Source organism: Neomonachus schauinslandi, chromosome 4 (assembly GCF_002201575.2).
Source record: "Neomonachus schauinslandi chromosome 4, ASM220157v2, whole genome shotgun sequence".
In the NCBI taxonomy this organism is placed as follows: domain Eukaryota; kingdom Metazoa; phylum Chordata; class Mammalia; order Carnivora; family Phocidae; genus Neomonachus; species Neomonachus schauinslandi.
Genome location: NC_058406.1, coordinates 46392736 through 46464824, shown reverse-complemented (window position 1 = coordinate 46464824; position 72089 = coordinate 46392736). Strand labels below are relative to the sequence as shown.

The following is a 72089-nucleotide window of genomic DNA, read 5'->3' as shown; positions in this document are numbered from 1 at the left end:
TCTGGTCTCGTGAACCCAAATCTAGAGAGGATTCACATGGAGTAATAGAGGGTGTCATGTGAAGAATTAGCCTTATTTGGGGTGAACCAGGACCATGGCCAGGAGAGGAATACATTTTGGCAGAACTCTTTAATTGAGCACCAGCAAGGGGGCAGGGATGGCTGGCTCAAATGTGTGAACTCCTTACTGCTAGGTGTATTGTAAGTCTAGAAGCCTACTGGGAGGTTTTCAGAGGGGATTTGGGAAGGGGCCAGGGTGGGCCAGAGTGCAGCAACTTTAGTTCCCTTCAAGCCTAGGCACCATGGATATCAACATTGCCCAGGCTGCTCTGGGAAGGCCCTCAGGAGTTGCCACTTATCCTGTGGGGGAGAAAAACAAGGATGTAAAGCTCCTGGGTCTTTGGCTTCCTTTCTTGAGCCTCCACGTTCCTGACACATCACTGATACCATGGCCCTTTCTCTCCCTGTCACAGAGAATTCTTCTGAACAGTGTCTCTCAGCAGAACATAAGGGGATTGGCAGCAAAATTCTTTAGTACAGGATGCAGATTTTTCAAAAGCCCATTATTAAAAAAAAATTCATTTCCATCGTAGCTAATTCTGAAGCAAAATATAAGCAACAAAGTTAAGGGAACAAAAATCACCCAAAGATAATCATGGCCAAGACTATTTCCTTGCATTTTTTCCTGTTTAGGATTTTTTTTTTAAGTACATAGAATCACACCAGATCCTGCTTTTTCATTTAGAATTACTTGAAACAAATCTGTCTTTAAAATTATTATAAGCTCTACCATACGATCCAGCAATTGCACTACTGGGTATTTACCCCAAAGATACAAATGTAGGGACCTGAAGGGGTACGTGCACCCCGATGTTTATAGCAGCAATGTCCACAATAGCCAAACTGTGGAAAGAGCCAAGATGTCCATCGACAGATGAATGGATAAAGAAGAAGTGGTATATATATATAGAATGGAATATTATGCAGCCATCAAAAGGAATGAGATCTTGCCATTTGCAACGACGTGGATGGAACTGGAGGGTGTTATACCGAGCGAAATAAGTCAATCAGAGAAAGACATATATCATATGACCTCACTGATATGAGGAATTCTTAATCTCAGGAAACAAACTGAGGGTTGCTGGAGTGGGGGGTGGGGTGGGAAGGATGGGGTGACTGGGTGATAGACACTGGGGAGGATATGTGCTCTGGTAAGTGCTGTGAATTGTGCAAGACCGTTGAATCTCAGATCTGTACCTCTGAAACAAATAATGCAATATATGTTAAGAAAAAAAAAAAGAAGAAGAAGAAGGTAGCGGGAGGGGAAGAATGAAGCGGGGGAAATCGGAGGGGTAGACGAACCATGAGAGACGATGCACTCTGAAAAACAAATTGAGGATTCTATAGGGAGGGGGGTGGGAGGATGGGTTAGCCTGGTGGTGGGTATTGAGGAGGGCACGTTCTGCATGGAGCACTGGGTGTTATGCACAAACAATGAATCATGCAACACGACATCAAAAACTAATGATGTAATGTATGGTGATTAACATACAATAAAAAGCTAAAATAAAAAAGATAATAAAAAATTATTATAAGCTCTTCATTATAATCCTATATTGACCTATATAATTATATTATTATTACATTAGATTATATTGAGTAAATAGACCATAGTTTACTTATTCCTTCTCCCATTATTGGCCATTCCCAATCTTTGATACTATTCAGTATGAGGTGGAAGTCCATACGTGATACCAGCGTCGGGGGAGTAAAGGAGGAAATGGTGTGCTCTGTGGGGAGGAAGGAGGTTGGCCCTGGGTGGGGGGAGAGTATGATCACTGATAAAAAAGAAGCAGAGGAAGTGACACAGACTTAAAGACCCACAGATGTTCCCTGGGTAGACCAGTGAGGAAAGCGCATTTGCAGTGTCTGAGAGGTCCTCTGCAGGGGTCAATGCCGGCTTCCCACTACCGGAGACCAGCTGGGTGACCGTGGAAAAGTAACTTCTCTGAGCCTCATTTTCCTACCTGTACATCACAGTGTGGCTGAGAGAATTACTTTAAACTGGTAGAGAGGAGGATCAAATTGAGATAACATGTGCGAAGTGCTTCGATCCATGCCTGATTCTCAGCATGCGCCAACACAGGCCAGCTGTGCCAGATTGTCTCTTGGCAACTCAGGGCCATTTTTGCCCTTCTACGTTCCCCTTATAACATGGGGGTTGGAAGCCTAGCAACTATGTCTTAGAAAATTCCTACTCCTGGAGTATGTTACTTTACTAGGGCTGCCCTAACCAAGGACCCCAGGCTGGGTTCTTTAAACAATAGAAATTTATTTTCTCACAATCCTGGAAGCTGGAAGACTGAACCCAAGGTATCAGCAGAATTGGCTTCTTCTGAGGCCTTTCACCTTGGCTTGTGCGTTGGCCACCTTCTCCCTGTGTCTTCACATGGCCTTCCCCTTGTGGGTCCATGTCGTAATCTCTTCTTATAAAAGGACACCAGTCATACTGCATTAAGTTAGCACCCATGAGACCTCACTTTATGTTATGATTCTTCTTTAAAGACCCTATCTCCAAATATAGCCACATTCTGAGGTATTGGAGGTATTGGAGGTTAGGACCTCAACATGTGAATTGGGTGGGTGTCCGAGTTTAGCCCGTAACACAGAGGCTGGATTAGAGCCATACATGCAATAGTTGAAAGGCAGAAGAGAAGCAAAAGCCATTGTCTTGGTCTTTGGCAGGTGATAGACACATCTTTCTAGTGTCTGCAGTTTCCAGGCATCCTCTTGAAAATCACCCACTTGGCAGCTGCAGATAAGCTAGATCATTAGGGAGAGTTTTCCTGTGATTCCTGTACTTCCTGCTTCCCTGAACACTGGCAGGAGTTTTCCTAACCTTTTTCTCCCAGATCTTCTAACAGCTTTGCAAGCATCTAATTTCCTGTGTAGTATTCATTCCTGTTTGAGACATCTGCAGTGGTTTTTGATTCTGACTGAATCCTGAAGGCTACGGTAGCTATTATGTATGGTGATGTGGGATGGTTGGTGAGTAGAGTTGCAAGAGACCATTGAAGAGAACAGGGTGGCAAGCCACAGATGAAAAGATCCTGGAGAAATCAAGGATATACTTGGAATTTATCCTATGGTCTAAGACATTATGGACTTTTCCCACTAAAACATCCCTCAATGGCAGAAAAGAATACACTTTTACTCCTATGGGTCTGACAGCAGCTGCTACAAGAAAATTCTTTGAAATGTTTTAAAGTCACCCAAATTTCTCATCTTGATCTATAATATATTCATTTGTTTTCATGTAAGATAATATTTGTAATTATTAGCCATCAAGTTAAAATCACCATTCTAGAGCGATGTTGTTTATCCTACGGTTCTGAGCACTGTCTAGACCTGGTCACAAACCACAGTTTGAGAAGCAGAGCCCAAGGCAATATGGAAACACTGAATGGTTTTGAGGAACAAAGTAAAATAAGGCAATTGCTTTTCTGAATGGTTTATGGGCTGCTGTGGACGGTGGAAGGAGACAAACATGTAGGCAGGGCAAGCTGTTAGGCGGCTATTGGAATAACCCAGGTAAAAAATGATAAGACATTGAAGTAAGACCCTGGCAATGAGAATAAAAAGACAGGCGTCAATACAAGTGACTAAGAGAACTTGAGTGGTCATTTTCATCTCGGGGCTTCAGCAGAATCAACAGGTTGAACCATCAGACAACCAAGATCCTTCCCTGCCTAAAGGTGTAGGTGTAGATGTAGGTCCAGAAGCATGGCGGGAAAGGAGGTGCCCAAGGCTCACAGGGAAATCCCATGAGTGGTACCACCCACCCCTGACACCTTCTTGACTCCACCCCTTCTGGGGCTGCTGAGAGGCAGCTGGCCTGAGTGAGGGGGATACAGAGCCTACACTTTAGGCTGGTATTGTGATTTCTTTCCATTTATCTTTATTTTATGTGCTTGCCTTTAATCTATCATAAATATTCATGGTTTATTTCACTCAAACACTGACTTCATTCAAAGAAGACTTTTGCTGCTAGTTTGTCAATGAGACAAAATTTTATAGACTTGTTTGTTTTAAAGGAGAAGAAGAAATTCTTGATATAAGAAGCAGTGATATTTTGACAAAGGTCTCTAGTAATTTCCAATTCTAATCCAATTCTCATTCTAATGTTACCTGACATATAGGAAGTACTCAATACACATTTGTTGAATTACCAAATGAATGAATAAATGGCAAGTGACATATTTCAATGCATTCAAACACTTCTGATAGCAAGCCTTCCCTTACATTATCTGTGTAACCTTACATTGTCTTGGCAGTTCAGCCCACAGTTTAGGGCCTTGTTCATACATGTGCTGTTCCCTTGGCTTATAATACCCCTTGAATCTCAATCCATCTGGGAAAACGTCTTCTCATTTGTCACAACTTGACTTAAATGTCACATTGCCAGAGAACAGCATAACTACGTAAGATGAACACAGGCATTTAGAGTCAGACAGAACTGGGTCCAAATCCAGGCTCTCAAACATACAGTGGGAGGGTATCCCAAGAGTCCTTTCTCATAAATGTTTGGTCTATTAGACGATAAGTAAAACAGAAAGAAAAATTATTTCACCAAATCCAGCCATCCTTTTCCATGGCTGTGAACCATTTTTCTGTAGGCAGTCCAACCTGGTAACAGCACCAAGTCTCATGTTTAGCTTTGCTGAATGTCTCAAACTGCTGCCCACATAGAAACATGTCATAGGCTGGGTAGCAAATATATTTGGTGGCACAAAATCTCAGCCATATACTGGATTTACCAGAACTTTAACTCGAACCAATTTCTGGATTTTGTCTGGGTCAAACATGTTCACAAGCTTGTGTATCACTGTGCTGGAGGGGTCCATACTTAGGGTAGACCAAAGCTGGGCAGTGAGACTCGGAAAATTTGAAAACTCTCTTTATTCCTATTCTGTTATTCAGAGATTAGTGAGGAATTCAGACCAAGACTGGCAAACCAATTGAAAGGGTAGAACCTCTCATCACTCCACCAAACCCACACCTTCTCTTTGTGCCTGAGTTGATCTGGTTGATGCACCAAATGTGGCTCATGATCCATTTCACTCATTGTCAATCTCTTGGCCTTTGAGTTCACAGAAGTGTTCAGCTGCCATCTTTACTCTCAAGCCTGTTTTCCAGAAGAAACCCAGAAATACTTGAATGTTATTTTTGTCATGGCACATCTGGAGAACTAAATAAAATAAAATGGCTTAAAGGGCAGACCTTGAAACAAACTTCAAAATGATACCAAACCTGCTTATATCCAATTTCACTTTCACATTGCAAGGTCAACGTCAATAAGATCATACTGTACCACAAAACAATTTTTGAGACACGTTAGATTTCTGTCCTTGGGCAAGCCTCCTAATCTTCCTTAGCTTCAGTTTCCTCATTATAAACTGTGAGTAGTAATTCCTACTGTGGGATCTCAGTGGGCTGTATTAACATACCTGGCACACAGTAGATGCTCAGTAAACAATGGCTACAATCACACATCCCAAAATTCCACCTTTCACAGAGTAACTTTCTTCTTTGGACCATGTATACAGAATGTCTTCACCTATTAAGTGGGCAAAATGATACCAAATTCATAGGACTGTTAGGGCTAAATTAGATAAGACACATAAAATTGCAATCTCATCACAATTCCCATTCGCATTATCCTAAAATCTAACGTGCTTCCATTAGAGTTCTGATCACTGTGTTAAGTTTTTATTCCTTGTCTATGTTGTTCACACAAGTACACATTCTTTGAGTTTCTCATGCCTGTCTTAGGGGAGGATGGGTGACTAATATGTGTTGGGTATCTACCATAGGCCAGGCCTGTATGGGGTGTTTTTGACACGCTATCTCCTTGGTTCTTTCCCCAGCCTCTGTAAGGAGATGTTGGATCCCAACACTAGGTGAGCATACTGATGTGATGTTATGAAGGTCAAGGCCCTTAGACCAGGTGTGATGCATGGTCTTTGCATCACTCTGTAGCTTGAGTGAGGCCAATGCAGACATTCAATAAATGTGGAAGAATGCTTCCGTGGATGATGAGGTCCCTGCACCAACGCTGAATGTTGGCTAAGGCTCAGCACTTGAGAGCAAGCACTCTGGGGCCAAATTGCTTTGGTTCTTCCACATTCCAGCTCTCTGCCTTTTGACAGGCTCTTAACTACTCTGTGCCTCAGTTTAAATCAATTACGAAGTAGAAATCATAATAACATTGACCTCCTATGATTGTTCGCTTTGAGAATAAAATTAAATAGTATATGTAGATTGTTTCATACAGTGCCTGGCATATAATAAGTGCTCAATAAATGTCTCTCTTAAATAATTAGTCTCAGAACCTCTGAGGGGCACTGCTGGACAGACTCGGGAAGCTGCCCCTTGAACTGTGGTAGGCGAGGGCCTCAAGAGCCTGCAGAAGCTTGGATGCTGTTGCCGATGGGAAGTGAGGCCCATTTGCAGCTGCAATGGCCTCACAGCTAACAAAGGGATGGTGTTCATTTCCTTCAGAAGTTGTTTTGCTCTCTTTCCAAGGCTGTAGGGCAACTGAGGCTTTAATAGGAAGCTCTCTGAAGCAGTGAGTCAATAGTCACTCATCCTAGGAGGTGATTCACACGCCAGAGTGTGTGGTCCACAAATGGTGTGGGGGTGGTACCTCTTGGGGAGAGACTGACGTGCCCCTAAATGAGTTGTTTGTGATCACAGGCTGCTCACGAGCAGACATGGGAACAGATGCGCCAATTAAGCCCTCATCATGTCCTCTCCACACTCCTTCAGGAGGGGCGCACGTGTTGCTCGAAAAGATGTTGAACTTGGGCATAAGAAATGTGATTGCCCGCATCCCCCAGGCCTCTTCAAAATGAAGGCTGGTGAAGATTCAGAATGGGGAACTGGAGGTTTGGATGGTTTCGAGACTTGTGCTGTTCATGCAGAGATAAAATGAGAGAATCCTGAAAAGCTGGCCGGAGAAGAATTTTGGAGCTGAGCACAACTCCAGTGGGGTGAGAATCTTATCCCTAAATTTTTACTCAATGATAAAAATTTTATCAAGATAAAAAAATAATTAACCTATTATTTATCTGTTTCTTCCAATGGACTGTGCATGTTCTAGGGGTTCTGTGAATCTTATTCTGTATCCATCACAGCCAAGAGGGCTGCATCGGCTGTGCCAAAATGCCTGGATCTGGATCGGAGCTCTGGACAGCTACAGAACCCCTCAGTGCCTCAGTCCCTTGGCCTGTAATATGGGAACTCTGAATAATACCTACCTGATAGGGTTGTGAGCATTAACTCATCTAATGCAGTGCTCTTCAAAGTGGGATCCATCCCCCAGAACTCATCTACAAACTTACCAGTCCTTTGTCAGTTAAGTACAAAAAGTAAGAGTAACCTTCTGGGAACCTTTGTCCCAATTGCTTGTTATAGCAACAGTTTTATTATATTTTACAACAGTATCAGTTTGTAGTAGATAAAACATCTTTTTTAAACTGGCTCTTCATCACAGTTTGAGAACCACTAATTGTGTACATCTTAAAATGTAGATGTGTTGCAGTATCTATTTATTAAAATTCATATCATTTTGTTATAAAGACCTTCCTTTTACTTCTCCTCTATGCTTATCTTTGAGTTTCATGGGTCAGTAGTATGATTTCCATTTCAGGATTTTTAAAAAAGAAGATAGTTAAAATGTTTATTATTAAAAGTGGGTGTTGTAGAGTTAAGAACCACTGATGTAGAACATAAGGATTTTGGATTTGATTCCAAGACACAGTAAGAGAGACTTAGGATTCTAAGTGGGAACCCTGGCAACATGGTGAGGGAGGGGCTTCTATGAAATCTCATCCTCCAGCAATGTGATACCATGGTAGGCCCTCCTCCTTGGTTCTGCCATTGGAAAAGCCCTCTTGATGAGCTCTGGGTTGAAAGTAGTCTTTCCCATCTTATAGCACATTTAATAAGGTAGAATATGGGCTTTGCTCAATATCAACTCACTAATTTTAGACAAGAGCAAATACTGGGCCAGGGAAACTGTCATAAAAGTGATTATTTTAAAATCTACCAGTTTGGAGTGCCTGGATGGCTCAGTTGGTTGAACGTCTGACTTTTGATTTCGGCTTAGGTCATGATCTCAGAGTTATGAGATTGAGCCCTTTGTCAGGCTCTGCACTCAGAAGGGAGTCTGCTTGAGAATTCTCTCCTTCTCCCTCTGCCCCTCCCCTGCTCACACTTTCTCTCGGCCTTGCTCTAAAAATAAATAAATAAATCTTGAAAAAAAGAAAAGAAAAAAGAGAATCTACCAGCTCACAGGCATTTAAGGTGCCCTTACTTTTCTCCTCCATAAAATGAGAGATTCAAAATAGATGTATGATAGTGTAATGTAGCAGAAGGAACAACAACTTCGGAATCAGGCATAACTCGGTTTGATCTTTCATTCTGCCACCAATTGATAAACAAGTCACTTAATATCTCTGGGCCTCAGCTTCCTCACTAGTAAAATGGGGATAGTAACACTTACCTTACAGGGTCTTTGTGAGAATGAGTAGTGATGCTTGCCGTGTACCCTTGACAGAGAGTATTTCAGTAATTGTTAGCTGCCATTTCCCTGCTCTCATGTTTCCATGAAGGAACTTCTGAGAAGTAAAAATTAAAGATGGTCACAAATACGTCGCTATTCTTCTCACTGAGAGGCAGAATCTAGTTCCCCTCCCCTTGAATCTGAGCTGGGCTTGGTCACTTGCATGACCATAGAATATAGCAGAAGTCATGTTCTAGGACTTGCAAAGCTAGGTCATAGGAAACCTTGCAGTTTTCACCGAGGTTTCTTGGAAAACTTGCCATGGGGGAAGCCATGTGCAATGAAGTATCTGGTTATTCTGCCCTCCATGCTTTGAGGAAGCCCAAGCTACAAAAGTAGAGAAGGCAGTGGAGGAGAAATGTCCCAGCCAGTTTCCAGCTGGCCAGTCATCTGGCCCAGGTGCCAGACATGAAGAAGTCCTCAGATAATTCCAATGCCAGCAGCTATCTCTGACAATAGCCAGCTGAAGGACCCTAAGCAAGAACCACCCAGCTGAGAGTCAACAGACAGAACTGTAAGAAAAAAATACTGCCGGGGTACCTGGGTGGCTCAGATGGTTAAGTGTCTGCCTTCAGCTCAGGTCATGATCCAGGGTCTGGGATCGAGCCCCACATTGGGCTCCTGACTCAGGGGGGAGCCTGCCTCTCCCTCTCCCTCTCCCTCTGCCTCTCCCCCTGCTCGCTCTCTCTCTCTCTCTATCTCTGTGTCTCAAATGAATAAATAAAATCTTTAAAAAAAAAATACTGCAGTGTGGAGTGGTTTGTTAAGCAGCAGTAAACAGCTAGAACATTCTGCTAGAGCAAAATTTCTGGTCTTTCCACCCCTTACTAACATACGAGTGATTGATGGTTTGCCAAAAGTTTAAACTCCATTAGCTCACAATCCTGTACTGGCCAGGAGTAAGGTACTCAAGTTGCTGTTGCCACATGGCCTGCCTTTGTTTCCCATTTTTTAATCTGTGAGCATTCTTCTCCTTTTCCTCTGTGACAGGGGTGGCTCTTCCGGGGATGCGGGGGAGGAGGCTACTTGCTTCATTGATCGTGCCTGTGACTGGGTAGGTAAGTGGGAGGAAGCCAATTTGGCTTCATATTGAGGTGACTTTCTCCAGTCTAGATCTGAGATTTTGATGTCCTTCTCTTTGACTCAACTGTTTCAGAACCAATAGTGGGGAGTGTTGGGACTGGCACCTCAGAGAGACCCCAATCTCCCTTACACTTCTGACATTCTGTAAAGCAGATAGTTAGGTACTAGGCAGGTTCCTAACTTGCCCTGTACCCTTGCTTATACGGAACTCTTGCATACATTGTTAATAACGTGTTTAATTTCCTCAAACTTACAAACAAGCTAAAGCAATTATAATCATGGTTAGTAAGTTTCTGGTTTTATCTTGACACTTTTGATGGTTTGGTTACATGACTTCTCACAAAGATCATGACAAAAACTTTCTACCAAAGCCAAGCTGATAAACAGAGCCCTGGAGACTGCCATCATATCCTGTACACGACTCAAACATGACTTCTAATTTCCTCAGCCCCTGGAAAGATGACAGCGTGCATCTACTTTATTAAATTCTGTTGGGCCTTCATTATTTTTTTTAGTTATTGTTTTATTGCTTCCAATCATTCTTCTTGCTCAGGACATAGAAGGAGAATAGAAATCCTGTTAAGGTGACAAATACTGTGTTTTTCTACCCCCTCTCCATGACAATGTTAATTCATCCATTCATCCAACCATCCAGTCATTCACTCAGCATGTCTTTATTGGGAGCCTTCTCTGAACTGAGACCTGTGCTGAGTCCTGGACATTTAAGTGTAAGTGAGATACTTGCAGGCCCCTTCCTCAAAGGGAGTGCATCTAGTGATGGAGCAATTCAGCAGACAATAGCAATGCTGTGTAATGAGTGTCCCAACATGGAATACATATACACATACACATTCTTCTGAGGGAAGAAAGCAGAGGCACTGAGGACACCATCCTCCAATACCCATCTCCTTTGAGTATTCAAGTTTAAGCACAAAATTTGACATTTTTTGTGACTCAGCCCATGGATGAATTTCACCATTGCATTTTGTGTCCTTCATGCACCTCATTTACAAAATCTTATGCAACAGAATTGCTGGAGATGGAAAATCAGTGTCTAATACCCGGAATATTATTAACATAGTGATTGCAACATACATTATCTTAGTTAAGCCCCACCACAGCCCCGTGAGGAGGCCTATCGTATCTGTTGTATAGAGACTGCTACAGGTTAAGTAACTTGCCTTTGCAGAAACAAACTATGAAAACAGGTTTGTATGAGTCCAGTTCCATCCTCTCTCTATCGTATTGTGCAATAGAAAAATATCTACGGAAAGAGCAACTCCACCACTCACATTTTGTCATTAAAAAATAATAAAACCCTTATTGGGGAAACAATAACAAAAAGCAATAGGAAGAATGTTAGTGGTCTAATAATATTGAGACAAAAAGCAGGTGTTATGGGCTGAATGTGTCCCCCCAAAACTCTCAAGTTGAAGTCCTAGCCCCCAGTATGATGGTATTTGAGGTGGAGCCTTTAGCTGGTGATTAGGTTTATATGAGGTCAGAAGGGTGGGACCCTCATGATGGGATTAGTACTTTCATGAGATAAGGAAGAGAGAAAGATGGATCTCTCTCTCTCTTTCCTTCTCCTCTCTCTCCAGGAATATACACACCAAGGAAAGGCCATATGAAGACACAAGGAGAAGGTGGCTCTCCCAGTGACCAAATCTGCCAGACCTTGATCTTGGATTTCCCAGCCTCTAGAACTGTGAGAAATAAATGTCTGTTGTTTAAGCCACTCAGTCTATGGTATTTTGTTATAACAGCCCAAGCAGACCACTGCAACAGAATATGAAATTCAATATAATCATAACTATGTAGCACAAATGTACAAAACAAAAAGAAAAAAGAAAAAAAGCCTTAAGATGTTAACTCTGTTCTCTCTAAGTGATAAAAATACTTTTCTCAAACTTTTCTATATTTTCTAAAATGTTTATAAAACGGCTCATATGAGCTCCAATTGCTCATAGGCTAATGTTTATTGAGCACTTAACTCCATGCCAGGATCCATAATTTCAGTTGGTCCTCACAACAATCATATGGGGCAAGATCTACAACGTCCTCTATTTTACATATGGGGAAAGTGAGGCCAAGAGAAGTTAAATCATTTGTTAAAGATCACACATCTGGTAAACGACAGAGTAAGTATTCAGACTATGGTTCTACAGCTAACTTCCACTTTTAAGTTCTGACAGCAATAAACTTTATATTCTTCCTCGGCTTCACCCTAAACATAGACTCCAAAAATGTTATGCTACTGCAAAACATTAACCTTCATTTGTGTATTCATATTTTGATCCTGGGAAGACAATAAGCCTGCAGAAATGGCTCAAAAGTCCAGACCACCTGAGGCAGTAAATTCCTTACTTTGAGGACATGAATGAATTCTTAAAGACTACTTAGTAACTTGTTTCATCCCTGGGGCCTCCTTCATCCTTTCCAGCTTTTGCTTTCTGTTAGCCTTCTCACTGGCTGACCTGTTGAATCACAGAACCCCCAGGTTGGAAGGACCACAGAGCCCATCTGGTCAAATGCCCCATGTGAGGCTGGAGGACTCTTTAAACTCCCCAGCAAGGGGTACTCTTAACTGTCCCTTGAATATGGCTCCAGGGCAGTGTGGCCATTAACACCACAATCCAGCTGATCCAGCTCTTTGCTGGGACTGTGCTTTTGCTTTGAGGGAATTTACAACAACCTCATTATCTGCAGAGAAAAATAAAGCGAATACAATGCTGTCCTTACTTCGTTCTCATAGAAAAACAGTTTCAATGTGCCGCAGTAAACTGCTTGTCCAGCACATTCAAGACATATTAGCATCTAACTGTGGCAGAGAACGTTGCTGATACTCGGCCAAGAAGCATCTAGCGTCAGGCCCAGCTGCCTCTGACCACAGGTACTTCTTCAGTTATCTTCTGCTCCAGTCTTCCACATCTCAGCAAACAGCACCTGCATCCTAGCATTGCTCAAGCCAAAAACCTAGGAGTTATTCTTGTTGCCTCCTTCTTCCTCACCCCCACAGACAATCTGCCACCAAATCCTGTTGATTATACCTCCAAAATATATCTCAGTTTCATCTACTTCTATCATCTACTCATGTCCAAACAACTATCATTTCCCATCTGGACCCCTGATCTCCCCCACTTTCACAATACTCCCCCCAAACACAGACATGCACACACAGAAACACACACACCACAATCCATTAACCATCTAATACCCAAAGTGATCTTTTAGAAAAATATGCTAGGTCATATCACTTTCCTGCTTAAAATCCATAGATGGCTTTCCATTGCCTTCATAATATCATTAAAAATCCTCCCTGATACTTCCAAGGCCCCTATGATGGCCCCAGACACCTCTTGGCTTCAACTCGCACCACTCTTCACCTCATTCATCATATTTCAATGTCAACAGACAGCTTTCATTCCTGCCTGCCTTGGGGCTCTCATCACCCACCATCCTGGAATATTACCCCTGCACAACCCATCTCCTTTCCTGATCTTTGTTTGGCTGGTTCCTATTCATTCTCCAAATGTCAGCTTAAATGTCCCTTCCTCAGAGAGGTCTTCCATAATTTCCCAACCTACATTAGCTCCCTGTAGAGGCCAGGGCTCTTCTCTTGCAAATAACAAAAAACAAACTTTCACCTTAACATAAGAATAAAAATAAAATTAAAAAAAAAAACAAAACAACAAAAAAAAAAACAAACTTTCACCAATTTAATTAGTTTTTTTTTCCTTGGATCAATAAACAAAAAAGGAATTTTTGGCCTAAGGCGCTGAGAAGTCTAGAATTGGTCTTGCTTCAGACACAATAGGTCCAGCACTCAAATGATGTCATCAGAACTGGGTTCGAGGGGCGCCTGGGTGGCTCAGTCGGTTGGGCATCTGCCTTCGGCTCGGGTCATGGTCCCAGGGTCCTGGGATCGAGCCCACATCGGGCTCCCTGCTCACCGGGGAGCCTGCTTCTCCCTCTCCCACTCCCCCTGCTTGTGTTCCCTCTCAGGCTGTCTCTCTGTCAAATAAATAAATAAAATCTTTAAAAAAAAAAAAAAAGCTGGGTTTGACTCCATCTTTTCATTCAATCTTATATTCAAAGAATATTTATGGAGTATCTAGTAGATACCAGGTACTGTTCTAGGTGTTGGGATGAATCGGTTAAGAAAAAAAAAGATAGAAATTCTTGCCTTCATGGAGTTGTCATTCTAGCAAAGGAAGATACACAAAGACCAGTAAAGATAGTAAACAAGGAAGGTGTACTGTATAATAGACAATGTAGAGCAAGATAAGGCAGATTGGTACTGTAGAGAGAGGGAAGGGGTATGAAATTTTAAATGGAATAGACTTCAATGAGAAGGTATTGTTCAAGCAAAGATTGGGAGGTGAGGAAGCAAGCCATGTGAATATCTGAGCTGGTGGGCCATCCAGGCTGAGGGAATGGCTAGTAAAAAAGCCCCACGCAAGAGTGTGTCTGCCATCTGCAGGACCAGCAAGAGCAAGAGTGACTGGCGTGGGCGAGGGAAAAGAGGAAGAGGTCACAGGGAGCAGGAGGCCCATCCTAGAGAGCCTCATGGGCCATTGGAAAAAATCTGACTTCTAAAAGAATCATTCTGTGTTGAGTGAAGATTTCAAGGGAGGGCAGGAGTAGAAGGAGGGACCAGTTAAACAGCTACCGCAGTCCTCCAAAGGAGATTAATGGTGACTTGGACCATAGTGAAAGCAGTGAAATGGTGAGAAGGGGTAGAATCTGGACACATTTGACAGACTGGATGTGGGGTATGACAGATGCCTGGGATAAAGACTTCATTTTCCAGTCTCTCCCGATGGTAGGTAGAGTCATCTAATTCTAAGTTTTGGCTCTTGGGACATAAGCAAAAGGAGGTGGACAACTTCTTAAAGGAAGGGGCATACCCTCCGCTTTGCCTCTTACCTCTCTGTAATACTGGTAGCCATCTTGCACGTTGCCATCTTGGATCCCCCCAAGGGAGCCAGGGAGTGACCCAGGGAGGAGCTTTCATAGCAGTCCCAGTCTGCCCATGCGTGGCTTCTTGTGACAAGAGAAAGGAAGACACTGCTGCATATCTGAGCCCTTTTACTTTAAATCTCTGCACAAGAGGTCAATGTCCACCACACCTAAGAGCATGGATGTGTGATCTTTATCTCACACGTGTCAACAGGACTTTATCTTGCACATGAAAGTCTAGGCCAACCCAAGGGAAATATTGTAATGGCAGAAATTAAACCTTTTAGAAGTTACAAAAAGAAAGTTGGAAGTGTGAATACCTTACTTCTCATAATGAACTATGTCATTCACAAAATGTTTTTTTTTTTATTTGAATAATAGTTGACATACGATGTTATATTCATCTCAGGTTTACAACATAGTGGTGTGACAATTCTATGCCTTCACAAAATACTTTTAACTACATTACTTTTTTTAATTCTTGAAACAACACTGTGAGTAGAGTATTATTCTCCACTTTATTGTGATCACCCAGTGGGTAGGGACTGTATTTTAATCATTTTTGTATCCACATCCTCTGTGTCTTCAGTCCAGGGTCTAACATCCAAATGTGTTTAGTAGATATCTGATTAATAAATACATTTGCAGGGCACCTGGGTGGCTCAGTCAGTTGAGTGTCTGTCTTCGGCTCAGGTCATGATCCCTGGGTCCTGGGATTGAGTCCCGCATCCCACTCCCTGCTAAGTGGGGTGTCTGCTTCACCCTGTCCCTCTGCTGCTCCCCCTGCTTGTGCTCGGTCTCTCTCTCTCTCTGTCTCAAATAAATAAATAAAATCCTTTTAAAAATTAAAAAAATAGGGGCGCCGGGGCAGTCGTTAAGCATCTGCCTTCAGCTCAGGTCATGATCCTAGGGTCCTGGGATTGAGGCTGGCATTGGGCTCCCTGCTGGGCTGGAAGCCTGCTTCTCCCTCCCCCACTTCCCCTGCTTGTGTTCCCTCTCTCGCTGTGTCTCTCTCTGTCAAATAAATAAATAAAATCTTTAAAAAAAATTAAAAAAATAAATGCATTTGCAAATGCTTGGATACGAGAAAAATATGGTTCCCCTATTTTCAAGATATTCAAGAACATACCAAGATGTTAAGTGACTTGCTCCAGGTCATAAGAGATAAAGTCAGAAAGCTATGTCCTCTGAGGTGACACTTTGCTTCCAGATTTTACCCAAAGAAGAAAGGGGGCAGGAGCAAGATGGAGAAAGGGGATTGAGAGCTGAGGGAAAATAGAGAAAGGGAGAAGATGGGGTATAAGCAGAGACCTTACCCATTGACGGGGACATATTGCCTGAAGGGAAGGAAACAAAGGAACTAAGGATTTCCTCACTTGGATTCCTGGGGTGGCACCCAGGGATATGCTAAAGGCACATCAAAAGCTGGCCTCTCAGCTCTCTGAACCCCAGAGCTGCTCTGAGTCACTTTCCTGCTGGCAGATTCTGGACACAGATACTCTCTCTGGGTGATGGATCCTTCTGCAAGTAAAGATCGTTTAAGAAAACCAGACCCACTAGCTGCTTATGTTTGCTGGGAATAGAAACGAGTGTGCCTTTTCCCTTAAATCCTTCTTGTGTGATTTTAAACCCTTCCTGCTTGCACAACCTGCAAGGGAATTATTAGACCCCCAATTATTTTTTTAATCATTCTGCAGCTTTAAAGTTTGCCTGCCTTACTCATTTAGTGAGGAGGATGTGGGCAGGGCCACATGATGTAAAGTAAGCAACAAGACCATGATATTCATCTCAGGCTGCAACCGACAGCACAGAATCTTGATGACCAGAAATCACAGAGCCCTCCTCCCTGGGCCAGTGGCCAAGGCTGGTCCTTGCTGGTCTTAGGCACACCTCGAAGGCAGGCTAGTGCCCATTTGAAGGAGGAGGTGTTTTGAACACAGACCTACAGCAGATGCTAGGGTCAAAACCAGTCCAGTGTGTATGGAGTGCACGATAACCTCGACCAACTGTAGCCTGAGGTAGCAAGATTTGTTAAGTACCTACCACATGCCAGACCCTGGCAAGGCGGGTCACTTCCTTTATCTTTATTTCATTTTGTTTCAGATCATTTCATCCATCCAGCAGCCCTCTGAGGTAGGGATCTTTACCCACCATTACAGATGGCGAAACGGGGACCCGGTAACAAGTACCTTTCAGATGCACCACACTAGTAAATGCCAAGCTGCAATTTCCTCCTGTTCACTTTCTACTCCACCGTTCACTGTCTACTCCAGCAAACATCACCTCTGCCATTCAGAGAATCCACCTAAACTCTTCAGTGAGCAGACAAAGGAGAAATAAAGACAAAATCCCTGTGGAGGGGAGCACAGGGTGGGTGTGCATCTCTCTGTACTCTCCTGGGAAGCACCTCAGTGACTCTGGGCTGCCTTCCTGAGGCCCCACAGCCAGAATGGGAAGATGTAGACCACAGGGGACCATGGGGAAGACAGCCCCTGCTCTGGGGCTAATGAGGTGTAACCACTGCACCCCAGGCACTGGAGCCATCCAAGGTCTCTGAAACCTTTTATGGCAGGTCCACTAAGCCTGCAAATCCTAGTGGCCATAGTATATTTTCAAAGGCTTAACCAGCTCAGTAAGAAGAATGCCCTGGAATCTTCACTAATTCAGTGAGGTCTGTTTCCAAGACATGGGGGTTAGAGTCCAAGAATCTTACTGAGTATCATCTGGGCTGCTTAACAGAGGAAAATCACAGCAAGTTCAAGGTGTCAGTGACTGTGATGGAAATGGGCTCTAGTGAGCATGAAATTAAATCAAATAAAAGCATGGAAAACCTTGAAAAACTCCTTCCTGTCTTAAATGAAAACCACAGCAAATGTATATGAATAATTCCTTGATGTCCAATTTTTTTCTAACAAAGTAAATCTTTTCAAAGGGTTAGAAGAGTTAGGGACAGCATGTGGCCTTTCAAATACACCCTTACATGTAAATAATTAATGCAATATCTGTACTGTCAAAATTATTTTACCACCACGTTTAACTAAACAATTTTTTTAAAAAGGTCCTTGGTTTTCTTATGAATGTGATAGAAAATAATCCATGGCATGGAAACACACATAGATGAAACACATTGTGGAAAATCACACACGATAAGTTCTCCAGTCAGTATGAACAAAACGATGGTAATATGATATTTTTGTTGATACTTAACTATAGTGGGTCTATTTCATGATACTTTGCAGGGTTCTGAAATGGATGATGAAATTCTTATCCCATGAAATATCCTATGTCAAAGCGGGTGAAGATACATAGAAATCTGTTCAGTTTAATTCAACAAACATTAGCTGAACACATTATCAACCATACATGTACCAGGAACTCTATCAAGTATTAGAAAGAGTCAAAGTTGAACTGTTTCCCACTCCCCCTACCCCAGAGCTGTTGCGGGGGACGGGGGGGTGGGGAGATGAAATTGCAGGCATCAATTTCAAGTGATATATTTTCTCAAAGCTCTGAAAACAGGATGCATCTTACAATCAACAACATGTCAAAATGTAATTGGCAGCAGTTTTTCTTTTTTAATGGCACATAAAATAATGGAATAATTTACTATCCATGTAAATGAAGTTTAGATTCAATGAACTATGGTAATTATTGTGTAAGACAGAACATAGTGCTAAAACAAAGAGGTCCAAAATTTCCTTTCAAACCTAAACATACCATCCCTTCAGAACTTAAGTCCTTAATGGGTAATGGTAAATAAGGTAGGAATGATTACACAAAAGCACTTACAAATTATTTTGTTCATAATAATAAAACATTGAAAATGCACTGCTATTTTATATAACTTTAATTAATAGTAATGGATATTATATAGTTCATTTCTATTTACTTTGCTTCCTTGAAATTTTTCAGGATCTCCTCTCTTCTGGTCACTATAAATTTTGTTTTACATACCTGCTGATAATATGCACACTAAGAGCAGTTTTGTTTTCCAGAATTTGGTCTTTCACTCAAATATTCAATTTCATCTTGAGTGCATGGCTCACAGTTACTACTCAGTCCATGGGACATTGATTTCCCAGAAATGAAGAACAATGTGAATGCTTATTTTTTTAATAGCATTTTATTTTATTTTTAAGTAGGCTTCGTGCCCAATGTGGGGCTTGAATTCATGATCCTGAGATCAAGAGTTGCATGCTTTACTGGCTGAGCCAGCCAGGTGCCCCTAAAACAATGTGAATGTTTATGATGGGAAACAAACAACAACTTTGGGGGAAGATTTTTTCAATATTTTCAGCTTAGTGTATCTGACAGGTATTTCTCAATGAACAAACCTTCCCACTAGTTTTCTCCTCCTCATATCGTCCATATATCCTATGCTTCAGCCACAGAAGGTCGCTGCAAATCCCCAGCCCTGCCTTATGCTGTCCATGCCTCATTGTCTTTGCTGCTGCGTTTTTTTTTTTTTTTGGCCTGGAATGCACTTTCCCTCTCTCTACACTTGGAAAGGTCTCGTTCAACTTTCAAAACCCAAGTCTAACCTCACTGTCTTATCTTAGGCTTCCCCAGGGAAGAAGGGTCTGAGACCAGGGCTTCAGACACTAATTTATTTGGGAAGTAGTCCCAAGGATTATGAAGGAGGAATGGAAAGAGCATGCCAGTAAAGGAGGGAAAGTCAATTCAAGAGTAAGTTATTGCTTTATTCCATTCTGTGAACAAAGGGGCTCCATGCTACAGGAATTTGCTCCCCATTGGTCATCCATTGTCTTGTGGGGTGTTAACACCCTTGCTTTCCCAGATTGTGCACGAGTGCACTTTCTGCTGCAGAAAGTAGGAGACGTGTGGTGCTGTCAGGTTACACCTGCGTGAAGCTGGTTGCCATGGCAATCACTGGAGCAAAAGGTGACCTAGAGAGGATGAAAGGCAGAGCATAAGAGGGGCACAGAATTAGCCTTGCCCCATCAGTCCTCCATGGTGCCAGGCACAGACCTCTGCTTCACGGACTTTGTTCTGTTGCTTCTAATGATCCATTTATATATTGAGTATGAATTTCTTTTTTTTTTTTTTTTTTAAGATTTTATTTATTTATTTGACAGAGAAAGACAAAGTGAGAGCAGGAACACAAGCAGGGGGAGTGGGAGAGGGAGAAGCAGGCTCCCCACTGAGCAGGGAGCCCGATGCGGAGCTCGATCCCAGGACCCTGGGATCATGACCCGAGCTGAAGGCAGACACTTAATGACTGAACCACCCAGGCGCCCCTTGAGTATGAATTCCTTATCAGTGGTGACAAGATCTTGTTCACATCAGAGGCTACTGAACCCAGCAGAGTCAACAGCAAGCAGCATATGGACTTAGGACCCCTCAATGTGGCAAAAACACACGTTTTAAATGAATGGGAAACGTTATGGCAGCCAGTCTATTTCTCAAGTAGTCGATATGACTGTTCAAATGAGAAGTTAGGATGCAGTGTGAAAAAAGGAGAAATATGTCAGGTGAATTCAACACAAAAACCAGAGTAGACAAAGATGTACTCATCCACCATACTGGGGAAAAGGAATTATTTTAACAAAAGTATCAGTTCTCTTTTGTGGGATTTTTTTCCTCAGGAAACCTGACAAAAAGAAACATCATATGGGTCATGTTATCAACCACTCGGTATATAATCCTAAATAAGTTTCAGTGAACTCGTATTGCTAATATCTACCTTTAATCTCAACGGATTCCCGACAATGACTCCCTGATTCACTCAGAATGAAAACTAAAGTCCTTACAATGACACCTCAAGCTCTACAAACTGTGGTCCTGTTACCTGTCTGGCCTCCTCCCCTCCTGCTCTCCCTCTGCTCACCTTCCTCCACCGTGCTGGCCACCACCAGACACACTCCCACCCAGAGCCTTTACACTGGCTGTTTCTTCCACCTGAACACTTTCTCCTGACATCAGCTTGGCAACTCCCTCAGCTTGGCAAGACTCTGCTCAAATGCCACCTTCCCAACAAGTCCTATGCTGAGCCCCCTTTTTAAGACCTGCACCCCTCCACCACTCTGAACTCTCGGGATCCATATCCTGCTCTATAGTAGGTACTCAGTAAACACTTATTGAACTGAATGAAATGTCTTGAAGCTTTGAGATAATATGCTTCCTAATATAGAGGACATATTGTTCATCCAAACATTGGTAAGGCATCTACTACGTGCTAGATGTGGATAACATGGACATGATCCCTGTCCTCAAGGAGGTCCCAGGCTAGGTGGAGGCAATTACCGGCCAGTGTTGGGCTCTCTGACATAAGCATGCACTGTGGCTCCAGGGTCGCAGAGAAGGGGGTTTGTGCGAATGGGCAGGAAGATAAGCAAGGGCACAATGCTGAAGCTGACTTTTCACATAGAAAGGGAGCTACCCAGACAACAAAGGGAAGGACACTGGGCAGGATTTTGTGCATACATACTCGATCATGTGTGAGCTCTAGAACTGAGAGTCAGCGCAGGTTTACATTTCGTCTTACACAGTCCTTCAGAATCAATACAGACTGAATTTTTCCCTCAAGTTGGAGACTTGTCTTCTGCCTCCCCTGAATCCCCTCCAAAACAATAAAGAGGCAGGCAAAAAAACATCATACATCTCTCCTTCACTAATGAGAAGGGACTTTGGGACTCTATTTAGGTTTGTAATTGTTCCTTTCTCTATTGGGTTGTGTATTTTTTGTCAGGATCATAATGCAACTGTTATATACATGTGTGTATATTTATATTTATATTTATATAGTTATCATTTAAAATATCCATTGATTATGTGTTTATAAAGTAAGTTTTCTATACTCAATTAAAAAAAAAACCTGCTTTATTTTTTTCTAGTTGATCCACTCATTCCTTCGACGAACAATTATTTTTTTTTATAAATTTTTTTTTTAAGATTTTATTTATTTATTTGAGACAGAATGAGAGAGAGAGAGCGAGAGCACATGAGAGGGGGGAGGGTCAGAGGAAGAAGCAGGCTCGCTGCTGAGCAGGGAGCCCGATGCGGGACTCGATCCAGGGACTCCAGGATCATGACCTGAGCCGAAGGCAGTCGCTTAACCAACTGAGCCACCCAGGCGCCCTCGACGAACAATTATTAAGTGATTATAATGTACCAGGCATTGTAGCTAGATGCTGTGGATACACAGAGGAACAGAAACACATTCCCTGCCCTGAAGAAGACTTCAGTAGTGCCTTAGGCAGAACTGTGAAAAACTAAGAACATGGAAGTGTTACATGTAGTAGGAGAGAAGGATTTAGGGCAATAGTCCCGAACTGCAGGTCAGATGTAGCCTACATAATTGTGTGTTCGGTTCAACAGTGTTTGTTTGTTTGTTTAAAGATTTTATTTATTTATTCATGAGAGACAGAGAGAGAGAGAGGCAGAGGGAGAAGCAGGCTTCCAGTGGAGCGGGGAGCCTGATGCGGGACTCGATCCCAGGACCCTGGGATCATGACTTGAGCCGAAGGCAGACGCTTAACCATCTGAGCCACCCAGGCGCCCTCAACAGTGTTTTTTAAAACTTTGAATGGTTTTTTACAAATTAATCCTGATTTCTGGCTTGTCTTAAAAGAAAAATCAAAAGACCTGGCCACTCTGAGCCTGAGATCCAAAATGGCAACAGTTGACCACAGCTGAGTCAGAACCAGCCCTTTCAGAGGGAACAAGAGGAGGGGAAAGGAGCACGGAAGGCAGAGCGCCCCTGAACGTGGAGGGGCCTGGAACGTGGGAAGTGTTGCACATTCCAGGCACAAGGAATATTTTATTTATGGCCCATACTTCACTAAGCAGCCAACCATATACAAACCCATGCAAACATCGACAATTCCATCCCCGTTTTGCCCGTGACAGTGTTCAGAAATGTCTGCGACATGAACAAGAACATGATCAAAGAATTTTACCTCTGGAGGAGATTATTTCATAGGTCATTTTCCAAGTGAAGAAGCGGCCATCTACAGGGGTTGAGTAATGTGCCTGGTGCAGTGCTAACAGGAGCCCGTAGCTGTTAATGGATTATACTAAAGGCCTGGGGGAACAGAGAGAAATGGCAACATAGAACAGTACAACGGGGCATCTGTTGTTTTCCTCACCCAGCATCCATTCTTCCTCCCTCTGGAAACAGTACCCTTATTTTGCTCTGGGGAGCCATCACACCTCCATCTTCCACGTGGTGCTGGTGGAACTGAGTCCACCGGGCTTCTTGGACGGCATGTGACCCAAGCCCGGCCACCAACACCCATCCTCCTGGAGCTCTTGAGAAAGAGGCCTAATCCTTCCACTGGGGGTTGCTGAGAAGCAATGCAATTCTGAATGATGCTATTAGAACCTAAGCTAAGACAGCATGATGTAGGGAAAACAACGATCAGCTACAGTTCCTTGGGTAAATCGCTTAACTGTTCTGAACCTCAGTTACCACATCTGTAAGTGAAAATAACAATCCCTTACCTCAAAGGGCTGTAAAGAAGTAGTCTGTAAAATGCCTGGCACACAGTAGGAGCTCATTAATGTTGGCATCTTTTCTTTCCCTTCCGCATAATGTCAGATGGATGTAGCATTACTGTAATTAAAATGTAAGAAGTGCATTGGCAGACATTCCTTACAACATATTGAGAACAGCTTTTTCAGTAGCTACCTTATGTGATTTCAGGGAACTGGGGAGGGAAAATAAAATAAAATGCAGCTTGTTTTCCTGGAACAATTCAAGCCACAGCCAATGCATGCCAAGTGTAGCCCCTAAGTCTATGTCTGCATTCATCTATTATCTCACTTCTGCATAGATAAAAGTGGTTTTCCTCCCCGCTCACTGGCCATTTTATTTTTAAAATGGGAACTCTTGAATCCCTGGCAATCATTTAGCTGACAGTTTGGATCATAATGTAACAATAACATTAGTGAGCAGTTGTGTGACAGTTCCTGCTTTTAAAGCACTTTACAAATCTGAGCTAATTAGCATGAACGCTAACATGCCAGCTTTTTATGGATTAATATTGCAATTATACTTTGCTTTTTCAATAAAAATGCAGTGACCTTTTTTCACCAGAAATAGGGAGAAATGAAATGAATAAACTGCCTCTCCAGTGGATTCATACACAGTGCAGTTAAAATGTGAGTCAGACACTTTCTTGACTGAATGTTCCTCTAACAACATCCGTGAGGATTTACAGGTATGGCACCTCTTGCAAATTCTGTTTTAGGATCAATGAAGGAAATAAAGTGTATTAATGGGGGACCGAGAAGGAATTTGTAAACCCAATATAAGTTTCCAACCTTTGAAATACACTTTCTACTTATTTCTAGATTTAAGCACCTCAAAGAAATCAGAAAATTATCTGATTATGATTTACTCTTACACCAAATGAGAAAATACCAATTCATGTAGTATTGCGAAAGACCCTATTCCTTTTGTTGTGAATTAAAATATAATAGAGTAAGTATAGAGGAATAAAGACTTGGGTTGGAATCGCACCTCTAGTACTCAGCTATCTAACTGTAACTTTCTGAATTTTGGTTTCCTTACCTCTAAAATGTGGGATGGGGTGGGTTGCTAATACTTACCTTGCATGATTCTTGGGAGGTCCAAAAGGGATTCTACCTTATATAATATCCAGGATATGACAGGTGCTCATATTAGCCCTGACCCATCCTCTCTGTTTGTAATTCATCTTCCTCCCTTTCTGCTCTAAAATTATTCTGACATTCATTCAGTTTGTTTATGGAAAGCAGAGCACCATCATGAATTAAATTTTTGTTAGGTATTATAAATAAATTTAAAGGGACTAGGAATTTATGAAAGTTCATTTTGGTGGGAAAAATCTAAACATATGATCACTTGAAAACTCCTTTGAACATACTATGAGTCTACGGCCATACCACCCTGAACGCATTTGATCTCGTCTGAACATACTATGAAATTGTATAGATATCTCAGTTAAATTGCGTCATTTTGTCCTCTGTTCTTTGTATAATTTAGCAAAAAGTGATGTGAGGAGGTATAACACTGGAAAGGCTGCCTGAGACAGAAGCCTGTATGAGCACACTTAAATTGTTTCATTCATTCATCAGTTCAATATTTATTAAGCACCTCTGACGTGTCAGACACCATGCTGAATGTTGCTGGAATGAGGACTAGTATAAGGACTAGCAGACAGAGCCTTTGTCCTTAAAGAATTCACAGTCTCACGGTGGAGGCAGACAAGTGAATGAACAGTTGCAATAATGTGAGCAATAAATGCTAGTATATGCTACTCAAGGCCAATATCTAATTTCTTGAGAAGTCATAAATTCTTTGAGAGAAATGGTGTTTATCCTGCCAACATGATTTGTAGAGGGTGAGCACTCAGTACAGGCAAAAGACCCGGATTCTGGTCCCAGTTCTTTGACTAGCTATATATCCTTTGATAGTCATTTCAGTTTTCTGAGCCTCAGTTTCCTCATCTGTAAAGTGTGACTGATGATAACAGTCCTCACTGGGTTATTGTAAAGATCAAAGGTCATGAGAGTGAATTTTTAATTAATTGCAAAGATCTCCTGAAGTAAGTCACATACTTAAATGTTTTTTGAATTTTAAAATAGAAATTGTTTAGTACTTCACATAATCGCTGAATGATCCTTTTCCTTCCTTAAAACATGAAGGAAGGAAGGAAGGAAGGAAGAGAGAAAGAAAGAAAGAAAAAGAAAAGAAAGCAAAGAAAGAAAGAAAGAAAGAAAGAAAGAAAAAAGAAAACCAGCCACCTTTCAGTCCAAAGCAGGTCTGGCTTTGATCTTTTCAGCACTGCAGGTAGATATTTACCATTATCCCCATTTTATCAATGAGAGAAGTGAAGAGCCAAGAATCTGTCCAAGAGCACGATCTCGTCAAAGCCCAAGCCCGGGAAACTTCCCAAGGTCTTTACATACCAACAAAAGTCCAAAGCACCAAGCCTCTGAAGACCGCTGTGATCTTTTCTCGGAAAGCCCCGCCTCCCCCTCGCGGAAGGGGCTGTACTAGGCTTCAACTCCGCCCCGTGACTCATGCGACCCCGCCCCCAAGTCTTCCACCTCTCGCGGGATCTCTCGGGAGGACGGATGGGATTAGGTCCCATCATGGCGGCTGAAGAAGCTGATGTGGATATCGAAGGGGACGTGGTGCCAGCCGCCGCACAGCCAGGGTGAGGCGTAGAGACCGAGTCTCACAGGGATGGGGAGGAGCACGGGTGCGAGGAAAGTACCTTGGAAAGGCTGCGGGTTCAGCAAGGAACAGGGGAGAGGAAGCACATCCGCTGGGCCAGGGTCTCCTGGTGGCCGGGGAGGTGCCGCGCCCATCCTGTTGTAAGCTACTCCTGAGTCCAGGGGGCGTAGGTATCCGAGGCTGGTGTCGGATGGCTGTTTCACCTTTTACCGGGATGTTCTGAGGGCGCCGACTTCGCCGAGCACATTGCACTCTATCCAACAATTAGATTCCTTCTTCGATAATCTCAACCCCAGAATCCCCCTCCCCTTTGCCCCCTCCGGACAGTAACTAGAACAAGAGCGGCCTCTGAACGGACCTGAGCTCAGGGATCCTTGTTCCATCGCTTGTAAGCCGTGTGACCTTGGGCGTGTCGTTTCATCCCTACTGACAGGTTTCTTATTCCACATGGGGTTAGTTGTGAAAAACTTCCTGAGAGTCAGCTTGACTTAAAGGAAAGGGACAGGACTTTAGAGTTGGACAGCTCTGGGTTCTCCAGCATTGGCCGGCCTTGTCCGTTACTAGCAGTGTGACCTTGGATCAGACAGGTAATTTACCTGAGCTTCAGACCGCTCATAGAAAACTGACAGTCATGGTTATTGTGAACATCAAATGAAGTAATTATGGGATGTGCTATAGCATACAGTAGGAGCTAGGTAAATGTTCTGTTTTTCACCATCTCCTTACCCTCGTGGAGATTATTGTGAAGACCTAGTGAGGGGTCACAGTTTATTTAATACAGATTCCTGCAGAACAGGCCAGTGTGGTTTCAGGCAGCATCCTCCAGTTTGAGAGATCTAGCCCTTTGACTGCTTGCTTTCCAAATAAGAAATTGATACCTACTATTTTTAAAACGTGCTTCCCCAGTCACCTTTTAGAATTGGAAGAGGCCTAGACTGGTCAGGAATCAAAAGACCTTAGTTCTAAACTTAGCCAGTTATGGTGCTTATAAATATGAACAACCTCTTTAGAAGTCTGTTAGGTTGAATGAACCATGTGGAATTGCCAATCTTAGACCATTTTTAACTTACAAAATGGCAATTTCATACAGTCCAACCTAATGTTAGGGACTCTGTAAATTATGGAGAACAGTACCCACCCTGCCCTGAGGGATTAAGATAGTGGGTTTAAAGTTCTACTGAGCTCTAAAGCACTATAAAAATGTGAGGAGTAATTAAATTCATTTAGTCATTCTCTCCCAGACCTTTAGACAAAGCAGTCCAAAGCTATACAGATGAGTAGGGAACTTTTATTAACAATCGTTGTTCACATTTGTGTAGATCAAGTTACCAAGTTAATCTTGACTAAGTGCTCTTACATGCATGATTTAATTTACTTTTCACAATAAGTGTGTGTTAAGTAGGCAGGGATGCTTACCTGGAGTCCAGAGAGAAGTGAGTTGGCTTTGGAAACACAGAAGATCATCTGCGAGCATTGGCTCTGCCCCTTTTCCATAGGTTCTTCTTTATTTTTCTGATCGTGTTTAATTTTTTTTTTTTTGCCTTCTCTTTTTCTTTCCTTTCTCTTACTATTGTACTCAAGCCTTAGGTCTACAGGTGATACCTATGATCATCTAACACTCATGCAAGCTGGATTACAAAGGTTATTGGTTCCTGATGGTCAGAGCCTTTGCCTTACCCAACTCCAAGGAGCATCATTAACATTATATTCTGGTGAATGGTGCCCCCTGAAGTGTGTGTAGGTAGAGCTAATGATAACATCTGTGGAAACGTTGAGGATTAACTGAAAGCACACTTTTAAGTACTTGCTAAGTTCTAGGTACCAAAGTTAGAAGGTGGCATTGAAACTTTGGTTTCCCTTTCACTTCTACCTTTCCTCCTCATCTTCCTTTTCTCCTGCTTGTCCTTTAAATCCGTGTTCCAAGGGGTTTGTCATAAGACTTCTAACTAACCACACAGTCCCTGGTTATACCATCTCTCAAGATTTAAATTTGTCTGTTAGGCTGGATCATATACAATTTTGCCAATGTTCAACCATTTTGACCATAAGAAAAATGGCAGTTTCCTAAAATTCCACCTAATACATACTGATGTTTTCCATATCTTTCACCAACCCAAATCTCTCTCCTGAGCTTTAGATCCATTTATCTAATTCTCTGAATCTATCTGTTCTTGGATGTTCCACAAGCACCTCAGTCTCAGCTTATAAACTTCCCACCACACCTGCCATCTGCCTTCAAGTTCCCTAGTTCAATAGATGGCACCATCCACCCAGTAACTCAAGGCACAGATAGAGACTTTATCCCTTTTCCTTACCTCTCTCCTTCCACCCCTTCTATAAGTTGCTAAAGGTCTATTGATTCTAAGTATCCTCTCAAATGTATTCACTTCTTCCTGTTCACACTGCTTGTTCCCTGGGTCTAAGTTACTGTCACCTCTCTAGTATTTATATAATCACTTCCTCTTAACTGCTCCTTATCTCTTTGGCCCCCTTCTATTCTTTACTGAAGTTAGACCAGCCTTTCTTACATCCAAATCTCATCATGTTATTCCCTTCAATCCCCGATTTGCTTTATGAGAAAATCCTCATTCCTCCTACAGACCTGGATGATCCATGTCCCACCTACCTTGTTCATTTAATCATTAAACAAATGTTGATGAGCACCTTTTCTGTGCCAAGGCCTGGGTATATAGCAGTTATCAAACTTACTCCTTGCTCTCATAGAACTAACATTCTTATTGGGTAAGACACAGTAAAACTTATAATGGGCCAGATGGGGGTAAGTGGAAAAAGATAAAGAAGGGAAAGTGGATGGCATGTTAGCTTTATCTTGGAAAAGTGGCTCTGAAACTACAGGACTTCAGAGGTCAGCATGGATATAGTGGAAGGACTGGATTTGAAAATTGAGGAAGCCACAGAATTGGCAACCAATTGAATGTACATTGTGAGGAAAATAAGGGCAGGCCCACATTTCTGGCTTGGGCAGCTAGGGGGATGCATATCCTTTGTCTGAGATGGGGAACAATGGAAGAGTAGCAGATTTGAGAGGAATTTCTCAGCTAAGGTTTAAACATGTTAATTTATGCCGCCTGTGGAGATTCAGGTAGGTGTCCAGATGCATACACCAGAGGTGTGGAAGTTGCTAATCCTTATTGAGGAACACTATAAAAAGACATTAAACCCGAAGTGAGAGGTGCCCAGGTGGCTCAGTCAGTTAAGTGTCTGCCTTCTGCTTAGGTCATGATCTTGGGGTCCTGGAATCAAGACCCATGTCGGGCTCTCTGCTCAGCAGGGAGTCAGCCTCTTCCTCTCCGTCTGTGTTCCCACCCCCACTCAAGTAAATAAATAAAATCTTAAAACAAAACAAAACAAAACATACCTGAAGTGGTACTAGTCCCCCTCTGCACTCTTGGCAGACCTCTCCATAAGCAAAGGTTTCCTTCTGCCTATGCAAGTCTCAGAATCCTTTATTTAGCATTCCTGGCAGCCTCTACCAAATCAGAGTTAACACATGAATTAAAAGCTTTTTGCCATCAGCAGCTGAGAGAAATTACTGCTTTTAGTTTATTGTAGATAGTCCACAATTTATTATAACCACTGTAGAACTAATTGAAGATTCAAAAGTATAAACCTTTTTGCAGTCTAAGAGGTACAAAATTCTTACCACTAGACTAGGTCTGGGAAAAGTCAGTAATTTTCTAGGAAACTTTATAACTTCAAGATATAAAAAAGCAAATATTGAATTTATATCATTAATTCAGCCTTCCAAAACTTAATTATTCAGCTTTTTTATGTGGGTAGTGAGCAGCGTGACTTTAGAGAGTTTTTATTAGTTCAGTGAAAAGAACGAGAATTAACAAAGTTTAATCCCCCATGGACATAGAAAAGGCCCCCAAATAACCCAAGTTAATTTTTTTATTAGACAAATTGTTATTAAAACATCAGATTTTCTTTTTACTTTACTGTCGAGTATTTTCCAATTTGACTCTTCGATCTATTTTTTTTTTTTTTCATTTTGAGGGCATTGCTGTTATTGATGGCTTTTATGCTTTAGATATAACTAAAAGAATTGATTATAAAGTGGAATTCCTATATACATATGGATGCTCATCAAAAAAGCTCTGAAGTGTTGGTTCATGGCTGTAGAGCATGTGTGGTTGCTGCTTTGGGGTATTTTTTTCCTCATGAAGTTATTTATTCTTGGGGAACAAAAGAAGTGAACAGACTGGCTGGTTGCAGTTGAGATAGGGTGAGCTAAAAAGGGTGGCTTAAAGCTACTCTATATTCCATAGGTTAAAGAGATAGAGTAGGCATTTCTGCAATGTTAAGTCTGTTAAGGGAAGAAGGAAATGAAACATTTGCTTAACATCCATACCCTGCCAGTTCCTGTGTTGTGTGAATGCTATTTATTAATTGGTATAATACCACTTTTTACCCATTTTCTTAATTATTACAGAAGTGATGAAAATACAGCATCTGCTTTACAAGATCACTATCTTGATTCATCGTGGAGAACTGAGAATGGTCTTATTGTAAGTATTTTATGAAAATATCAGGTGCATAAGCTATTACTTATTGCCTGGAGTACCTCTTTTTTACTTGGTGCTAGTTCTCAGCAGTTACAGAGGTAATATACTGGAAACATTTTTCTTACTTTAAAAATAAAAGAAACTTATTTCTTTTGACTTTGAAATGGTCTGTTGGGAAACAGCTTTGGAGCCAGCTAGATTTAGGTACAAATCCTTGCTCTACGACTTATCAGATTTGTGAACCTTTGTTTCTTCATCTAAAAGACGGGGATCATTGCAGGGTTCATTTCTTTCATTTAGTGATTATTTATTGAATTCTTACTGTGCGTCAGATGCTGGACCCAGGTTTGGGGGATACAGCTACAATCGAGACAGACATAGTCTTGCTCTCAAGTTGCTTATATGCTAAAAGGGAGTCAGGTAGACAAATTAAGTATAGACCATGAAGAACCCAAGATGCTGGCTCAGAGTAACAGGGTGGGGAACCTATTTTAGATAAAGTTGTCATTGAGGGAAATAGAAGGTGACAGTTCAGTTGAAAAGTAATAGAGAGGAGTAGATATGTGAAAAGCTGAGGAAAAACATTCTAGGCAGAAGGAATAGCAGCACAAAGGCTCTGTTTGAAAGCCAGTGTCTAGAATATAGTGGGAAAGTGGGGAGTGGCAGCTGTGACAGGGTTGGAGAGGCAGACCAGAGCTCTGTCATGCTTGTATGAAGCAAGAGCAGAATCAAAGAGTCCAGTTAGGAAACATTTGTGGTAATCTAAGCAAGAGTTGGTGGTAGATTGGCCAGAGGTTTTGGCAGAGATGGATAGATTTTAATTATATTTTGGATGTAGAATTGCTTGGTAGATTGGATATAGGATTGAGAAAAAAGGGAGGAATCCAGATGATTCCTAGGTTTCTAGGTGGAATAACTAGGTGACTCATAATGCTATTTACAAAGGTGGAAGCACAGGGAGAAACAGGTGAAGGTATGTGTTAGTGAGTTTTGAATATGTTAACTTTGAGAAGCCTACTGGATATCCAAGTGGACATGGAGGAGTGGGCAATTGGAAAAAACAGTCTAGATAGAGCTTAGAGAAGACACCTGAGCTGAAAATTTTTAAGTTTTGAGAGTTGAAAATGAGTATGATCATTTAAGGAGAGATTGTGGCTTAAAGGGAAAAAGAAGTGTGGTGAGTTTTGGAAATAGGTGAAATATCTAGCAACATGCTTGCTACCTGATAGATTTCATACATGCTAGCCATTATGACTTTATCGTGGGTAGGAGCCTGAGCCTTGGAATCCAGCAGTCTTGTGTGTCAAGTCTCTCCTCCTCCCCTTGAAACACTTGCCGTGCTATGGCTGCATCGGTGAAGCAATAACCCCTGTCCCACAGTGTTATCCTGGCAATCAGATATGTCTGGGCATAGTAAATGGTAGCTTTATTATTCATAATCATTGTATCATGTATTTCATTTGATAAAACATAGAAGATAATTTCAAAAAGCAGTAAATAAAAAAATATACATTCTTTTTTAATAGCCTTGGACTCTGGATAGCACCATCAGTGAAGAGAACAGAGCTGTCATTGAGAAGATGTTGTTGGAAGAAGAGTATCCTTTAATGATTATGAGGAAAGTAAAGATTTCAGGGTGAAAAATCTATTAAGTGCAAGACTTATAAAAGAGATCATTGTTCTGGGCGCCTGGGTGGCTCAGTTGGTTAGGCGACTGCCTTCGGCTCAGGTCATGATCCTGGAGTCCCGGGATCGAGTCCCGCATCGGGCTCCCTGCTCGGCGGGGAGCCTGCTTCTCCCTCGGACCCTCACCCCTCTCATGTGCTTTCTCTCTCTCATTCTCTCTGTCTCAAATAAATAAAATCTTTAAAAAAAAAAAAGAGATCATTGTTCTTACTAGATGGGCCTTATTTGGCCCCAGACTGCAATTACATAATGTGTTAGCTACCTATGAAAAAAGCATTTTATTCCTCTGTTTCTGTTTTACTGCACAGTCTAAGATCTAACTCAATATGTTTGAGTTTCTTTTTTCAGCCACCTCTATACTGTCTGAATGTTGAGTAGAAATTATAGAATGTTTTAAATCAGTGAGAACCTTTAGTCCATATCCAAGATCATTTAGTCTGAGCCTCCATCTACAGTTATAGAAGCTAAATCCCAGAGATGGTTAATTTACCCAGGGACACAATTTATCCACAGTTTAATCACTAGCTTCTTGTCCTTGTTTCTTTCATCTGTTTGATGATGGCAACTTAACCTCTTTGGGATTCCATTTTCTTGTATATAAAATGAAAGGATTGAACAAAATGATTTCTGATTTTATGATTTTTTTTAAAGATTATTAGTAATACTCTAATAAATAGTGGTTTATTTTAGCTCTCTCATCTGTATTTTATGGCTCTCTACCTCCTTTTTAAGCCAGAATTTCTCTGTTCCCTTTATTCCCAGTTATTGCTATGTTGATTTCAGAGTGTCTGTGTACCTTTGTCACAGGTTAACTCTTTTTAAAGGCTTTCTTACTCTCTTTCCCCAAACATACAGCTATAGCCTGCTTTTCAATAGAAAAATAGTGCAAGACTCCTATATCATTTAAAATTTTCTGGTAGCCACATTTAAAACAGGTGGAATTAATTTTAATAAGATATTTTATTTAACCCAGTATATTTAAAATAATATTTCAACATTTAATTGATAGACATTATTGAGGTATTTTACATTCTTTGTTTACATGTGGTATTGGCGAATACATTGAACAGTGCAAGTCTCAACTAATGAATACTTAGGTAGTAACGGGTTCACTTCCAGATTTAGAATCAGAAATAATGAAGTAAGAGCTTTGTGAGCTCTTAGAGGACAGGGATGTTTTCTTATATCTTTGTCCTCAGCTCCTCGTACATAGCATATTATCTGACATACACAATATATAGTCAATATTTGTTAAGGGAAGAACATGTGAGACTAATTAAAGAGCATTGCAGTAGGCTAGTTTTAAGAAGTTGGGAGAGGGAAGCTCCGTGGTAGATTTGACCTGAGTTATTTATATTAATGTAGGGAACACCCTGAACTCTATTACCTTTAGAACTAGGAAAACATACTCCCCAGTTAATCCTGGACAGCCAATCAAGTTCATCTACTACATTCCCCATGTTTTAGGAAAAATGATTTAAATGAAACACAGACTATTTCTTTTAACCATTTCTAGTAGGGAATATAGGAAAAGCTAACATTTATGTAGCACACATTCTGTGCTGTGTTCATGTGATTTCACCTGTAATATTTAATCCATATAACAGCCATGTGAGGTGTAAATATTTTTATCATAATTTTTGCAGATCTGGAAAAGGTTTTAAGAAGAATTAGTTTAGCTAGGATTCAAGTATGATTTTCATGGATGTGAGTGCCTACTTAATATAAGTCACATAAAAATGATAGGATTTAATTATTATTTTAAAAGTTTCTTTAATAATTACACAGGTATTACTTATCTAAAAAATCACTTCCAGAAAAATTCTGGCTTGATCAAAAGGAAGATGATAAAAAATACATGAAGAGGTAAAATCAATTTTTAATACTTTTAGAAGTCTGAACTATATTTTTAAAAACTTGTTCACAAGTTTCCTTATTTTCTTTTTCATGTGGTGCAGTCTACAGAAAACAGCAAAAATCATGTATGTACTTATATGTTTTATATTTTAAAATTATAGGAGAATTAAAAAATTATAGTTGGCCTGTGGAAAAACTCTTGACCTTGGGTTGTACAAAAATATAAAATCAAAATTTCTTATACAGTTGTTGGAATGCCACAAGATAATTTTATGACATTATTTATATGTCAGAATTTCTTTTGTGGTCCTATATAAGCTATTCCACTGGATTATGGAAAAGATGGCTTCCTAAGGATTTGTGGGGAAATTTTTTAAAGCTGCTATCTAATATATTAGGAATTGGCTTGATTTCTATTACCTTGTCAGTTAATTTTCACTCATTTCAAACAAATTTAATTTGAATTTGTGGCTTTCAAAAATTATCTAGAGAAATCAAGTATTAACTATTTTATAAATATCCTTTCCCTATAATTGAAGAAAATTTGATGTTATTTAGTGTTAATAAACTTTCATGTTTATGATCCTTCAAAGGGTAGACTTACAGATTTACCATTGCCAAGGGTTTGAGCAGCGGGCAGACTTTGGCTTTTGCATTTTGCTGAATAAATAACAGTAAACAAGTTAATGAGAAGAGTAATGGTTTGCTTGAATTAAATTAATGAGCTTCATCACTATTTTAATTTCATAAGGACTGCATTTCAAAAGTAATAAACATAATGCCATAGTTTCTTTACTTCTTTTTTGGCTTGATATTTAACATAGATTATACGGAAGAATCAGGTAATATTTCTGGAGCCAACTTAAACACTTAACATGCCTTTCAGGATTTGGAAATGTATTAACATCTGCCGCGTTGTGTCCAGTCTAAGGAAGCCTATTTGTTTGTTATCACATTGACTTCCTTTGATGTCTTTTAGTGTTATCTTCACTCAGACCCAAGGATTATGTCATTTGGGGCTCCTATCATCCTGAGCTAGAGAAGTATACAAGACAGGGTAAATCTGTCCCCCAGGTAGAGGCTGCAGCCTTTTCTTCTTTTTTAACTCTTAGACTCACAGTATTGAATTCAGCCTATGGCTATCTATAACCTTTAGCTGCATAAATACGGAATGTTCCATTTCAGACTTTTTTTTTGCAATTCCTTTTTTTCCCCTCAGGGCACACTCTCCTACAAAAACAGCCAGTTACTCAGTAAAGTGGAAGATAGAAGAAAAAGAGCTGTTTGAACAAGGGCTGGTAAATAGAGCAATTTTTAATTTATAGTAAAATAATTCTAGAAGCCAGTATTGATAGAATTATAAGGTTAATTTGTGGAGACCAGAAATTTCTTGTAATGATCACATCTTCAGTTTTTCTGTAGTAATGATGTTTGTAGTACAAGAGAATTCCTTTTAACTCATATCTAAGTTACTAAAAGATTAAAATACATTTGGATCAATATTTTAGATAATTTTCATCCCCTCCCCCTTTTTTGGGAATAATAAAACCCAAGATATTAAGCTCTGTCTGTATACATCAACTACCTGGATTAAAAGGCAAAATTATTTAGTTATCTGATGTTTTCTCTTGGAAAAAAAACCCCCAAAAACAACAGAAAAAAAACCCTTGATATTTGGAACTGTCTGCATAATCAGCTGAGTTCTTTTTTATTCAGATATTTGGCATTGTGCACACAGTCTGAATATTTTTTTAGTGGATATAGTTGAAAACCAGAAACATTTCTTTTGCATGAATGTTTCACTGAGATCTATTTAAATATCCATAAGTTATGTAATAGAAAAAAAAAACGTGCGCCCGTTTGTAATTCTGAAAATTCTCCTATTAATATGAAGAAACTTTTAAGAAAATATTCAGAATTTTTTTTTCTAATTATTAGGAGTAGGTTATATCTTTTCCTATAAGGTACATGTTACCCAGTATTACACTAATTAATTTTGAAATTACATATAATTTATATATTACATATAGGATATTTATATAATATTTATGTGGGTTTTATGAATGCAAATTGAAATGTCATTGTTAACATTTCTTACAGATGATGGGAAATAAAATGTATTTGTATTTTTATAGATATCACCATGACATCTATATATTCTGTGATGTCTTTATATAAATAAACTATCTTGAAGGTTTTATCTCCTCCTCAGGTTTTTCTCCTGTACTGTTGATGTTTTTTATATTGGTATTTCATTCTGTTGCATGATTGTCATTTTTATAACCTAACTTTAATTAACCAGTCACTTACTTAAGATTGCTTACTACTATGGTGTTTTGCCCCTTACCAAAGGCTATCTGTGTGTGTGTGTGTGTGTGTGTACACACACACAAAAGTGGGTTGTGAATTTTTAGGTTATTGTTGACACTTGGAATGATGGGGCTACGTCTGCATGCATCAAACTTCAAAGGGTATTTAAAGTTATAGGTGTTAAGTCTCCCTGTCATTCCAGTCTGTGCCTTCAGTTCTCTTTGCCTCAGGTAACCATTGTTATCTGTTCTCTGTGTGTCCTTCCAAAGATATTTGTCCCTGTATATGCCAATATGTATTTATTTATATACATATGTAGGTATCTATACATAAACAGATATCTTAAACCTAGAATGTTTTCCCACAAAACTAGAAGGAACTGTTGGTTGTATTTCCAGCCTTTTTTTTTTTAATTTTTAAATTTTATTATGTTATGTTAATCACCATACATTACATCATTAGTTTTTGATGTAGTGTTCCATGATTCATTGTTTGCGTATAACACCCAGTGCTCCATTCAATACGTGCCCTCTTTAATACCCGTCACTGGGCTAACCCATCCCCCCACCCCCTCCCCTCTAGAACCCTCAGTTTGTTTCTCAAGAGTCCATAGTCTCTCATGGTTCGTCTGCCCCTCCAATTTCCCCCCCTTCATTTTTCCCTTCCTACTACCTTCTTTTTTTTTTTTTAACATATAATGTATTATTTGCTTCAGAGGTACAGGTCTGTGATTCAACAGTCTTAACACAATTCACAGTGCTCACCATAGCACATACCCTCCCCAATGTCTATCACCCAGTCACCCGATCCCTCCCACCCCCCACCACTCCAGCAACCCTCAGTTTGTTTCCTGAGATGAATTCCTCATATCAGTGAGATCATATGTGTATTCCCAGCCTTTTTAACTTACTGATATATTTTGCTTATACACTGAGTTCTCTCAGGCTTTAGAGAAAGGAATTATCTGGTACCGAATGATGAAGGAAAATTTTTCCTTCCCTTTTGGGCATAGAATTGTCTCTTTGCTCTATTTTGAAATTGGTGAGTGTTTTCTTTGCTCCTCTTGTTAGTGTACCCGCTCCAATTTTCATAATGCTCAAGCCCCTACAATCCCAACTGGTTATACTTTGTCCAGATCTTTGATGTGTCCAAAAGTGCTCCATCCTATGAAGTTACTCATTTGCCTTCATCCCACAATGAATATAATTGTTCAGTAAGTTGATCTTAGCTAGGTGTTAGTTAATAACAATCTTAATTAATTTATATTTACTAAGAATTTTCCTAGAAATGCTTTCAGTTTTAAGAAATTGTTCTCATGTCAGATATTCTCATGAATCTCAGAAATAAGTATATAATTAATTTATCATTTGGGTCAGGTTTTGAAGATGATTTGCCACTGTAACCTGTAAATGTCATAACCTGTCGTGTAAATCTGGCCCTGGGATCAGCTTCCCTGAGTTGTGGAGATATGGTGAAGATTTATGTATCAAATAGTAGACTTGATACCCAAAAATTCCTTTTAGCTTTAAAATTATATTGCATTCCTTTCTATACTTCAGAAAACACCAGAGCTCCCTCAGGGTTTCAGTTTTTTCCCCACCACAGCTTTGTCAATTAGCGGGCATAAGCCTTTAACAGTACAGGGGTATAGGAAGGTGTTGGTTGCAGGTTGCTTCATTTGTGATTCATTTGTTCTTCGAAGTCGGTTTTCTGTGATACCTGTGTAGAGTAAAAGTATCTGCTATGGGACAGGTAATGGATATTGTGCCAGATGGAATCTGGGTAAAAAAAGATATTTTGAAATTAGTGTCAGAATGTAATCAGTTGATTCTATAAATGGAAAATGGAACCTGCCTCTTTTTCAGGCACTTGTTTTTTTAGATTTGGAACATCGTAATGTGCAATATGAATACATACGGTTAGGAATCCATAAAAGTTGTGGATCTTCATTTAGATAGCTGTAAAAAGAAAACTAATTCCTAAATCATTTTGGTCAGTTTTCAGACGTCGAGAATCCAAAAGAGTATGGGCTTTGCTTTTAAGAGTCTTAGCTTATATATGTGGCTTCATTGTGTACTTTAGAAAATAAATAAAGATGGGTTGTTCTTTTAGGTTTTTTTTTAATGTGCAGTTGCTTGGACTATTAACGAGTAAGTTAATCAAAATCAATTTCTTTTCCATTTTGATAACTAGGCTAAATTTGGCCGAAGGTGGACCAAAATTGCAAAGCTAATTGGAAGTCGCACTGTTTTACAAGTTAAGAGTTATGCCAGGCAGTACTTTAAAAATAAGGTAAGCAGGATATAAATATCCTAGTTAATAATAATATTTGCAATAAATAAAATTAGGAAGCAAAAATAGTGCTTTAATTTGGGCATTAATGTCAATTTTCAAAGTTTTCATAGTGAAAATATTTTATAATCATAAAGTACTCAACACATGTTTATCCTCAAAAATCTCAAAGCATAGCTTAAGTGTTTTGAGTATTGCGATTAGAGGTCATTGTTTCCTGGAAAATATCTTTTCTTTTTAAAGATTTGCATTGTAGCTTTTTTTGTTTTTATTACTATTTCTTTTATTAGCAAGATGCCTATTTGTAAATTCTGAGAAGAGTTTGACTTAAAAACCAGTCTTTTCAATATGTGAGTACAAGACCCGGTCCAGAAAAATAAGCCCATGAGCTCTAGAATGGTGTTTGAAAATGCACATTGTTAGGGTGCCTGACTGGCTCAGTTGGCAGAGCGTGCTACTCCTGATCTCGCGGTCATGAGTTCAAGCCCCATGTTGGGCACAGAGCTTACCTCTGTCCTTGCTGCAAGAGAGGCTGGGGAAGTTTCTGGATTTTACTTGGAGGTTTAAAGCTCATAGGAAAATTGACACTGGATGTTCCAGAAGCTTGGACTGGCTCCTGCTCTGTTTTGTTCCTGCTCCATTCTCATGGCGGCAGCTTCCACTACATTCTCAGGACTCCACGGTCTGTGGCTCCAGCCTACTTCTCTGCTGGGCCTCCTCCTGCAGGCACCCGGGACATCACGGTAGCCTCAGAACTTCTGTCCAAAGATTTGCATTGTAGTTTTTAGGAATGATTAGAGCTTAGGGACCATAAATGCTAACATGATGCTAAAATCTGTTTAATAACAATGAAACTTATAATTTTTATGAGGAATTATATGAAAACTTCAGTAAGTTGCAGTGTTCAGAAAAGCATAGTTATGGTCTAGTTCTTTAATCTTTCTAGTAATCTGTGCTGTGTTCAACCATGTAGTTTTGATATTTAGTAATTTTTAATATGTTCTCTGCTTGAGTTCTGGGAACATAATTATATAGAATTTGACAGGGTCTTAAGTGAAATACACTATTTTCTTTCAATGCAAATAATGGGTTTTATCCTGCATACAAGATTTATAGAACTTTGTGTCATTTGAGTATAGGAAGTAAAGAATGGAATGGATTCATTATACATCAATCATCTGCTCCCCCTTTAACCAAGCAAACATATTTTCAAGGCAGCCTGGCAAGGTTAAGGTATTCTGGAAGAGAATAAAGCTTAACTTGGTTATTCCTGTCCCCATGGTTCTCAGACTGGAACATGCAGAGCATCTTGGGGTGTCAGTTTTACTCAAAGACTTGGGGTGAAAGGATACATCATGATGTTAAAAGAGACATTCATATGAAATATAATTTGAAATCTTATCTGAATTTTGAAGGTAAAAACAAGAGACTTCAAGTAAATAGCAAGGTTGTTAAAGGCTATTCCAGGTCATATGTCCAAATCTCCTTTTCTCTCCTGCTACCCTTTCTTCTCTACATAATAAGCCAATTAACCTCAAATACTAGATCCTAGGATTCTGTTGTGATACAGGATCCGTAAGTAAGCTCTTTTTAAGAGCTGTCATCCCTTGGGTATGCCAGTCACGTACAAAATTTTTCAAAAACCGTGTATGTGAAGATTTTATTTCAAATCATTTATATTCATTGATAGTCATTTTCTTCTCCATGACTAGATATTTATGCCTATAATAGTACCTATGGAAGATAATGTCATGCCTTAAATTATAAGCTGTATAATATTGGAGCTACATTAAATGAACCTTTGCAAAATAGTTTGTTTCTATTATATCTGTATTTAAATGAAAAATGAATTTAATTTACTAAATAAAGATACGTGACATAGATTCCCTTAAATAATGGGCTGTTTAGCATTATAAAAAATAATCAGCTGAGGTATCTGACATTCTAAGAAATTAGCCATTAAAAATATTTTAATATCTTAAAGAATACCTTAGTATGACAGTTGCTGGTTCATTCTCTGTGGTTGATCTGAGACAGTCCTGTTTTAAACAATACTGAAAAACAAATAGCAGTTGTATAAGGTCATAGGTCATGATTATTTGATTAATACCATGAATGAGTCAAATGTAGTGATAGAAATTTGAAATGATGACATTTTACATTTAAAATGCAGTTGTAAATCCTTAGAAGAAAAGCACAATAAAGGTATAATACACCATTGATGTGTACTCAGTTTAATAATATAGTATTTATTATATGTGTGCCAGTGGTTAAATTTTTAAATGTTAATATGGGGGTTTTATCTTGATTTTTAATAAGGTAAAATTAGATGGTCCAGAGAAGGAAACACCAAATGAGAAGAGCAGCAGTGACCCTCAGATTAAAAATGAAGATGAAGGCACAAAGGCATGGACACCATCAGGTTTAAGGGGACGTGCTGATCCCAACTTGAATGCTATAAAAATTGAAAAGTTATCTGATGATGAAGAAGTAGACATCACAGATGAGGCAGATGAGTTGACTTCTCAAGCTCCCCAAAAGAATCCTAGCAATGATGTCTTATTAAACATTCCTAATAGTAAAAGTCATGAAACCAGTCAAGGGGAATTTATTGCTTCCAACCAGGAAGATTCTGTATCTGAATCTTCCAAGGAGTATTTTCAGAATATAAAGCAGGGAGAAATGGAAGCACTTTCAAGCTCAGGAAGTAAATTTTGGACTGAAAAACAGAGCGTTAGTGACAAAAAATCAGCTGAGTTAAATGATCAGAAATGTAATAAACTGATGAAAAACTCTGAAAAACATGATGGAAATGGAATAATAGATGCTGCCAGGCCGTTGCCTTCTCCAGAGCCTTGTGAAGTTCAGGAAGACTTGAGTGATACTGAAGTGCTTTTTCATTCTTCCTGTCAAATGGAGGAGAGCCATGAGGAGGAAGAGCTGAAGCCACCAGAACAAGAAGTAGAAATAGATAGAAATACCGTTCAAGAAGAAGAAAAACAAGCAATTCCTGAGTTCTTTGAGGGGCGCCAAGCTAAAACACCAGAACGCTATTTGAAAATTAGGAATTACATTTTGGATCAGTGGTAAGGAAGAATTATATTTTAGATACTGTTGTAAAACTTACGATGCTCTAGAGTATTTTAATTAGGCCTATGCAGAATTTAGTGTTTTACATTGCTAGTGATGCAGAGAGCTTGAACATATGAATATATTTTAATAGGCAAGACTTAAAATTTCTCACAGTGAAATTTTCTTTGAAAGCTTTGGTAGATATTGTTATCTCTAGCTATCTCAGCCCATCTGTCTATTCATTAAGAGTATTTGGTCCTGGATTAAAAGGATAATTTGCTTTAAGAAGCAGTTTCTTAGGACAGTGTTAGGAAGATACAGAAAACACTACTGTACTAGAAAAGGGGGAGAATGTCTTTCCTAGTTTATCATGTACTTGTAAGTACAAAAAGAAAATTTTGGTGACAGAAGGGTATTTCTGTCATTAAATGTGGCTAGATTACAGAAACCATTCTAAATTGCTATAAATGCTTTCTTTCAGCTTTGATCTTGTAACATAATGTGTTAATAATCCCTTCATCCAGCTTCAGGATGCAGGAATTTTCTGATATGTGAAGTTTATCTTGTAAATTGTCAAAATTTGAATTATTTAGCACTGGATAGGGCACAAACCAAAAAACTTCCCACCTTATTAGCGTAAGTGCTCTGCAGATAATTTGAATTTTTCATGACATTTTAATTAAGACATTATCAAACATTCATAATTGTTGTTACTGCTTCAGGAGATACTGAATTGTGTATCCCATTACAGAGGACTTTTGCTGTAACTTAGGAAGATTGTCCAAGCAAAACAAATAACCAGGCTTATTACATCAGTAACCTTCATTGCCCACACAATATTAATTTGGCTTTTAAAGATAGCTCTATTCTAAATGAAGGACTTTTGTTCTTGTTCTTGACTGACTGATGGTTGAGATGGCTAAAAGTAAAATTTCTGGGTAAGGGTGGTATCAAATGAAAGAAGAATTATAAGGAACAACTGATAGTTGCATAGTGCTTTACAGTTACGGAAAGCTTTTTTATGTTGTTTGATTCCTCACAACAGTCCTATAGAATAGGCAGGTGGTATTTTCTGTGTTTGATAGATTCTGCGGCCAGGAGAGGTTTAGGAGCCTGCCTTTAATTATACAACCAGCTACTGACAGAAGGACCTATGTGGAGGTCTCGACTCTGTCCATCACCCTCTCCATTATTTCACATTGCCTGTTCATTCACACTATGGAAGAAGACCAATCAAATTAGATCTCTATGGGTATCTAATTTTGTTTTTGGAAATAAGAGGATGAATGGCCAAAATTGAAGGACTACAAAATAATATCTCAAAGTTTTTTTATCTTTATGAATCATCAATGAGTGACCTAATGGTGCTTTAATTAATTTCACTTACTTGAATTTTGGATTCTCAATAAGGCAGAATAACTTATATTGAGGATATAAATTATATGGCAGTAGTTTCCTAATGACATTTGCCTTAGTTCATAAAACCAGTTAAATGTTGTTTCAATATAGTGATTTAGCAAAACAGTATGAAAGCAGAAAGAAATGTTTTGAACAGGAACTCAAAACTATTCTCTTCAGAAATAGAAGAGGGGACTGGAGGTGGTGTTAAAAAAAAAAGTAGAAGAGTAAAGTTTTAAAATAAGAAAGACCTGCTAGATTTGTTTGTAGCTAAAAGATCCTTTCCATAGAAACACATGCAACTGACTCCCTGTTTAGGGGTATGTTTTATTAAGATAGGAACCAATACCATTATTGAGTGCCTACCAAATGTATTTAAATGTATTTAAATAATCTCCAGTCCTCTTGACAACCTTGTCCTCCTTTTAAGATGAGAAAAATGAGGTTCAGAGAGGAAAAGGAACTTGTTCCAGGTCACATTAGGGGAAGGTGATTTCAGGGTCTTGCAGTCTTGACTCCTTATTTTCACACTTCATCTCAGGTCCTTCACTCAGACTTTTCACTCTGCCTTGGATGCTTCCCCCACTCTGCCCCCCAGATCTTGATGAATTGTGCTTCGTCCTCTCCTTCAGGTCTGCTCCAGGGAAATTAGAGGACTTCACTGACCACCCTGTCTAAAATAGCTCACATCTCTGCCTCCCACTCTCTTACTCTGTATTTTATTAATCTTCATAGAACTTATTACTACTGAAAATACTATGTTATTTGTGTATTGTCTCCTTCCTCACTCCTCCTTCCCCATGATAATACAGGCTTCACATGGGCAGATTTTTGTCTGTTTTATTCATTGTTACACCCCTAGTGCTTAGGGCAATGCTTGTTCTAAGCAAATACAGAGGCACATTTGTTAAGGGGAAAAGATGGTGCAAATGAAACATGAATAGGTATCTTTAGAGGACTTACCGTTTTTTTTTTTTTAAGATTTTTTTTATTTATTAGAGAGAGAGTGTGCACACAAGTGAAGGGAGAGGTAGAGGACGGAGGGAGAAGCAAGACTCCCTGCTGAGCAGGGGGCGCAACGTGGGGCTCCATCCCAGGACCCTGGGGTCATGAGCTGAAGGCGGATGCCTAACTGACTGAGTCACCCAGGCGCCCCTAGAGGCCTTTCCGTTTGTTCAGCATCATGCTAGTGCTGAGCTCTGTTTAAAGACTTTTGATTTGGGTAATCTTTAATTGAATCAGTACAGTTTTTAGATTCCTGTAAATTTTTGGTAGCTGGTTACACTGTGCTTATTCCTGTTCTCTTGGCTTCATTTGTGCAGTTTGTTTCCTTTCACACTGAAGTTGAAGTGAAAAAACACTGAAACCTCAACTTTTCAGTGGAATTTCTTTTTTTTCCCCTAAGATTATATTTATTTATTTTAGAGAGCGCATGTGAGTGGGGGAAAGGACAGAGGCAGAGGGAGAGAATCCCAGACTGACCCCCTGCTGAGCACTGGCCAATGTGAGACTCAGTCTCACAACCTTGAGATCTTGGTGACCTGAGTGGAAACCAAGAGTCAGATGCTTAACCGATTGAGCCACCCAGGTGCCCCTCCAACATCACAAGTTAACTTTTTGCCTTCCCTGAATGTCTGTAGAATTAATGATTTTAAATTTGGTTTCTGCTTAGACAGGCCTTCCCTGAACACCCTGTCTAAAATAGTCTGCACCTAGTTCTCTCACTCTATCCCCTATTCTTACTTTTTCTTCCTAGCACTTGTTGCTACCTGCCATTATAATATATATTATTTATTTTATGTACATATAATTCATTATATATATTCTATCAGCATGTAAGGTCAGGAACTTTATATTTATCTCTGGATCCTTAGTGCCTAAAACAGTGCCTGGTGTGTAGGATGCAAAATAAATGTTTGTAAAATAAAATAAAGATTAAATAAATACCTTTTATATGATATATATGAATACTTGGCTTATAACGTCCGTATGAAAATCTTGACTTTAACTTCCATAAATAAGTACTTTAATCCCCCTGACTTGTTTTCTCATCTCTAAAGTAAGAGTAATAAAAGCTGCTTTGTAGAGTTATGAGGATTAAGGTTGTATAACTATTAGTACTGGCGTAAGTGTTCAGTAATTGTTTGCTACTATGAGTAAGTTCTCCATTACTCTTAACCTGTATCTACTGTGGCACAATAAGTATATTCGGTAAATATGTGTTTTATTATGTAAACCTTTTAATTTTTTCATAGTCTTTGGGCCTTTCTTGATTCCTTTGAAATCCCCTGTAATATCTGTTTTCCATGGAGAGTAAGCACTTGGTATTTATTGGTCTAATGTTTAAAAACCAATAAACTTTTAAGTATTTGTAAGGTAGCTTATAATTAAAAGATACTGTCCAGCAAAGTAAAAGTAGATGAACCTAAGTAATATATTAAAAAATAAGGAACGCCTAATACTAAATACTTCAGATATATTATCAGAGTGCCCTTTTTATTCAAAGATGAGGCTTGAATTTGGATCTGTAGACAAAGCTTCTAACTTTAAAATCCTGGAATAACTGGAATTTATTACATTTCATATGGGAAAGAAATAATACTTAGTAACAATCACATTATACTCATAAGTTATTGTATCATTTAAAGATATTTAAAATTTGGGTTTTATGTATTAGCATTGTTTTTACTACACATTTACAGATTGAGGGGGGTAAATTTTTAAGATATTTCAAATATTAAAAGTTTTCCCCAGAAATCTTTTTTTCATGTTTTTATTTATCCAAAATAACTGTACTTCCATCTCTTAATTAGGGAGATATGCAAACCGAAATACTTAAATAAGACCTCAGTACGTCCTGGCCTGAAGAACTGTGGGGATGTTAATTGTATTGGACGGATTCATACATACCTCGAGTTGATAGGAGCAATCAATTTTGGATGTGGTAAAAATAAAAACCCAACAACATCTTTTACTCAACATTTTTTATCTTTAGAGCACCCATTAACTTCTTCGATGGTTAGAATTCAAGCAGATTTTAGTATAGATAGAGAATTCAGGAAGATGCTATGACATTATGAAATAAATGTATTATTGAGGTTTTTTTTTTTAAACAGATTTCTGTTGATTAAACTATATTTTCCGGTAACCTACAGTGAAAATTGGTGGTATGAAAGGGAAAAATATGCAGTCTAAGTAGTAGAAATAATTTAACAGTGCTGCTCTTTGTCAAGTAAAAGTAAAGTCATTTTAAGAAAAATGTAGTAATAGCCCATTTAATTTGCGAAATCTGTATTAATGCTAGAAATACTGTCTAGCAGTGTTTAAATAAAGGAAATAATTTATGAGCCCCTACACTTAAATGTAATAAAAGTGCCAAAATATTTTTCATGGAAGAAAGTTTCTTTCACCCTAGTTTTTCTCAAATTTAAAGTCAATGAATATGCATGATTTTAAATGTTTTCTTCACTTCTATTGAACTAATGTGACACAGACATTTTGAAGAAAGATAACAGTAGTTGCAAAGTGATAAGGTAATTAGAACTTTGTAACCCATGGTTTCAGAGGAGTATATTGTATATTGTATGTGTATGGGAAGACAGCTAACCAGAATGTTTCCTTTCAGAGATTATTTCATAGAGAGAGAGAATTCACAGTCTGCCCTGTGGTCTGTCCTTCATTTCAGTGTCTTTGTTTCCCCAAGCACTGTATATGGGACTGACTGGTCAAGAAAGCTAAGGTGTCACAGCTTCCTCAGCCACAAAAGAAAAATCATGTTTTCAGTATTAGATCTTTGAATTCAGCAAAGTGGCCTTAGCACTCAGTTAATTAGAAATTAAATTACCCATCTCACGAATACCCCATTTTACTGGGATTTCCTTAAGAGTCTTTTACGTGAGAACTTCCAAGTGATTGTAGATTAAGATAGATGCTCAGGTGTAACAACTTAGACATTGGCTTACAACTTACAGTCACTGTAGATGTGTCTTCCTAGGTAAGAAATGAGTTTCAGAAAGTAATAGAGTGTTTTGTTTTTCCTGAATTCCAATAGAACAGGCTGTGTACAACAGGCCACAACCAGTTGACAAAGGACGAGTCAGAGACCGAAAAGCTACAGGGGAAGCGTACCGGCTTGCACGGCGCCTGCAGTCTGCGGTAAGCAACCACCCTTGCCAACGCAGCGCTCCAGAGTGCTCCTTGCCCTGTTAAGTGAGGCGTGCTTCCTTCTCGCCAGCTGCTTAACAAGTGGACGTTTAGTGGACGAACTGGTTTTCTCTTGTATTTCACCTTAGCCGTTCACTTTCCTGGTTCCCATTCAGTTCCATGTTAGTTTAAAAGTCAAAAACCAAAAAAACCTCACGGGTCACTGGCCGACTTGACACAAGCATTGTGCTTTGCTAGCGTGGTCTTAGACTGCTGGTTCTGGTTTCTGTATCTAGTGTGTCTTTTACAACTATATAGTTAAACTCTTTTTGTCCTCCTCAGTTACTTTGTTAGTTTAAAAGTCTTACCTTTGAGAGTCAGCTTTTTGGAATAGCTATCCAAACTATTGTAAGCTTTCTTTGTTAATTCTTGAGGTTAGTGAGTTTTAAAATTTCTTACAATTCATGAGTCTTATTTTTTTTTTAAAGATTTTATTTATTTATTTGGCAGAGAGACACAGCAAGAGAGGGAACACAAGCAGGGGGAGTGGGAGAGGGAGAAGCAGGCCTCCCGTGGAGCCCGGAGCCCGACGCGGGGTTCGATCCCAGGACTCTGGGATCATGACCTGAGCCGAAGGCAAACACTTAACAACTGAGCCACCCAGGCGCCCCACCTGAGTCTTATTTTAAAAATGGGTAATCCTACAAGTCCTCTAAAAGGCAGAGTCATATTGGGTTCTTGTTGGTTTTACTAATAAAATAGGTTAAATTGGTAATAGGTGAGGCAAATGAAGAAAAGTGCCGATAATAGAGTGGGTATTTTTCTCAGAGTATTTAGGCCGTAAACCATTTCTACCTAGATTTACTGTAGTAAAAAAGGATGTTTTTAGATATGGTTGCTGGAAAGGGTGCTTTTTATATGCTGGCTTCTGAGCCAGTGCATTTTAAAGGCTTCAGTATTGAGGTTTACAAAACTGGGTATTGGTAATTCAACTAACTTTGTACTTTTTTATTAATTATATCCACTAGGCAGTCTTTCCCTTTCTAAGGCTGAGAAATAATTAATTTGCTTCTAGTTTTCAGTAACCTACCTCTTGCTGTGGGTTCTTGCAAGTTTTCTACCACAAGTGGTTGAAAGGGAAGTCATTTTCTTGGTGGTTCTTTTGGTCTTAAAAATATCTTTTGTCCTAGTGTTTAACTCATAACTAGTGTTTAACTCATAAAGGTGAAGAGAAATTAAACTTCAAGAAGAAATCCAAGTAAAATTCAGAAAATCATTACTGATTTATTTTTGAGCAGAGTGCTATTAAAGATAAATTAATAAAATAAAATTTTGTCAGTCATTGCCGATCAGAGATTATATTTTAATGAAGAAATTAACTGATTTTTAGAAAAATATCATTTTGGTGTTGTATATTAGTGTGCTGTGATTTCTTCGAGTTAACCTTGTTACCTTTTGCTTTATTTTAATCTTACCCCAGCGCACAAGGAGACGTAGGGTCCGAGACCCATGGGGAAATTGGTGTGATGCAAAAGACTTAGAAGGACAAACCTTTGAGGTAACTTTGACCTTTGCAAATAGCTCATTAGTGAAAAGTTGTTCTCTCAATTATATTTGTATATCTTAATACCACATGTATTACACTTGTTTGTGTTGGTGTGTGTGTGTGTATCCTTCCCATGTTAATTTGCTTGTCTAGAAGTCACCAATAAATAACAAAATAAAGGCATTGGTACACTTAACTAGGAGTTTGATTAATTTTCTGTATTTTAATTATCTACCTCTGCATTCTGGTCTCTAGCTCAAGAATAATCTGCCAATGTGCCAGGAAGTTGGTATGCCTAATTCATTGCAGTAAACATTTATAGAATGATGTTCTGATAGACCATTTAAAATATTGTCCCACACATTAGACATAAATTGAATTACAAATATTAAAGTATTTCTACTAATAGAAACAGGTTATAAAAAGAAACATAGGCAATGAATGTGTGTGTGTGTGTGTGTGTATTCTATTTGTGAACAACTAGTGCAGTAGAATGGAAAGAATGTGCGAATGGGTGCTTATTGGCTTTGTTACCTTGAACAGTTTCTTAACCTCACTAAAATTCAGATTTTTATCTATAGAGTGTGGGTAATATCTCTCTCAAAGAATTGTTGTGAGAATTAAGTGAAGTAAACGGGATAAAATGTGTGGAGGTCCTAGTACTAGGCACTTAATAAGCCTTGCATATACCAATTAGTAAATGTTACTTTTCCTCCTGGGTTTCAGTGAAAAAAAAAAAAAAAAAAGGTTCTCCTCTTTTTCTCTTCCCCATTCCCTGTCCTCAACCTTACACCTGAGCACCAATCTAGGTACAACATTAGTTAATGCCTGGTTTCTGCCTAGAAGGAACTTAATTTCTAGTAGGAAAGATGACCTGTGATAAGTTACATAAGATTGGTCTTAAGAAATGTCAGGTCTTCCCCAAAGGTTGTGATTAGAGGAGGTATCACAGATAATGTGATATTTCATCTGTGACATAAAGGATGAGCCAGGAGAATTAGTACATGAGGGCATCCCAGGCTAAGGGAGCGGCATAAACAAAGGTACAGATGGGGAAAAATACCAGACATATTCTGGAAAAGATGCATAGTTCATTTGGACTAGAGTATAAGAGTGGTAGTAGAAGTGGGATGAAAGATGTGTTCTGTACTTACTATTATCAGGGTTTTATAAACATTAATCAAATCAATCATCACAATAACACCAGGACATTGTTGTTATTACTACTTGTGTTCCCATGTTAAAGGTAAGAAACTAAAGCACAGAAAGCTTCAGTAACTTGGCCAGGGTCGTCACCCAGTAAGTAGCAGAGCCAGGCATTCTATCTCCAGAATCTGTGCTCTTTATCATTATGTTGTGATGTCTCCTGGTTGGGAAAGAAAACTCTTAACACAGTAGGACTTGGTGACTAGAAATGGGGAATAAGTAAGAGGAGGGACTCAGGTGATTCTGAAGTTTTTGAACCTGGGTGACTGGTGCCATTAATTGAAATAGGCAAAACAAGAGAAGGAATAAATTTTAAGTTTGGTGTGGCTGTAGATTTTGGAACAATTTTTTTTATATATTATCCAGCATTTCGATTTGTTAGTAGAAAGAAGGAGACACATCTACATCAACATAGTGGATCTCATTCTCACATGCCTTTAAATGTGGTTTAAAGAGTTGTTTTTGTTTTAATTCTGCCTCTCAGTGGCTGATGGACTCTTTGATCAACCTGTGTTTTATGTTTTAGCATCTCTCTGCTGAGGAATTGGCAAGAAGAAAAGAGGAAAAATGTAAACCTGTTAAATCCTCAAAAGTACCAAGACCAACAAAAAGGTATAGTGTTATATAACTATGATTTTTTTAATTTATCACAAATGATTAGGAAATGAATGGAAAAAATATCTGATATAACATTATATTCATATTAAGTTGAAAAATACTAAAATTTTTGAAATTTTTTATTTCACTGATTATCAATTTGGAAGACCTTGAGCAAAAGTTTTAAATTTATTTGGGTTTAGTGATCATAGGATCCAACATATGCTGTAAAGGGGCCTTAATTATGACAGGTAGTCATTCAACTCCTTAGACATTATAAATAGATAACCTCTTGAAATGACTAGTTCTTTCTTTAGTTGGTGTGGATTGTTAGCAAGGTTTCTTGTTTTTGAATAATCTGATATTTATAACCTGTAATAGTAAAGGTCACCAAGTAAGTTAAATGTCTTGATTTTCTAGACCCTTATTTTCTGCAAATGCCCCATTGAATAGACTATAGTTTTGTCAGTGTCCCTTTTAAAACAAGATATCTAGGAATGGCACTAAGTCATATTCAGTGGAAAGAGCCCTGATGCTTAACCAGGGGTATGTCCCCAGGTAAGTTACATAAGGCCTTAAGCCTTCAGTCCTCATTTATAAAATAGTAACTATAATAGCTAACACTGTTAGTTAGCTAAATTTTAAGCACTTCATGTATATTAACTCATTTAATCCACATAACTACCCTATGCAGTAGTTAATATCATTCCCATTTTATAGGTGAGGAAACTGAGGCACAAAGAGCTTGAGCAACTTGCCCCCCGTGCTTGTTAGTGGCGAAGCTGTGATTTAAATCCAGGCAGTTAGGTTTAAGAATCCATACTGCTAAAAAAAAAAAAAAAAAAAAAAGAATCCATACTGCTAACTATTACATTATATATCACTTCTATAAAATAAAAATTAAAACTTACAGTTGTGAGAGTAAGTTAAATGAGATAAACTATGTAAAAAAGATAGTCATCCCTAAGCTAGGACTCCTCATCTAGTATCCAGACATTGGATTTTCTGAATCTAAATGTGAGACATATTTATTGTGATTTCCAGGTCCTTGTTCCAGTTTGTCAGGATCTTTCTGAATCCAGATCCACTTTTCTCAATTAGCCTTCGTAGCTTTGAATCATCAACATTTCAATAAGCTTACCTCTTCTGTCATTGACCACTGATTAAAATGTTTAAATGAGATAAATGTAAGCCTCAGACATCATTGTTCAATCAGCTGTACATTGCTACAGTTAACCTGTGTTTTTTCATCTTATGCAGAAGAAAAATCTTGGCAGGTACCTTGCTTATATTCAGATAGAATATATTTGAATCTTTATGAGTCTGCTAGTTTCTAGCAGATCAGTCGTATCAGAAATGAAATTTAGATTTACTTATCATGACATATTTTCATAGATCCATTATTATTATTCTTAGTAGTCACCTCTTCACTTGCTAAAGGCTCAAAATCACCTGTTTAATAATCTTTTCCAGAATTTTCCAATATTTACATGTAATTTCTCTGCTTCTAAAGTCTGCTTTTTTGTATGTTTTGAAAACAAGCCCAGGGCACCTGGGTGGCAGGTCATGATCTCAGGGTCATGAGATCGAGCCCCAGGTTAGAGCCCCACACTGGGCTTCGTGCTGGGCTTGGAGCCTGCTTGGGATTCTCCCCTCCACCACTCACACATGCATACATTCTTTCTCTCTCTAAAAAAATAAATAAAATGAAAACAAGCCATTGCAATAATTGCCTATTCATAGTCCTCCACTAATTTTTCCATTCTGTACAGTTCCTCCAACAAGATCAGTGGGGTTTCACATCATGCTTCTTCAGTGCTCTGGGATGCGTACACTGTCTTTCTATTCTTTTTATTCATGCACTTTTTTATTTGAGGATCTTTCCCCTTCATTCAACAAATATTTCTGAATGTTTGTTATGTATCAGGCACTGTTCTAGGCACTTGGGATGCAAAGTGTCTGACTTTTGGAACTAACAGTCTCTGGTAGAATGGGAACTGAATAGTCCTGCTGTTTTCTAGTCCTATTAACATGAACATATTCCTTGTTTGTTTGGGTTTTTTCTTTCTCTGAACATAGCCTAAAAAAACCTTATTAATCATTCTTAGTATCTTTCTCAAACCTCAGTTCTTCACTGGTAAAAGCCTTTCTAACATTTCTCTCAGATTTATACGTGCTTTTGTATTCTACCCTTGCTTATGTGCCCCTCTTTTTGTCTTTTTTTTTTAACTCTTTCATTTTAAAATAAGTTTATCATAGAGCTTTTTATATACATTAATTTCTTTAGCAGAACTGCTTCTTGTTTATTCATTCAGCAAAAATTTATTGAGTACCTACTACTCTATGCTGATATGGTACTTACAAGTGTTTTTGAGAAACTTTCCTCTTTCTTGAATTTTCTTACCCATGTCATGTCAGGGAGTTGGTTACATTTTCTTCAAACTTTGAAACCTGCTTTCAATGTAGGACACATGTGTGGGTACTTATAATGAATATTCTTCTCTTTGGGTGTTAAAAGAAATTAAGGCAACAGAATTACTTTCTCTCAAAGGTCCTGTCATTTCCCATCTTTTATTGAGTCCAAAAAAACAGTGCTTCTTTCAAAAGGGTTGTATGGAACATTCTTAAGAAATTCTAGTTTAGTATTTTTCTGAGAATTGGGGTTTAGATTATTGATGCACATTTTCTAATTTAAATGAATGTGATTTTCCTGATCTTGTTATTGAGATTATATTAGAAATGATATTTTTTTTCTTTTCCAGCTCATTTGATCCCTTCCAACTGATACCTTGTAATTTTTTCAGTGAAGAAAAGCAGGTACTATTTATGCATCAGTGAATGGCCATAAATAATGCCTCCCTGTCAGACATGAAGTATTTCTTTTTCTGTGTGTGCAAGGCATATATATATATATATATGTGTGTGTGCAAGGCATATATATATATATATATATATATATATATATATATATGAAAGATTGGATAAGGCAGGGTACATTAAGGGTCAAATGAGTGATACAAATGGGAAATGAAAGAGCATTTCTCCATGCTAGGATTTTAAATGATAATATTTTAAAAATCTCTAGTTTGTGCTGAGCCTTGGTTGGTGATGAGAACTTAGTGTAACATGTGAAGGAGGAAAGGGTGGACATTCCAGTGAGGAAGAACAAAATCTCTATTTTTATGCTCCCCCATTTTTTTTTTTTTTATATTTCAGGAGCCATTTCAGGTGAAAGTGGCTTCAGAAGCACTTTTAATAATGGATTTGGTAAGGATAATCTATTGTGCTTACTTACTCTGATTTCTATTCTTGTGTATTTTTATTGCAGGCTTAAGAGAGAGTATGGAAGACGTGTATTTTGGATCTTAACTATCCTCTTTTACAAGGAATCTAAAAATAACTCTTTTCTTTTGGAGAAAAGCCAAACAATTGCATGTTTCCATATTTTAGAGAAAATAAATTAATGTGAGTTTTGCAGACTGTTTATCATCATTAACCCTATATTCATTTCCTGGTATCCTTTGTCTGCTGCCTTCTAGATAACTGCAACAAAGCACAACTACAATTTGGAGGCTCCTTGTTTGCACTAAATTCCAGAGACCTCCAACAGTTGTGTCTGTTTAGGGCGTTCTTCTATTATATCCATACGATACCTTTCCTGAGTAAGGAAAACAAATGGTATCTTCATTTTGTAAATTTAAAAATAGCATCTTGGAGTGTTTGAATGTTTGGTTCAAAGCTTCTCAGCTGGCAGTGAAGATAAATCTGAAATCCTAAATTTCTTTGCACTGAGCCTAGCATCTGATTCCTCCACTATGCTACTTTATTTTAGAAAAGCATAGTTACCGTACTTATAAATGACTCTCGTGTGATAAGTGAGTTTTATTCTGATTTTTTTGTCAGATGGATTTGTATGTTTGGGCTAAGTCTATTTTGTATTTCTTTTTAGCATGCTCATGTTTCTATGGCAGAAGTGATTGGTCTATTAGGAGGAAGATACTCAGAAGTTGATAAGATAGTTGAAGTAAGTTCTCACCTTTAAGAAATTTTTTAAATTATTTAGTACTGCTGCCATACCAAATGTTTTTATAGATTTCAGTGGATATAATTAAAATACAGACTTTTACCCGTGATATAAATGAGACTATGCAAATGTGGGTTAGATATTCCCAGGAGTAAACTAGCATTCTGTATATTGAGCACCAGTTTCCTTTTACCATCAAGAAAGAGGGAGCACTGCCAGCCAGGCCTCCTCATTGCCCTCACCAATAAAAAGCTACAACTACTTTAAAGCCAGGAAACATGCACCTACCCTATAGTTGAAACTTCTCTCTTGCAATTATTATCATAAATAATGGGAGTCATTGGAAGACTGTGTTTGTACAGATATTATATGGGCTAACTTGGAGAACTAACAATTATTATGGCCTTGTTTGAGTAGAAACATGGATTCTGAGTTCCTATATACAACTGCACTTTTAGAGTGTCATTCATTGCAGGTTAAAGGCTGCTTGTGATACTGTCAAGTACTTTCATTAGCTTAAAAAAGTTTCTGTATCTACGTATGAAGAACTAAAACTTTAAGTAATAGAATTAACAGGATTTCAGTGTAACCGTATAAGGATTAATCTTTTTATAGGTCTGTGCAGCAGAGCCATGTAACAGTCTGAGTACAGGACTGCAGTGTGAGATGGATCCTGTCTCACAAACACAGGCCTCAGAGACCTTGGCTGTGAGAGGTTATAGTGTTATTGGATGGTATCATTCTCATCCTGCCTTTGATCCAAATCCTTCCTTACGAGATATTGACACTCAAGCCAAATACCAGGTGGGCTTCTAGGTCTTATGTGTACGTTGTGTGTAAATAATTGTACTTTTTCTCCTCCTTCATTGCTTTCTATTAAATAAATGTATTTTTAACATTTCTAGCAAAGTATTGCATTTCTAATATTATTTACATCTGGAGTTTTGAAATAACTTTGCATTTTTTCTGATCACAAGAGTAATACGTGTTTATTTAAACATTTGGGAGATCAGCTATTTGTTTAGTTCAGACAAACCATCTAAGTAACAGTGATAAGTACTGCCAGAGCCTTTAAAAATTTATGGGAACTGGGCACCTGGGTAGCTCAGTCGGTTCAGTGTCTGGCTCTTGATTTTGGCTCAGGTAATGATCTCAGCGTCCTCAGATGAGCCCCACATCAGGCTCCGCCCTCATCGTGGAGTCTACTTGGGATTCTTTTCCTCTTTGTCTCCTTCCCCCTCAACACCTCCCCCTGCTCAAGCTCTCTCTCTCTCTCTAAAGTAAATAAAATTTTCAAAAAAAAATTGATGGGAACAACTAGGATAGGGACTGGGTATGAGTGAAATAATCATTACCAGTCTATTTTACATCTCTGGGAAAGATCAAGTTTTGTTTGATTCTAACAGTTTATGTTAAATAGATGAATGTTTTTGCTGTCAGCAGCTGTTAATAATTACCATATTGATAAAGATTATAGCTGAAGCGTAGTGAAAATAATTTGTAAACATGTTCATGGCAAATACAGATTTTGCAGGCCAGGTGATGACCCTTAAAAGGGGTCATTTCTGGTCACTTCTGGTTGGGTTGAGCACATTTTGGCCTAAAAAATTTAGAATGTGGAATGATACATATTTCATTTAGTTGCTTTTTGGATGTGAAGTTTTTAACACACCTTTTGTCCCTTTTTCCCGAACCATTAGGTGTTTAAGATGTTGGTATGGGTAAATAACTGATTTTTAAATTTATGCAGTCAAGACTAATTATATTTTTCTTTTAATTGTAGAGTTACTTCTCCAGAGGCGGTGCAAAGTTCATTGGAATGATTGTTAGTCCTTATAATCAGAGCAATCCTTTACCTTATTCCCAGATTACCTGCCTGGTTATAAGTGATGAAATTAGCTCAGATGGCTCTTACCGTAAGTTTTCAACAAAAACAACTTCACCTGATTTCTGCCATCATTTCTTTGAATCTTACGTATTAAAGAATTTATAATTATGCGAAACTATGTGATGGAAAAGTTTGTACCCTCAACTAGGGATCACTGTTTGCACACCATGTAATGCAGCCGTCCTCTTCCCTTTGGTGATATCCTTCTAGATTCAAGCCCCTACTCTGTTACCATGGCCACTGGGCAAAAGGATTACAACGTGGAGAAAAGTTTGGGCCAAGCAATGTCCATGTTAAGTACAGGCCTACCTCCGAGATATTGCAGGTTTGGCTCCATATTGTAAATATCACAATAAAGCTAGTCAGATGAATTTTTTGGTTTCCCAGTGTGTATAAAAGTTATGTTTACTCTGTACTATGGTTAAAAAATACTTTTGCTAAAAAATGCTAACCATCTGAGCTTTCAGCGAGTCATAATCACTAATCACAAATCACCATAACAAATATAACAATAATGAAAATTTTTAAATATTGCACGAATTGCCAAAATGTGACACAGAGACACGAAGTCAGCAAATGCTGTTGGAAAAATGTTGCTGGTAGACTTGTTTGACCGTAGGGTTGCCACAGACCTTCAGTTCATGAAAAAAACAATAGCTGTGAAATGAAGTGCAGTAAAGTGAAGCATAATAACCTGAGGTATGCCTGTATTAGAGACGCTCCTGTAAGCAAAATACACAGAGTCTCTGTTTTCAGGAAATTTCTTATGAATGCAGACTGACTTTCTCTGCAATGGCATTCAAATGGGGAAAAAAATGAAAAATGACCACCCTGTCACCAGCTCTCCATGGCCTCTCAGTTTTAGGCTTAACAGTGCCTGACTAGTTTCCTTCTCTTAGTTTCCATTCTGACCCAAGAAAGACTGTGCTTTCTTGGGCTTAGGCCATCATATGATTGGGTTCATTTGGGAATTAGGTTCACTTGTGGTCCAGTCAGCTCTGGCTGGACAGGGAATAGATGTGGCAGACTAGGGAAGGGAGGGGAAAGGAAGAGGCGAGTGTGTACAGAAAGGAAAAGACTAGAAGAAACAGTGACATCTGTAGGATATTTATTATCTCTTCTCTATCCTTACCACCACTGCTCTCATTCTCTGTCCTCTCTTGATGCTGTCACTGCACACTGTACTCTACCCCATTAGCTCGTGAGCTCCTTAAAGGTAGACGTGATACCAGATTTGTTTTTCTATCCTCGGTCTCTAGCACAAGACCTGGCATAAAGCAGGTACTGAGTGAATGTTTGTTTAACAAATTAATTTTGTTTTTCATAATGTCACTTAGATCCCGTCTCTTTGGTAAAGACCCTACCATTATCCCCATGTCATTGCAATTAGTTGCTCTGTTCTTTGTACACCTGCAACACTTGTTTCCTGCCTTCATGGTGCTTTTGTCCTTTAATGTATCTCTTTAGCATGTCTCACTAAAATGTGAACCTCAGAGAGCCCAAACTGTCTTTGTCTGTGTAGCCCCAGCAACACCTAATCAATTGCCTTGAACTTAGGAAGTGGTCAGCACTCTATTGGTTTTTATTGAATGAATAGTATTGACACTGACTTCAGTTCAAAATGCCCATTTTGAACATAACATTTGTCTACAACATTCTTAAGCCCAATATAAAAAGTTACAAAAGGAGTAATCACAATTAATTTATTCTCAATTTAAGTCATCTTTTTAATCTCACAGTCTGCTAGATTTAGGGAGTGAGCCTGTACTCTGATGGTATCAGAGTATACAGAGAATACAGTAGCTACCAGTTACATAAGACTATTTAATTAGAATTAAATGAAATTTACAATTCAGTTCCTAGAATTCTGCTTCTGGCCCAAAGGAAGTACCAAAGACCTCCCTGAAACAACCACAAAACTGGACAAATGTATAAGACAGTGGTGTTTAGGTCATAACATCAGGCAGTGAGGGGATATTGCTGAGAGACGGGAAACAAATGAGGAGAGCCCCCGAATTACCCTAGCTTGCTTACCAACTTAACAGAGTTTCCAGGTATGACACAAGGAGGAGAACCCTACCCAGAGGCTGGCAGCCTGAGTTGAGGTGACAGAGAGACAAATGCAACTAAATTTGCAGGACAGGGGACCCGAGAGCAGAAAAGTACATGGAGAGCCCGACTCTGGAGATTTGTCAAAGGTACGAATTTAGTATTGCAAGAAAACACAGACCAGTGCATGTGAGGAAGAAAGTACCCCAGTCAGGGGCAGGAACCACTTGAAAGGATGAGAGAGGACAGTACTGGATGCTCTCATAAGCTACGATTGGACAGCACACAGGATTCAACATTACAATTGCAGAAAGTTCTGTTGAGCAGAGTTGTCGCCTAAGTGCCTCTTAACACTGCTTACTCGGTCTTAGTCCTAGGCTCTTCACTTTGCTCTTCTTGGAAACATTCTGGTTCAAGAATTAAAGTTTTCTAGAAACCAGGGGATGTCTTGTGTTACTGTACTTTTAACTTAGGTTCTCTCTTCCTCGCCTTTCCTGGCGTGGCCTGTCCTTTCTTTTTTCCTGTTAGGTATATACCCAAATTCTACCTTTAAAATGTCTCTAATGGATAAGCATTTCTATACTTGTATTAGTCAGGAAATACACTTAGTGACTAGTTTTCTTCTGATATTTTAATGGATTAAAAATATTTAGTACAAAAGGAAATTTGTACTGATTTTAGTGCCATTTTTTAACTTAGAAAAATATTCTTAATACCAAACAGAGCTGTATAGTTTGTGTATGTGCGTGTGTGTGTTTTCATGGTTTTCCACCAGCACAGACTGAAAATGCATTATTCTTCATTCTTATTTTTGGCTTTCATTAAGAGTAGGAGTTGCTTGCCTGGATTCAGCTCTGACATTTATTGGTTATTTTACCTTGGGCATATTACTTAGCCTTGCTCATTCCCTTTTGCCACATCTATAAAATGTGAAAAAAATTACTACCTTGCTGGGGCACCTGGGTGGCTCAGTCAGTTAAGCATCTGACTTTGGCTCAGGTCATGATCTCAGGGTCCTGGGATGGAGACCTGCGTCATCTCCACCACACTCAGCAGGGAGTCTACTTCTCCCTACTTCTCCCTCTCCCTCTGTCATGCCCCCCCGCCCCGCCCCCACCACTCGTGCGCTCACGCTCTCTTTAATAAAAATTACTACCTTGCTTACATGGGAGTTGTGAAAACTGCTGGTAATATATGTCAGGTGCTTAGGAAATAATAGATCTTCAGTAGGTAGTTGTGATTATACTGTTGTCTGTGCTTTTAAGTAATCCAAGCATATCAAGTAAATTATTGATATCACCAAAAGGAGTTTGCTTAATATCTTGTGTGCTGTAATGTGTCACTCTTCTTAAGTTTTTGGAGGGAAAAAGTGAAATGGAGGAGAATTGAAAAATGAAAAAAAAGAAAAGATCCACCTGAAAAAAATGGGGGTAAAGGCCTTTTTAGAACATATTGACAAAGTATGCTTATATTGTAAGGAAGTGTAGTCGTGATGTTTTTTCCTTTCATTTTTTTCACGCCTTCTGATTTGCTGGCATTGTATTTACTTGAAAAGCCTTATATTAACAAAAACCCAGTTGAGAGGCAGTATATTGTAAAGTTAATAACAGAAACTCGAGCCAGACTGCCTGGGTTCAGATCCTGGCTCTACCTCTTCATAATTATATATATGCTGATGAACAGGTTATGTCTTTATCCCCTCCCCCCCCCAAAAAATGGGGGGACAATACTGGTAGCTAGTTCACTTAAGTGGCCTTACGTATATAAAGCACCTTAAGCCTGCCATGTAGTAAGCATTATGTAAGTCTTACTATTATTTTTATGGTATTGACCTTTGGTAATGAATCAGCTGAGCTTTTCTTTTAATACATTACAAATAAAGTTACAGGGGGATTTTGAAGGTTACATGAGAAATTTCCAAGTAGGCTCATCCTTGATATTTTTCCTTTGTAGCTGTGTGCATGGTATCCACCCCTTGAGCTCCTTTCCTCCAGAGTTTAGCTTGACAGAGAAGTGCAGTTGCTGCTTCTCCAGAGTTAATCCTATTCCCTGGCTGTTGTTAGATTAGCACCTACAGGGTGGTAAAGTGAATGTGGGCTCAGAAGCCAGGCCGACCTGCTGGGGCTTAAAACCCAGGCTCTTCCACTTCACCAGCCTAAACAGGTTGTTTCACTGGTCTCAGCCTCAGTTTCTTTGTCTGTTAAATAGGAATAATGCTTGCCTACCTTATAGCATTGCTGCAAGCTTAATCTGTATAAAAATAAAAATCACTGGGATGGAATATGTCTTGTTTTGCGTAGCTAAGTGTCAGTTTAAGCCCGTGGTTCTGGCACAGTCTTTAACAATGCCCCCTTTCACTCAGAAAGTTTCCTGGTTTGGATATAAATTATGTAATCACCCTGCCTCTCAGTTCCTTACATTATATATATATATATATATATAATTGTCATGCAAATGGTACTTTTACTTTTCTTTATTAGTATTAATTGCTTGCTTGGCATTAATGTGTTTGATGGACCAGGTTCAGCCAGGCAGTAAATATTTAATGAATGCCCACTGTGTTTAAAGTGCTGTTCAGCTGGTCTGCCAAGTTGCGGGGATGAGGATTTTAGGTAATTAAAAGGAGATTGGGGATTTAAGAAATAGTTGATGACAGTCTGCTTCTTTATGCTTTTCTAGGTTTACCTTACAAATTTGAAGTACAACAGATGCTGGAAGAACCTCAGTGGGGATTAGTGTTTGAAAAGACAAGATGGATAATAGAAAAATATCGGTTATCCCATAGGTATGTACTGTGCTTTGAGATGGTTGCACATCTGCAGTGTTTCTCATTAAATTAGGTTTTAGAGAAAACCCAAGTTAAATATAAAATTATGATATATAGCATCAGTGACAGTTTATTACAAAACTGATTATAGTATTTGTTTCATCAGTTTGTTTTCATATTTCTTCCAACAGCAGTGTCCCTATGGATAAAATCTTTCGCCGGGATTCTGACCTGACTTGTTTGCAGAAAGTAAGCTGGTTTCATTTTAATTGGTTCTATTGTTCATGGATTCTAAAGCTATTCATCTTGATGTGTTTTCCCATGATGCCAGATGCTTTGTGGATACATTTTCTGTGTATTTCTTTATTGCTTTTTCCTTTCCAAAATTAATTTCTAAGAGATCATTAGTAATGCGTTTTGTTGCCCACACTTGCATATAGAAATAATACTATTCTAGAATAAATTTGTGTTGGCCGATAAATTTCTTAGCAGATTAATGTACACAGTGGAGAACATTTTTCTGATTTTATTAAATTCAGAAGCGCCATGTTTCCATTTAGGTTTAACAATTGATCATTTTCAAGAACAGTATTACAAATCTAATAATTACATTTAAGTGGTCATTTTATTGAACTTTCTGGTAGGATAAAGGAGTCCTGAGTTCTTTTATTTCACTTCTTGTTTCCATGAGTATAAAGAGTTAAAGACCAGTATGGCAACACCTTTTTTTTTTTTCTTGGTAGCAATTTGAGAATAGAAAATTTAAACATACTAAGTTTCCTTTTAATAGTTTTTACCCCCTTCTATTAAAGCCACTTTCTCTTTGTTCTTTTGGAAGATTAATATGCATATTTTTTAGGAAACAGACTCTATCTCGCATCCTAATTTTGAAATAGTAGAGTCCTGTGTATGTACACAGATTTTTATTCTACAGGATTATTTTGCTTTGTAAGTGTAACTACTAAAAAAAAAAGAAGTAAAGTCACAAATTTGTCCAAAGTAGAAAGCATCACACTTAATATCTCAGGTTTGTGTCTTCATACAAAATCATAAAGGAACTAGCCTAAACATTTCTCAACAGTGACTTCTACACTTTGGCTGTATGATTATTGATCATAAATTTATCTTAAACCACGTTTAAGGAGACTTTCTCATTTGCATATTAGAAAATGTGAGATTTGGAAAGGGATACAATAATGATAGTAATGCAAACCCTCTTATACTTTTTGTGTATTTTAAATATAAAATTTTTGTTTTCAACTAGCTTTTGGAGTGTCTGAGGAAAACTCTGAGCAAAGTGACTAACTGCTTCATTGCTGAAGAATTCTTAACTCAAATAGAAAATTTATTCCTTTCCAATTATAAAAGCAAGCAAGAGAATGGAGTGGCTGAAGAGAACTGTGCTGTGGGTCCAAAGGAATTGTTAATGTAATTATTTTAAAGGAAGACCTTTTAATCTTGACATAGTAGATCCTTCTTGAAATTATTGTAATTTAGCTAATAGTGGCACAACTTTAATATTTTTTCTCTAGTTCACAAAATCCAAACTTTGCCGCATAAATCCTATGACACTTGTTTTCACACAGTGATTGTCAGAGTGTGGTGTGAAGCAGGGTCTGCTGCAGTCTGCGGTCCTTCACACACCCCCCCCCCCCCCCCCCCCCCCGCCACCGGCCAGTGAGTGCTGCAGGAGACTTTGAGGGGCTGTCTGCTTTTTTGTTGTATTCAGGTTGATAAATGCAATATCTCTAATATTTATTTCTCCCCAAACTAGTCATTCTACTCTCGGTACCTCACATCTGTGTCTCATTAGGAACACTTCCATTTTTTCCATGTCTTTTGATGAGATTTTATTTATGGTTGCAAATGAGATGTGGACGGATGGTCACTGAGGTAATGAACATGGTTGAGAACTAGTGGTGTAATAAATCTAACAACACGCCGTAGGAGGCCAGGGGAGGCCTAAGGAGAAAATCTTAAACATAGAGAAGAGACCAATGGAGAGAATCAAATTGCCAGTTTTTCATTATAGATATTTGTTTCCATTTTATTTTACAGCAATAATACTACAGGCTGTGCCATTTTCTCAGCTAGCTGAAACATTTAATATGGATTTTGGATACATAAAATAATTAGCTTCAACTATATGTCCACTTAGTATATGCGATAAAACCTCATTTAATTGGAACACAGATAATCATAACTCTCAAACTAGATTTTTTTTTCCTACTACCTGCTATCAGGAGAAAGAGGCAAATTTTAATAATGCTTAAATATTAAATCAGAGATTTAATTTTAAAAACAAAAAAGCCTTCCAGGACATATATATAGTCCAGTTTCATAGACTTTCTAAATGTAGAACAGAAGTGAGCAAAACTTTTTATGTAAAGGGACAGTTAGTCAAAAACTTAGGCTTTGCAGGTCACATACTGTCTCTATCAGACATTCTTTGTTGTATTTTTTTTACAGTCCTTTAAAAATGTAAAACCATTCTTATTACCTCATGAGCCTCACAGAGAATGGGTTGCTGGCCATTATCTTCCAACCTCTGCTCTAGAGAATTACAAACATTTATAATTTATTTTCAGGTATATGAACCTGAGACACTGAAAGGCCTTATTTACATCATCTTCAAACAACAACAAAACTTAAAATTATGATTTACATTTAAATATATTTTCAAGTAAAATTAGCAGTCATGCTGCCTGATTTACTCAGATAGATTTGAGTTTATTTCTGTGAGCCATAGAAGTGATTTACACCCATTCTCCAAGCACTCTTACTAATAACAGTTTTATTACACCTTATCTGGATATGATTCTGTATTTTTACCTTTTTTGGTTGTAACCATTAGCCATGGAAGAATATGGCAGTGTCTGAGGGAGCAGTGAGCCAGTTCTAGATGGCCTACATCTTGGCTCAACCCTGTGACTTGGGGGTGGGGGTGGAGGGTAGGGGATATAAGTTGACCTCTGAACCTAAATTCTTGTGTAAATGAGGTCTAAGTTATCTTCCTAACAACCTTCCAGGTCTAAAATGCATTTCTTCTATATGTAGTTAGGATAAACAATGAAACATAACTTATAACACAATTACCTTTGGGATTTGGGACTGGGGGTGGTAAGAGCTGCAGACCAAACATCAGGAAACCCGAGTCCTCATCCTCATCCTAATTTTGTTATCAGCTTTGCTCTGTAGCAGTGATAACATCACATAATCTGTCTGGACCTCAGACTCTTCACCTGTAATCCACGGGTCTAAATTTTATGACTTCGTTTTTCCTTCCAAGCACAGAAAGTCTGCAATTCTGTAAAAGGTAGTAATTGATTCCTTTGTACTCTTCCTTTTGACATGTTTTCCTCATTGTACATGGGGAACACATCCTAGAAGTTGGTATGAATTAGCTCTTGATTGACATTTCCCTATACTAATGATTAATTTGGGTGATAGAAAATAATGGAAATTGTTAAAAATTCTGTTCTCATCTGGGTCCCCTGCATGCCGGTAGTTAACCATATTTACTAACCTAAGCCATACCATGAGGAACTCAAAGATGGTAATCCTCAGAGTTTAGAGTTTGGAGAGCACAATTTTCTAAATAATATTTACTGAGTGTTTTTTTCTGATGATAGATATATCTCAAAATATTTTTTAAAAAACAGAAACATAAATAAAAATATATAAATCTTATTATCTAGAAAACCACAGGTAACATTTTAGTATAAATTCTTCCCCCTTTTTTTTTTTCTTGGACCATGCAATTTTTGTTTTTTTTAAAGATTTTATTTATTTATTCGACAGAGAGAGAGAGAGCAAAATAGGCAGAGAGGCAGGCAGAGGGAGAGGGAGAAGCAGGCTCCACACTGAACAGGGAGCCTGATGCGGGGCTCGATCCTGAGATCATGACCTGAGCCGAAGGCAGACGCTTAACTGACTGAGCCACCCAGGCACCCCGCAATTTTAAAGATTTTATTTACTTATTTGAGAGAGAGAGTGCAAGAGCATGAACACAGGGGGCGGGGCAGAGGGAGAAGCGGACTCCCGGCTGAGCAGGGAGCCTGGGATCATGATCTGAGCCCAAGGCAGACGCTTAACCAACTGAGCCACCCAGGTGCCTCTTGGACCGTGTAATTTTATCTGTGGTATTTTCCTCCCCTCCTCCCTTGTACATTCTCCCTGTTTCCTTTTTTCTCTTATCATATTCTTAAAACATTTTTGCCACTGCAGGTGCCCACATTCCTGTCACTGCCAACTTGGGCTACTTAGGGTAGTCAGAGCTAGGGCCTTGGAGAAGCGCAGAAGTCTGGAACTGAGGGGCAGTGTAATATAGGAGGTTCAGGAGGCAGAGACCCAAAGGAAAACCTACCTCTGGTATTATTTACAGGAGTGGAGACAGGACCTGAAAACACCCAGATCTCTTCATCCTGATTCGATTCTTAAGATTGCACAATGATAATAAAATAATGAACTTAATTTTTTTTTCTTTTCCTGCTTGGCTAGTGGAAATTGACACTAGTACTTCTCCAATATTAGACTTAACTCTTTTAAAAATCTAATCCCAAAGTAATTCAAAAAAGAAAAATCAGTGGAATAAGATCAACAAGATCAGACTCTCCTTACCCCTCCATTATTTTCTTGAACTATTTTCAAAGCCACATTAGGTAGGACTTAGACACTTTTGCCTTCTTGGATGTCTTCTTTCAGAAAATATTAAAAATTCATTACAACTGCATTTGTATAAAATGAATCTAATATTGTATATTTTCCTTCTGAAAACTTCCTATTGTGTTTTTTTCCTTCTGAATTTAAAAGAAATGAAAACATTTTTATGGGCCTTCAAAGTATTGTGGGCCGGAGGCACGTTGTCTGAAAGCTAAGGTGGCCCTGCCTGTATTCTGAAGGGTATCGCTCGAAAAACGGCAGTCATGACCCTGTCCCCTGTAAAACCTATCTCACAAACCCTAGGGCCGCTTTGCCACCCCAGCCAAGAACGTTGCAATGCCGGGGCTTTAGAGCTCTAGACTTGAACTTCGTTCTTCATTGACCTGACCACAGTTTAGGAGTGTTGCTTGGAAACAGTCATCCTCAAAAAAAAAGATAGACAGTGATTAGTTTTAGCTTTCAGGTAGATATTTTTGTTCTGACCCATAATTTATAGTTTTGAAACTCATGCCACATATCCTGCCACCCCTATTCTTTCATTTCCCTCAAGCCCCGCTCCCTACTTTTTCCCCACTCCCTCTACTTACCTCTCAGAATGTAGGTACAAGATGGTTCATTTAGCATTTAGTAAAAGCAAGGCCGGAAGGATAGAGTTGAACAGATCCATTCGTATTTTATGGAAGGCGATTAATGCTGCCCCAGCCTTTTCTCCAAAACTCTCCTCCCCCACCGAAGTGGAGTGAGGTCAGTAATGTGCAGACTGAGCAGGGTCAGAACCTCCGCAGCTGCCTGGGCAGCAGGGCAATGGCAGCCTCGACAAGCCAGCCTGAGCAGGCCTCCTGCTCTTCAGTTTGCCTTCTTGTTTGTCTTGCTGGGTCCTAACGAGGTGAGCTGGAGGACTTGGGGTAAGTGCTGTAGGCAGGATGCTCCAGGATTGATGCTTTGCACAGGGACAAGGAGACCTAGGGACACCTGACCACCTGACATATAGCTCCCTATCCTCGGGTCAGCAACAGGCATTCGGTGGATGAATTTCTCAGAAATTAAGTAAGGGTACCCAAATTTTGTATTTTTTCACCTACACTGTCCTCTACCAATAACAAGAGACTTAAGTCCAGAGTCATACATCATGGTATTTAGGAAAAGTTATCTTCACCCAAGCACAAAGGAAAAAGCACATTTTTGTCATCATCTCTATCAGGATTAATACAAAATTTAACAGATTTGATCAGTATCCCCAGTTTACCATCTGTTAAATAGTTTTCTTAAAAATTAAGATCATATTTTACAGTACTTTCAGAAAATCACTGTGGAGAATAATGTCATATACTTTAACTTACTCAATTCCTGACCTTTTCTTAAATGGTTTTATGTGTGCTAGTCTTCCAAACTGTTTTCTCTGTTTTTTTCATTTGCCCTGTAATTTGTGCTTTCCAGCTTTTTCTGAATCTTGTAAGCCACCTTAAATTCTTTCTGGAACAAGGCAGAGAATAAATATGTTAGCCCCCTAAATCAGGAGAAAATAAAAATTTCTCAGAGAAGCTGTGATTATACCAGATGTTGTATACCAAACTAAATTCGAGAAGGTAAAATTAACTCATGATATCTGGGTTTTTTGTATTTTCTTCCTTTGAATATATTTATGAATATATTCATAAGAACTTTAATTTCAGGGAAAAATGCCTTATGTGCTGTCTTTGAAGTTCCCTAAAGTAGTCTCTTAGGATTTAAGAAGAATGTTAAATATGATTTCATAGTTTGTACTCCTGTTTCATAGGTTGCCACAGAACATTTGTTTTGAGCTATGAATTATAAAATAGTATTTAGAATCCAGCATGATTTAAATAGCCTGGTCATAGATCTTTAAATTTGTGGATTTGACATGTAAATTGTAAATTGTGTATTATGTATAAGTATATAAGTTTACTGTGATTATTGATAAACCTGTGGCTGTTGTTTTCCCCAAATGTTATTAGTGTTTATGGATTTCTTTTATTACTTTGAATTTTGAAATGTTCTGTAATGGAATATAATGACTTAAACTATTTTGTACATTTAAATATGCCACATTGTCTAAATCTATATTAAAGAATATTGTAAATATTAATGTTTATACAGTTATGAAAGCTTTTCCTTGAAATGGTTGAACTCTTCTCCCTGTACTAAACAATGACATAAAATATCTGATTTTAAACTTTGAGATTTTAGCTTGTGGTAAAAATTAAAGGGAAACATTCTGAAGATTCTATATAAATAAAATTTTGAAAAAAGTGGTGAATCATTTGGTCTTTTTCTAAATTTTTAGCAGCATACACACTGAATTGCAAATATGCCCCATTAATTCAAACATTGGTTTAGTGTCTATTATGTTGAGCATTGTAGGGGACACAAAGATGAGTAAATCTTGATTTTTTCCCACAAGAAGCCCATTACCTAATAAGTAAGTGGGAAACACATAAAAGCCAACATAAGACACTAAGATACAAACTGGAATTGATTATAAATGCCTATAAAAGACTTCAAGGGTAATAGGTGTTTTTTTTTTCTCTTAAAAGATTTTATTTATTTATTTGATAGAGACAGAATGAGAGAGAGAAAACATGAGCGGGGTAAGGGGCAGGAGGAGAAGCAGACACCCCTCTGAGCAGGGAGCCCAATGTGGGGCTCCATCCCGGCACTCCAGGATCATGACCTGAGCCGAAGACAGATGCCTAACCTACTGAGCCACCCAGGTGCCCTGGGAATAGGTGTTTAGACATATGAGAGATCATTCTCTAGAATGTGAGGGGTGAGATTGATTTCTTGTAAGAGATCTACCTTTAAACATCCTAGCAGGGTTTAGTTAAGTGACATTTGGAGAGAGATGTTCCAGAGAGAAGTGTCCTTAGCACAGGTATGGAGATAAGGAGTGAGAAATACTTGAGAATGGTGAGTCTTTGGCCAGAGATGGCCATGGAGATGCTCATTAGGTAATTCACACTGAGTCAACTAAGGATACAGAAGGTATAAAATAAGAGAAAATCTCACCTTAAAATCAGAATTAACTCATTGACTGGTCTTTAACTTTCCAGTCTTTTTTCCTAGCAAATACAAAACCTCTTGAAGGAGGACTTTTAACTACTTCCATTCTGACCTCAGTCTGTACTTTCTAATTGATGTTGTCCTTCATTGCTTATCTCTTAACTAGGGCAAAAGACCATGTGGGTAAAGCATCCCATGATGGGGACCAAAACTACCCCTCAAATAATAGGGACTGCCCTGACACCAACAAGACCCCACATGATTGACCCCAAGATGATGATTGTCTTGACCCTTACTGCCCACCTGCTCATACCCACCCACTTTGCTCCACATTTTCCTGATAGACACCCAGAAGTATTTTCAGCACTTTGGAGACAGACTTTGAGCTGCTTGTCTGCTGTCTTCCACGTGATGGCCTCATTGAAATAAACTCCTTTCTGGTTGCACCACCACTTGTCTCTCTGCCCTTGGATTTTATCAGTGGCGAGTGGCCAAACCTGGTCTGTTTGGGGCGCCCGGAGCCAGGGGCTCTTGCACCCCTGTGCCCCAGTTGCAATTTTCTTTTAAAAGATTTTATTAGAGCACAAGCCAGGGCGAGAGGCAGAGGGAGAGGCTGAAACAGACTCCCCACTGAGCAGTGAGCCCGACGTGGGGCTCGATCCCAGGACCCTGGGATCATGACCTGAGCCGAAGGCAGATGCTTAACCATCTGAGCCACTCAGGCGCCCCGCCCCCACAGTTGCAATCCTTGGTAAGCCAGCCAGGAGCTGTATTTTCAGTTTGCCCAGCCCCCTGGGGATTCTGTAAGTGGGTCCTGGCAGCACGCCGGGCTCAGCTGTTTACGGAGCCATTGGCTGTGGTAGGTCAGAATCAGCTACTCATGGCGAGTCCACCCGATGCAGAGGACAGGAAGTTCTGGGCAGCTGCTGAAACCTATTTTGTTGTGAGGACTTTCTTGCCTGCCCTGAACTGCATCGACTGCCTTCACTGCATTTGGTGAAGCAGAAGATACGAGTTGAAGAATCAGTGGGCCCTAGAAACTTGTCTCCTGGTAAGTTCCCCCCATAAGTGCACACTGGATCCCATCCTTCCTTAGTTCCCTGCTGTTGGTTCAAAAGAACCATTTGTTTCGGGTTTTCATAACTTATTTGTCCAGGCTTGTGTCGCTTGAGTTGTGGCAGGGGCTGTTCGAATTTGTGAAGGTACCATTGGGAAAAGGAATAGACGTGAGGGAGATTAACAGGAAGCCAGGGTACGCATTTGGGCAGATCTCTGTTGGAGTGTGTGTGTGTGTGTGTGCAGATCTCTGTTGGAGTGTGTGTGTGTGTGTGTAAGATGGGAGATGCTAACTATCCCCTCCCAAAGCCCTCTGGGGAGAGTACTGGCTGACTGGTCTACATTTAGTTATAACCCTATGACTAAGAAGATGATTTTTTTATTGCAACACTGCCTGGCCCATGTATGTGAACCTCAGAGGAAGGATGGCCACTGAATAGGCTCTCTGGTATTCCTTCCTCTCATTCAGTTACCTCCAAATGGGTGGGTGGGGAGGGTTGGTTTGGCTCTCTTAGTTTGTTTAGGAAGCCGTTCGGTTCAGTTGGTGAAGCTCTGACTTTTGGGGAAGAATGAATGCTAACACAGGTATTCTGAGCTTCATTTAGTCATAATCGTGTTTCTTCTGTGTCCTTCCTGAACTTTTACCTAGGAAGATGGGGAATACGCCTTCTGTTCCCAAAGAAAGTGCATTAGGACATATTTTGAATAATTCGTGCAAAGGGCTTAAAATCAACCAGAGAAACAGCCTTTTTAGCAGTAGGGAGAGAAAGGAGACATACTAAGGAGTGTCGCTCCAAACTTTGAATCTACCTGCAGCCTTGTCAGTGGCGCCCTTGCCCCTTGCCCTGTGTCTGCACCCCTACCTGTGCCTCTCACACAGCTGGCCCCTCTGCCATCCTCCGTGCCCCCAGCACGATCACTCCTGCTCCTCCTGCCATCACTATTGTGGAGCGAAAGCACCCCAAGCTGTCAGGCCACCTCCTTATGGGGTTCAGACTGGAGCACCTCCCAAGTCAGCAGGAAGGGGCCCAGGGGCTCAAACTGCCCACTTCAGATTACCCCGCAAGGGCCCCAGGTAAAATTCACAGTGGAGAATAGATTGACTTACATTGAACACAGGTGTAACAAATCAGCATCAAAGCTAATTTAACTTTGCTGGTTTAATTAAAATAGGCATGCCTTTTGGAGTTACCAACATCGAATATAATACAGCGAATCAACTTCTCTTCTACCTGAACTAAATTCATGTTTTATCTGTTGCAATTTGACTTAAAATGATGGTTGACTTTGTGTGTTTCATAAAGCTTTCATGGGTAATTGTGAAGAGCAAGTAGGTTGACAAAAGGTTTATAGTTTTCAACATCTTTGGTAACCTAAAACTTTGAAGATTTGCTAGGTTAAATAATAAATTGGTTTGAACTCAGTGGATAGCTAAATCTTTTCCAAATAAGATAAAATACTGAAACATTCATTACTAAACATAGCTTTATCTGCTTTTGGCTTCTTATTACAGAGAAACCAAAGACACTGCATTCAGCTTTATGCTTAATTGAAAGATTATATTATGGAGAAGCACATGTTTCTAGAAATTAGGAAATGTATTCATAAACTTCTGATCTAAAGAATTCTGGTATAATAGTACACAGTCGGTCACTACTTAGTTTTCACTGGAAACTAAGGTTTCTAAGTAAAAATTCTGATAAACATAATTAAGACTGCCAGAAAATTATAAAGAAAGCAACTTTGTATGCAAGGAAAGTAAGCTATGATTTTGATAAGAAAGGCATGAGGAACGGGAATACATTTTTGTTGAAAAGAAAGTAATTTTGTCCTAAAATGAGACTGGTTATTTAGAGATAGAAAGGACAAAATCTGAATGAAAAAGAAATGTTGTAGAAGGTTTGTGAAGGGGAATCTCTGGAAAAGAATTTTATGTGTGGCCAGGACTGAGATTGAAATGAATGAATTTTTAAAAATACACTAGTATAAGACTGGGATTTGGTTTTTCTCTCGGTTAAAAAGACAAAGTTCTCTTGGATTGTTGGTCTGTTCTTGATAAGAAATTGTAAACAAAGTTTTTTTCTTTATCTGCCTAGAAAACCAAAGTTTCTATGTTGTCTTTATCAGGTTG

At 39.0% G+C, this 72089-nt stretch overlaps 1 protein-coding gene across 1 annotated transcript; it reads left to right on the top strand.

Annotated features, from left to right (window-relative positions):
* The first annotated feature begins 25764 nt into the window (after window positions 1–25764).
* MYSM1 (Myb like, SWIRM and MPN domains 1) lies at window positions 25765–62721 on the top strand. The gene is made up of 20 exons (XM_021683950.1): window positions 25765–25835; window positions 30312–30387; window positions 31911–31981; window positions 33859–33936; window positions 34029–34052; window positions 35147–35225; window positions 38431–38529; window positions 40849–41615; window positions 45813–45943; window positions 47051–47154; window positions 48623–48700; window positions 50421–50506; window positions 53254–53308; window positions 53708–53758; window positions 54441–54515; window positions 55131–55319; window positions 56299–56431; window positions 61132–61237; window positions 61411–61468; window positions 62484–62721. Exons 1-20 carry the CDS (start codon window positions 25771–25773, stop codon window positions 62649–62651), a joined length of 2493 nt encoding a protein of 830 aa, XP_021539625.1. The 5' UTR covers window positions 25765–25770; the 3' UTR covers window positions 62652–62721.
* Window positions 62722–72089: the final 9368 nt, after the last annotated feature.

Coding starts and splice junctions, on each gene's coding strand:
- MYSM1 (XM_021683950.1), top strand. CDS start 25,771: ATGGCGGCTGAAGAAGCTGATGTGGATATCGAAGGGGACGTGGTGCCA. Junction 54,516..55,130: donor AAGTTGATAAGATAGTTGAA/GTAAGTTCTCAC, acceptor ATCTTTTTATAG/GTCTGTGCAGCAGAGCCATG. Junction 56,432..61,131: donor TAGCTCAGATGGCTCTTACC/GTAAGTTTTCAA, acceptor ATGCTTTTCTAG/GTTTACCTTACAAATTTGAA.